Genomic DNA, 72,089 nt, shown 5'->3' with positions numbered 1-72,089 from the left:
TTTAATCTAAGCGTTTCAAGAAATGTTCCTTTACACTTGAGTAACAATAAACGTCTTTCCATTTCATGCTGTTTGGTGGAGTGTTTCAAGTGTTTCAGTGTGACACTTTCATTGTGATATATAGGATACATTAGTCAATCCAACGGTCCAAATTACATATGTTTCCACTTGAAAGACTGATTTTTAGATCCAACGGTATATATGATATAATCCAACGGTATATATGATATAATCCAACGGTATATATGATATAATCCACATCCAAGGGTGAATATACGACACTTTCACTTTGACTCTTTCTCCATCTATCTTTGTTACGTATAAGGGAATGAAGGCTATTAATGTCATTCAAGTGTAATTGATAAAACCAGTGGGAATCCCATGGATATCTTTCACAAATACTCAACATGTCAGAAATAACCATCTAAAATCTACAACTTAAACATGTAAATTTAGAAAAATACATGTCAACATCCTTGTAAACAAAGATATGCATATTAGGAAAACAGGGCACAAAACTTGTATACAGATGATTAAAGAAATGATACAAAAAAATACATGTCAAAACTGATGAAAATAGATGCGACAACACTCAGAGAACATACAGGCGGCGAGAAACACTCTCTCCCTCTCTCTCTCTAAAACCTTCAGATGCGGCAAAACTCTCTAAAACCTTCAATGAAAACAGAGATATTGCCGAAAGTTAGGAGAAAAGAGAAAACAAAGAGAAAATAGGGAGAAAACGAAGACCTTCTTACTAGCGGCAGCTGCTCTCCCTCCGGCGAAGAATCCTCTCTCCGATCATCGCTGGACTGGTAGATCCAGATGTTCTCCTCTAAGGCGGCGAAATATTTCTCTTTCTAGTGCTTTAGCATTTTAGGTCATCGAGTGAGGAAGAAGATATCTACCTTTAGAATGGTAGATCCAGGTTGCATCGGATCACCACCTCTAGACGACACGTCAGCAGCCACACCGGATCCACTTCAGCTCGTCGTTTCATGAAATGCCCAGGCATCGGAGGGAGCGAGAATTTCTCGCTTACCCAAACGGCTATATGCACAAAAATCAATGCAAATAAATGCATAAATATTTATTTGTATTTTTTTAATAAAAGCACGTACCAAACCAAAAAACGTTTATCCCTCCAGATGCTGATATGACATTGAAGTGGCGCCATTTTTTCAATAAAAGTAAACGGTTCCAAACATGCCATTATCATAAGGGATAATAGTGGTGAATTCTTATTTGAGAAAGCTATTTGTACTCTATTGGCTGGCCCAAAAACTTTTTGAGGCTTGTGCTTTCGAAGTAGGTCTTTAAATGGTTAAAGATCCAACATCTTTGAAGGAGATGCACAGAAGATAGCCAATTACCTGTTGACCGTTGTACACTCATCTTGGCGTTTCTTGTTGGTAAAATGGGGTCACTGTAACTTTGGAGGAAAAGTTCTGAGGCGCTTCTGAAGACACTATCTTTAGAACATTATTTGTCCCTACTCAGTTTCACTGAGTTTGCTGTTGGATTACAGGCAAATCTGTTCCCAGGATACAACAGAGCCTTGGGCGAGAAACTACAACCAGCAAAGTTGAAGAATTTCCGGAGAAACCTTCTGTGAGACTATAGCAGACCAGACAGAGAGAGAGAGAGAGAGTGAGTGAATTTCGAAAATGTGTGTTTTTTGGAGTCTGATTCATGCTGCTTAAATGATTTATGAAGAGGTATGAAGAAAATATAGGTGCTGGTTCAGAGAAGGCACATTGAACGGTCACAATTTCAAACATTGTGATTGTTAAAGTAGTTAATAGTTAATGACTGTTAACTTTGAATTGTGCCTCTTGATCACCCCGATCGAATCGTGACCATTGATCTCATCAACAGTGATCAACGGTCAGCATCGCACCAAAACCAAAGTGCGTCTCTAAAGTGTCTCATTGTGCGCAGTATCAAACCCCCATACTCTCCTCTACTAATTCTAAGGAGTGTAAAGCAACTCCTATTAAAATACTGAAAACAAAGCTTATAATTTTCCAATGTGGGACAAGTTCAAAACTGGGTTTTACAAGAGAAAAACTAATTTTTTAATCAAGTGTGCAGGTGTAATTTGTCATGTAATTGATCAATCGAACCCAATGGATTTAATCTCTTATGATATTAAAATCCAACATTCCCTGACAGTCATGCCCTATTATAGCCAATTGCAAGGACCATTTGCATGGTTTCAGTCTTCAGTCTTCTTTTGTGTCCTTTATACCATATACATGCAATAGTGCTGCCCATGTTATTGACAAAAAATTTGCTTATAATATTTTGAGTGCCAAATCTTGGTTTGCATCTCACTTCTGAGTTTCTCAAGTCTGATGTTGTTAAAAGAATTAGCCTAAGGGATTTGGGTTTTCATTCCAAGAAAAGTTCTGTACCGAAAAGCTATCCTCGATGTTAACCACCTGGTGAAAGAGCTGGTGTATGAGTCCCTTACATAGTTGAAGGCAAAAAGAGGTGGCAAATAAGCCCTATTCTCATTTTCTTTGGTTTTAGTATATGTTGCTTCTTTTTAAAAAGCTAAATGTTTTAAATTCTCTGTAGCTGTATTTGGATCGGGGATGGCCAAGGATATTTTAAAGAGCATTATAGAAGATTGGGGAAGGATACACTTTTTTTTTTTTAATTAGAAGAAGGAACTAAAAGATGAGAGAAGGGACATTCAAAAAGCAGTTAAGGAAGCTGAGAATACGTTGAAGATGAAGCAAAAACTCTTCTCTAATCGATATGGACAGAACCATTGAAAATTGGAATAAGTTGCTTTGAGAAGGCAACAATACACCTTCTTCTTGGCAGTTTATTTTTAAGTTATGCAAGGAAGCCGTGGAGAAGATGAAATCCAGTGATGATCTCCTACCAAAGAAGTCATATAATTAATGCATCTAATTCAGCTCCCATTCCAACGATGGAGTCCATTTTCCATAGAGATTCCAGACACTTTCTTTGAAGGGACGAAAGCAGTTAGAACTTTGAATGTGAGTTTTAATTACCTGCTTCACATCGCTTGACAAATATTTGGACATTAATTTAAATCTAGAAGAATGCGCCTGCTTAGAAAATTAATTGGGATTTGCTCCTCACACCGACCTCACAGCCACACCCCACCCTGCATTGAGAACATCTTCCCATGAATAATAAATTTAAGAATGAGAGATGTTCCTGATGTGCGACCAGAACATGCTGTAAGGTCGGTGTGAGGCGTGCACTGTGAAAAACGGATCCCGACTCTTAGAAAACATATCTAAGCTTATTTGAAAGAACTTAATTTGTAATACTCAACTTAAGTGGATGCAAATACATATATAGAAAGGTTGCCAACAAATATGCTAGTTGGTCCGAACTAGAAGAATTATACTTATACATGCGTGATAGTTTTAGTGATTGGGGGATAGAAGGAATAAGTGGAAGAGGACATAGATCTAAAACTAGATTGGGAGAGTTGAATGCATTGCCCAAATTGAAGACCTTATATAGGGATGTCAATGGTCGGGTTTGTCACGGGTTTGCCTCAACCCTAACCCGACCCTACAATGCTTCAACAGCAAAAACAATATGAATTTTGTTCACTATTTTCCTTTGCATTTAGAACAAACTATATTCTTCCTTTCATTACCTAAAACCTACTTCATGGATGCAGTTTCTTGTAATTTCTGAAACAGAAAATATTAATAAAAAATAACTTTTTTCAATTAAACATATCATATGGTTGTAGCTTTGATGCCATCCATAAAACCTTGTAATATGACATTTACAAATATAAATAATATCAAATATTAAGGTGTTCACAAAGGCAACATCTATATTACGATATATGTTAGAAGATCCACAACAGGTTAATGTATTATTAATTAATATAAAATTATAATTCTATAACTTTGGAAGAAAGAAAAGATAAATACATAACCAAAACACCAGAAAAAGGGAGGGGAAGGAAATTATACTGAAATTTGGGCTCTGAAACAAACCTGTTGTGGTTTACAGCTGTAAGAAAAGGAGTTGCTTGGAAGAAAGAAATCTCAAACTGGTTTTCTGCTAGCCATTAGAGACAGCTATGATCCAAATATCAAATCTTTGTATATTATCCCTTCGAAAAAGAAAAATCCCTTCAAATCCCCCCAACTCTTCCCTTGCTATTTCTTTTATAGGAAAATGGTGAAGGGGAAGAGGTTGCAGGATTTTAGAGAGAGTGAGAGACAGAAGTGTCTGTGTTTCTTTTTCCATTATTGGGGTTTCCTCCATTGGTGGGAGAGTCAGAAATGAAAGCTACAAAGTTCAGAGTCAGAAATGAGACCAAAGCCAAAAAACATGACATTTGTAGTTTTTTTTCTTTTTTTTTTTCGGTAAACGAGATTCATAGATTTAATACAGCAAAATCACTGCATACCTTTGGTTCAATCTTGATTCATGAGGAAGAAGATGATGTACAGTGTCTTATTTTGAAAGGTAATTTTGATATTTTCAAAAGTTTTAAGTCTTTCATGTCATCATGTGACGGAGATAACTGACAAACTGTTAATAATAAGGACTAAATTGACATGTTTTAGAAGTTTAAATACTAGATTAACACGTTTTGAAGTTTGGGGACCAAAGTGAGATTAGACCCATTGTATAGGAATACTAATCTACATTTTTCTCTTATTTTTAAGTACTTATTAATCTTTGGGAGGTCTTTTCGCAAACTACCTATATTTATTTATGTTGCAATATTTGGTGAGGCACTTATTTATAACTACTTATATTTGCAAAAATGACAATTATAACCCTAACTTAACATAGCCATAAATTGGATAAATACAAAGAAAAAATAATTAATTATTAGTAAATACTTATCTTATAACTGATCCTGCTTTCCACATTCACTGTAGTAACGTTGTAAGGAAGAGATAAAGGAAAGAAAGAAAGAAAGAAGAAAAAAAGGTGATGGTGGTGGTGGTTTAGGAAAGAATACGTTGTGACAGTGGAGGAAGGAAGAAGAAGAAGGAAGGGGAGAGAGAGAAGGTGGTGAGAGTTATTCTATGGAAGAGTGCTTGATCACCACTGCTGATTCAAGTCTTCACTGGAGAAGGAAGTGAACAATTATCTTCTTTTAAAGATGGGCCAGTCCCTAGAAAATGAGCAAAACATTGAAAACAGTCTTGTTTCCCCAAAAAATAAATAAATACTTATTAAATAAGCACTTAAAAAATCATCCAATTCTAATTTATTTTTTAGGGAAAATTCTCATAAATACCCTATATTTTAAGTCTAGTGCCAATCTAATACCCGAACACTTGGCGTTAACTCACCGTCAACCATTTTACCCTTTTCCTTTCTTTTTTACCATATTCCCCTTTCTCCAGAGGAGAAGTGGCGTTCACAAACCGACCATTTTTCATTCCGAGCACGCGCATACGGTAAGAAGGCGGTAAGCTTCAATCAACTCCAACCGTTTACTGACGAAGAAGGTGGTAAGTTTACCCCATTCTGTCCCTTTCTCTAAAACCGGGTTGAAGGAACGACAGCAGAGAGGAGGAGAGTAGACTGGCCGATTGTTAATATTCATATCTCGTCGGAGTTGAACTACCAGTAGTCCGGAGAATCGCCCGTTGAGAGGGTCGGTTTTTCATTATTTGAATGTTGACACGTCGTTCACCCAAGCATGTGACTCGCCACGAACTCCGCACCACTATTGCAGTTCAGTGCTCTCTCGGAATTCACACTTTCTATGTATCAGCCTCTGCCTTGTTCTTTCTCAGAGAGTATATGTTCTTGCTTCTATACATAGAAGATGAGCAGTAATTTGGAAACTCGATCCCTCCTCGATGAGATCCAGGGCTTTGACAAGGGGTGCTTGTTTGATCTTGGCCATCATCTTCTCAACCGTTTCGTAGAGAGCTTTGTCAAGGCGGCTGGGGTATTAATTCCCATCTCTCTCTCACACACACGTACACATAAGGGTACTGCATTTTTTTCAGATAGGAGCAGTTCAGGCAGTCTCTAGGGAGGTGTATTTCATCACCAGTGAAGGTACAACGGTTGATACTTGAATGTCGTATCTGCTTTAGCAAAAGACTGCAGTTGCGAAGCCAAAAATGTGGGGATATTGGTCTTTGTTGTTTAGGAGCAGGGACAAATTCTAACGGTGCTCCGGTTATCACAGGGAGCAAGAAACAATGGTTGCCAGAGCTCAAACGTAACTAATAAAACCAAGAAAATCTTCTTCGACCTTCATCATTGCATCTGCATGCATCATGTACTCTTACATGGTTGTTGTTCGTATACACGCGTTGTGTGGTGGCCATTGTTGGTTTCTACTTGGATCTAATTGGGTGGGTCTAAATAGCTCATTTTCGTTGGTTTTTCATTGTTTTGCAGGAGAAACCAATAGAAAATCTCTGGAAGCAATGGTAAAGCTGAAATCCTGGTTAACGTTTTACTTTATTAGTAGCCTGGTGAGTCCGTGGTTTGTGGTGCTTTTCTTGTGGCATATTCAGCTGTTGGATAAAGCTTTGAAGAAAAGAGGAAGAAGAAACCCTTTCTCACAAAGACAGAAACCTTATCCTCTATTTTTTATTTGATTAAAAATTTTAATATGTAAAAAATAAGATGGAGGACGTTTGAAATGTCCATTAATCGTCCTTGCACATGCCTAACTCTCACATGAGAAAGTGCAGACATGTCACCCTCTAATTTAATGTGTAGAATATGTTCACTATCAATGTGTAGGAGATCCGAACTCTACTTTGGTAATAGAGGTGTCACGTTTCTATTTTTAATTCACATTATAACGGTTTGGCTCCCTACCCTGCTGGCAATTTTATATTTTCCTCTCTAATGCCGGCGGTTCTAAAAAATCTTGCATCAAAATCAACAAAAAAAAGTCGATGTGACATAATGACATTAAAAAAAGCATTGAAAATGATAGAAAAAAAAAACTTTGGTTGTCTCCTCCGACGCCAATAACAAGAGGTCGTCTTCTCTGGCAATACAGGGGGCATCAGCAGCAAATGCGATTTGTTCCGGCGACTTCTTCCAAAATACACGGAGAATATCTTTTGTGTGACGTTGTCTGGTGGTGATTTGTTGATTTCAACCTTTTCTGCGTCATATTCCGCTAGACATCACCAGCAAGAGGAACTAATTTATTGGGAACTTCAAGTCACAGAGTGGGTGAACAATGGTTCCCACTTGCAAAGAAATGATGTTATAGTTGGGGTCATTTTCGTCATTTTGAAAAATAATTCACACATTGGTTGAAATTGCATGTGGGTAGTTATGTCCTTCTCCATTCTAACCGATGGTGAGTTAATGTCAGATATTAGATTATCACAAATTGAGAGTTCGGGTAATAGATTGTTGCATTTTAAAGTTCGAGTACTAGATTGGCATTAAGCCTAAAGTACAAGGTACTTATCGGGAATTTTCCCTATTTTTTAAGTGCACAAATAATCACTTGTTTTTCACTTATTTATAGGTTCTACCATTTATTTTAAGTGTTCCCAAACAAAGGCTAAGTAGGTGTTTGACATCGATGCTGGGAACACAACACTGTTTTCTCATGTCTGAATTGTAAGTACCATTTTCTCATATTTTTTTTTGTTTGGAAATGGTGCTGCCACATAGACTGTTTCATAGACTGTTTGGTATCAGTGATATTGAACCGTTTTCAGCATTGCTCTATATTATCCAATGTCCAAGATGATGCCACATTATTGTACCGCTGGCAGCAACGACCTGTTTTCTAAGAAAACATTGAATTTGATATTTCTTCAAATCACACTTTCCCAATTTCCAAAACATGGTTTGGAGCAACATTTTTTTTTTTTTTTGGAAAATGGTACCAAATAAGAGGGTGTTTTTAGAAATACCACTTTTTTCTTATGTGATGCCTTTATGGCACCTTTTTCTTAGACAATGGCATCGATGCCAAACACTGCCTAAATCAATATAGTAGCATTGAACCTCACTTGATCTAAGCATCAATAGAATAGTGTTGAACCTCACCTAATCTAAGCTGCTTTGTCTATGATCTCTAATACCATTTCTATGAGTTTCATCTATGTCTCAAATTTAAACCCTCTTTCAGTTGGATATAAGTCTATTCAGATTTGTATCTCTCTCACTAGTTCTAGGCCCCCTTTTTGCAGTTACATATACCAGATCTGTTTTGGAGTTCAATCAAGCTATAGAGGAGGAGATGTGAAGATACAGGCTTATTCTGGCAGATACACCATATCAAAACTTGGAAGATTGATTTTTTTTTTAGAAAACAAAGTTATGATGGTTTCAAAAACACGATTTGCTTTTAGAAACAAAACCATCTTATTTTTACTTTCCAAAACAAAAACAAAGTTTAAGAACTTTATGTGCTTTGTTAATGAAAAAAAAATCACATTGTCAATAAAATGGCAATTGCTGTTAATGGTTCTTGATTTCTTGTATTATAAACCCAAACCTGGTGAAATACCCAAAAAAACCAAACTTGGTGATTTTGCAATTATATTGGAAATAACCTTTTCGAACTTTGCCCATCAAATTGATTTACTGATTTTGATTTTTCATCTTATCATATCAATTGATTTATCAAACCAGAAATCATATTTGTCGCTGTTCTGCAATATGAATGATTTTGTTTCTAAAAACAATCTTTTATTCTGTTTAAAAGAAAATCATACGTATATATCAGCAACACTCCCCTAGTAAGTTAATTCCTCAAAAAAATTAGTTAAGGAGATGGTCATCCTTCATTGTGTTTGGAAGCGATTATTGAAGCTGTAAGTGAGGAAGTGATTGTCCAAATGATGTCGAACATGGTAGTAACGTCTATGTCATTATGTCAATAATGTGTGAATGCTTCAAAGTTTTTTCAGATAAAACAACTATATCGGCAATATTTCTATCAAATAATTTTTTTCTGTGGAAATCGGTATTTCCCCTCTCAAAATCAAAGATTCTTTAGGTTATGTTTAGTTTGAAGGAAAAAATAAAAAAAGATAGAGAAATTTATACAAAATTTGTAAAGATTTTCCTTCATTTTCCTACTTTTTCCTTCAAATCAAATACAATCTTAAGAAAACAATGGCCAAATTCCCTTTTACGCATTTCATTGGGTCACCATTCTAATTAATGCCTATTGAAAAACAGAAAAGCTTACCAAATGAGGGGTAGCCCAGCTGGTGCTCTCGATTAATAGGTTTTTTAATGTGATGATGTAATGTTCACTTAAAAGAGTAAGGACCCCTATATGATTCTATGGGGGTGTCGGACAGTGATTAATACCAAAAAAAAATGGTCAGATGCCATATCTCCTCTATCTCTACTTTATAAAAAGTAACAGTAAAAAGAAAATAGTAATCTAAATGCCTAATCAGCATATATGGCTCAATTAAGAATCAATTTGGTTTAGAGTCGAAATTGGAATCTGAATCTGTTGCTGAAATCGGCACATGGCTCACCTGATAGAATCTATTTACAGAAAATGCCTAATCAGCACATGGCTCAAGATGAATATACACAATTTTTTGGTGAATTTAAACAAACCTCACCTGATATTTGCAGGGAAACTCCCTGTAGTTAGCAGTTAGCAGGCACACACCTTAACCACTTTGCCAAAGTGATGTTGGCATAAATCCTACTTTCAAAATAAAGGTATATTTTTTGGTTCTATGCTTTTATCATCACTAGTAAACATGTACCTACATTTGCATGTGAGTATTTCCAAGATAAAACTATTTATAATTTATGGACAATTTTGAACAGTTATAAGTGGGCAGTTTCTTAAAACTTAGAAGTGAATAATTTTTTAACAGTTATAAGTTTAGTTTCTTAATTGTTATAAGTGGACAGTTTTTGGAGTAAGAGTAAAGGACATATATGTCCTTTTTATGCACACTTAGATAAGGGGTAAAAATGTTTAACAAAAAGTCCAGAAAATATAGTTATTCACTCTTTTATTAGTAGTAAAAATTAGATCTGTATTTAGATATTAATGGAGGGGGATTTGACCCGACCTCCTAAAAAGGTGACACGTGGACGTGACTCAGCATAAGCAAAGCTCAGCATGACAACCTGACTATGACTAAGTAACGAGCTCGTTAAGGTTCTCGCAGGACAGCTCGCTACATTATATCTCGCCACGGAATGAGCTCGCTACAACGTGTGTTCAATGACCCGGTATGTGGAAAGGGAATACTCCAACTCAAGTCTATCCCAGCTCGCAAGCTGAGAGAATTAGCTCGCTCCAACACTTAGGTGGGGAAGAAAAGACTTAGGTGGGCAAGCTAAGAGAATTGAATCGTCAAATTTGATGGAAGGGTTCTTCGAGACCTCCACCATTGGTGGGGAAGAAAAGACAGAGACAACAGGAACAACCAAGGCCTCTCAATGAATGGAACAACGTAAAGAATTGCATACGTAAAATCACCTTCGCCACCTTGAGGCCCTCCCCACCCACCCCCTCGATCGGCCCTCCTCAGAAAAGAAAACAAAAACAAAAAATCAATATCGTATCACTTCTGGGTCCCGTCGCGCTTCATTGAGCGGCTTGCATAGCTTCAACGTAAGACTGCGTGTAGCATGTAGGCGCCCACCACTGAGTTTTGTTTTGTTTTGGCCTTGTTATATTTATTTGGGTAAGTTTTTTAAATTTTTCTTATGTTTTAGCTAATTGATTAAGTGTAACTTTATTGTTAACATGTTTCTGATAATTGATTAATCCTTCTTAATTATTAACGTGCATCAATGAAGATATGAAAAAGACTATTTTACTCTCCTCTATAGATTATTCGGATCTCTCCCTCTCCCTCTCATTTTCTTTGGCAAAACGGCGGATGATGACCGGATCTGGGTTCCTTGTGGATTCCTTACTCGGATCTCTCCCTCTCCCTCTCATTCTTTTCATCAGAATTGCCGAAAATGGCGGATGATGATCGGATCTAAGATTTGAGTATATTTCAAATCTCAGATTTGGGTAGGAGTGGCAACGAGCTGAGCTTTTCACGAGCTGCTCGATCCCAATTCAGTGGCTTGATTATTAAACGAGTCGAGCTTGAGCCTACATCCGTTCGTGAGGCTCGCGATCCGGCTCGAATATATATATATATATATATATATATATATATATATATATATATATATATATATATATTTATATATAATTATAGAAAATAATATATATAATAAAAATATTATAATTATTAATTATTGTAATTCTTAATTTTTTAAATATAAAATAAAAAAAATTATATATAATTTTTATTTTTATAAAATATTTTTCTCAAAATCGAGCTAGAGCTTATGAACTATTGACTCGAGCTTTGTAGAATAGTCTTGAGCCGAGCTCGAGCGAGCCTGGTACTATTCGGCTCGGCTCAAATCCACCCCTAGATCTAGGTTCCTTACTCAGATCTCTTCCTCTCTCTCTCTCTCTCTCATTTTCTTTGTCGGAACTATTGGAACAAAGGATGATGACTAGATCTCATATCTAGGTTTCTTACTCGGATCTCTCCCTCTAATGATAACCGAAGTAGAGCAAAAAATTGAATGAAAATGGGTTTGTAATACTCGATTTGAGTCTTGTTCGAACTCTTTGCTCTAGCTTGCTTCAATTGATCATTTAGGATTTCTTGTTTCAGACTACAAGTTTGAGGTTTAACTTTCCCAATGAACAAGTTCAAATGGCTCAGATATCCAAATTAATGTTGATTTAAAAAATAAATCAACAAACAAGTTTCTTGTTTCAGCCATGTAAGCTCAAATGCAACAGTTCCGTGCTGCATCAAGTTTCTCAGTACCAGTACCAACAACAGTTCCCTTCACTGCCTCAGGCCGAGCAACCGCTTCCTCCTCGGCATTCGGCCATGTAGCAAGCCAAGCTCTCCCGCCGGAGCGAACGTCATCGTCGGGGAGAGGCCTCTCAAGCCCAAAATCCTTCCAAAAGCCAAGCCTCGTCCCATGGCAGGAAGGAGAGACCAGTCACCCCTGCCTCGCAGTCTGCAGGCAGGTCGGGGGCCTCCCAACCGGTCAGGCCCGCATCGTCTTAGCACTCTCAGTTTGAGCTCCCACTCGCAGAAAACCAGTTCGAGGTCCTAGCCGCAGATTACAGGCAGGGCCCTTCGATTCACAGCTATCATCAGTGGTCCGAGCCCATCGATCTAGGTAATACTGAAGCCAACAGCACCAATGCCGAGCCGACAAAGCAGCAGCGGAGGCGCCGATGAGCTCGCCGAACTGCTACCCGCGTCCTGCCCGAGTTCAAGGGTAAAGAGGAAGTAAGCTCAGATGAAGTCAAAGCTACTCCTCTCCTTTTAGTTCCTTCCCCTCTGTCGTCAGAACTTCTTGCGGTCCCTATGCCAAAGGACTTCAAGCTCCCCCTTGGATAAGTATAACGGATCCTTTCCGAACGACCATGTTGATGCCTTCCAGTCCCAGATGCACCTAGCAAGGGCCAGTGAATCCTGTATGTCCGTGGCGTTCTCCACCACCTTCAAAGGGGTGACCCACACATGGTACTGAAACCTTGCGCCCGGATCGATAAGAAGTTGGGCGCAGTTCGTGCAAATCTTCACCTCCCATTTTGTCACCAGCAAGAGGTGCCCAAGAACTCAAGAAAGCCTCCTTGGCATAGTCCAAAAGGAAGGGGAGTCCATTCGGAGCTATATCAAGCGGTTCAATGATGCTTGTTTGCAAATACCCGATCTGGATCCCATAGTTCGTCTCACCGCGGCCAAGCGAGGCATTACCCATAAAGAATTCAAGTGGCATGTGGTTGTTAATCAGCCTAAAACTGTGACTGAGTTCCTCAAGCTCACATATCAGTTTATAAGGACAGAGGAGGAAATCAACCAGAAGAACGCAAGTGCGCTCGAGAAGAGAAAAAGGGAAGGTGAGTCCTCGATTCAAGGGGACGGTAAGAAGAAAAAAGACCCAACTCGGGGGGCAAGGCCGAGTCAGCCTTTTCGAGCTCCAGCAGCCGAAAGAAACGGACTACACACCCCTGAACGCGAAGCGGGCCGAGATCCTTATGACAATCAAGGACGCCCCGTATGTGAAGTGGCCACCTCGGCTAAAGGCCAATCCTAGTGTAAGAAATAAAAATTTGTATTGTAGTTTCCATAAAGACCACGATCATAGCACCGAAAATTGTAAAAACCACCGTGATGAGATAGAGGAGCTCATCCGTCGTGGATACTTGAAAAATTTTGTACAAAATAATAATAATAATAATAATAATAATAATAATAATAATAATAATAATAATAAAGCAGGTCGGCAGGATAGAGATGCTCCCGAATCCAGCAGGTAGACAGAGCAACTGTAGAGGCATCCCCCAGAAGAGAGACCAGTTCGGGGGACCATCCACGTGATCCCTGGAGGTTCGATTGTCGCGGGTTGTACCACAGTTGTAGCTCAGACATCAGCTCGTGAGGCCCCCAGGGAAGAACAGAACCCACAGAAGCGGCCAAGGATGGAAGATCCGATCTTTTTCACAGAGGACGAAGCGCATGGGGTCCACTACCTCCATGATTATGTGCTCGTCATAAAGATAAAGATTAATGACTTTGAAGTCATGCGTGTCCTCGTCGACTCCGACAGCTCGACGGATATCCTCTTCAAAGCAGCATTTGACCAGCTCCAGCTCCAAGAAAGCGACCTAAAGCGCACAGACACTCCCCTGGTAGGCTAAGGCGGAGAGGAAGTCAGGCCCCTGGGAATGATTACAGTACCTGTGGAAGTTGGCACTTGGCCTAGCATTGTGAGACTCAACCACGACTTCTTAGTGGTCGCAACCCCCTCCCCATACAATGCCATAGTAGGTCGGACGATCACCCATGCCCTGCGTGTAGTGGTCTCTACTTACTACTTGGCAATGCAGTTCCCCACGGACATCGGAATCGGGATAGCGCGAGGTGACCGACTTGAGTCTCGCAAGTGTTATGTCGCCGCCCTCAAAGGGAAATCCAAGGTGGCCGACAACCTCGAGCTGGAGCGACCTACGGAGCAGTGCGAGGAGCAAGCTGCGCCCACAGAAGAGACTGTCTCCATCCCGGCATCGACAGAGGACCCAACTCGGAGACTTCAGATCGCCGCTTCTATTGAGGAGCCCCTGCGATCTCAACTGGTACACTTCCTACTTGAAAATTTAGATGTTTTTGCATGGTTCGCGGCAGAGATGCCTGGCATAGACCCTAGCATCATAACTCACAAGCTTAATATTGATCTTGTAGTTAGGCCTGTTAAACAGAAGAAACGCAAATTAGCCCCAGAGCGATGGAGGGCAATCGACGAGGAGGTCGGGAAGCTCCTCACAGCCGACTTTATCAGGGAAGTCCATTACCCGAGATGGGTGGCCAACTCCGTTCTGGTAAAAAAGGCTAATGGTAAATGGCGCATGTGTGTCGACTACACCGACCTGAATCGATCTTGCCCAAAGGACTGCTTCCCACTCCCCAGGATCAACCGTCTGGTGGACGCGACCTCAGGGCATAAGTTGCTGAGCTTCCTAGACGCCTATTTGGGCTACAACCAGATCAGGATGGACCCAGCTGATGAAGAGAAGACCGCCTTCATAACTGAGCTCGGCCTGTACTGTTACAAGGTCATGCCCTTTGGGTTGAAAAATGCCGGGGCAACCTTTTAGAGGCTTGTAAATAAATCATTTGAGCCATTGATTGGCAGAAAAATAGAATGCTATGTAGACGACATGGTCGTCAAAACCCAATTTTCGCATGATTTAATACAAGATTTGCATTCAGTTTTTGAAATTTTGCGTAAATTTAACATGAAGTTGAACCCCAATAGGTGTGTCTTTGGTGTCACCTTGGGTAAATTCCTGGGGTACATCGTTAACCGGCGCGACATTGAGGCCAACCCGGATAAAATAAAGGCCATCCTAGATGTGAGACCACCCCAGAAACTGAAGGAGGTTCAGAGGCTGAATGGCTGAATAGCTGCTCTAAGCCGCTTCATGTCCAAGTCAGCAGACCGCTGCCTACCTTTCTTTAAGGCAATTAAAAGCAAAGGTTTTGAATGGATCGAAGAGTGCCAGCTCGCGTTTGACGAGCTCAAAAAGTACCTCGCTAGCATACCGGTCTTAACCCGACCCGAGGAGGGTGATGTTTTAGAGCTGTACCTCTCGGAAAGTGACGAGATGGTCAGCTTGGTACTGATAAAAGAGGTAGGTCGGGTCCAACGACCTATCTACTATGTTAGTAAAGTGTTGTAGGGAGCATAGAGGAGATATCCAAATCCAAAGATAAAAAAGTTGGCCTATGCACAAGTTATTGCAGCCTGGAAGCTTCATCCGTACTTCCAAGCTCACACTGTCATCGTCCTCACCAACAAACCTCTGAGGCAAGTTCTACTCAAGCCCGAGGTCTCCGGTAGACTGACGAAGTGGGATGTTGAGCTCAGCGAGTATGATCTCCAATACAAGCCTTGAACTGCTATCAAGGCCCAAGCCTTAGCAGACTTCGTCGCGGAATGCACTTTCAGCTCCAAAGTCTCCAGGCCGGTCGAGCACGAGGCCCCCAGCTCGGGCAAGCCCAAAGCTCCCAGGCTGGTTGAGCTTGAGCACCGTGAGGTAGTAACCAGTGCGACATCTCTCCTAGTTAGGCCAAGCGCGAACTGGGATGAGGAACATTGGATCCTTCACGTTGATGGCTCATCAAATCAGTCGGGTAGCGGAGCCGGAATCGTTCTGTACAACCCAAGCGGCACAAAGCTGGAGTACGCACTACGTTTTGAGTTCGCAACATCCAACAATGAAGCGGAGCACGAGGCATTAATAGTCGGGCTAGCTCTAGCCAAAGAGGTGAAAGTCAAGCATATCGTCATCTGCAGCGATTCACAGCTCGTGGTCAATCAAGTCACACGCGAATACGAAGCTCGTGAACCAACCATGATTGCCTATTTAGCCAAACTAAGAGAGGCCCTGCTCAACTTCCAGTCACACTTCATCAAGCAAATCCCGAGATCGGAGAACGCAGAGGCCGACGCCCTGTCCCGGTTAGCCAGCACTAGTGATAATACCATGAGAACCGTGTACATAGAGAACCTGCCTCAGCCTAGCATTCTTGGGGGGGGGGGGCAGAAGAGGTCGCTCCTGTCGTTCAAGCAAAGCCGAGCTGGATTGATCCGCTCGCGAGCTTCCTGGTACACGGGACCCTCCCTGCAGACCGTAGTGCCGCTAGATGGGTAGAGCGTCAGGCGGCCAAATACGTCATGATAGATGAACGGTTATACCGAAGATCTTACACGCTCCCCTACCTGCGTTGCTTGCTACCTTTCGAAGCCGAGCTCGTGCTCCGCGACACTCATGAGGGCCTGTGCGGCGGACACTTGGGGGGCAGGACCCTCGCCCAAAAAGTGCTACGACCGGGGTACTACTGGCCAACAATGAAACCAGATGCGATCGAGCTCGTTAGAAAGTGTGACAAGTGACAGAAGCATGCCAATATCCACCATCAACCTACCGTCGACTTGAAGTATCTCACCAGCCCGTGGCCTTTCGCATAGTGGGGATCGATATACTCGGACCATTCCCACCAATGACAGGCCAGAGGAGGTTCTTAGTGGTAATAGTTGATTATTTCACTAAGTGGGTAGAAGCTGAACCTCTCGTAACAATCACAGCTCAGAATGTCCAGAACTTCTTTTGGAAAAGTGTAGTGTGCCGCTTCGGGCTACCTCGGGTACTGATCTCTGACAATGGTAAGCAGTTCGATGACATTAAATTCCAGAACTGGTGCTAAGACATGGGAATTCGACAGAACTTTACCTTAGTCGCACATCCTCAAGCAAACGGCCAAGCGGAAGTCACGAATAGAGCCATCCTCCGTGGACTGAAGGCACACCTAGACCGAGCTAAAGGACTATGGGAAGACGAGCTACCTAGTGTTCTATGGGCTTATCGTACCACAGTGAAGACCGCTACATGTGAGACTCCCTTCAACCTCACCTATGGCACCGAAGCAGTCATCCCAGCCGAGATCGAGGTTCCCTCGCTATGACTAGAAGCGTATGATGACAAGGCAAATGAAGACGACCTACGCACCAACCTCGACCTACTTGATGAAGTACGGGACCTCACATATATTAGGACCGCGGCCTACCAGCAGAGAGTAGCTCGGTACTATAACGCCAGGGTCAAGAAGCGGAACCTCCGCGTCGGCGACCTAGTCCTTCGTAAAGTTATGGTGTTTGAGCCCGGTGTTGGTAAGCTCGGGCCAAATTGGGAAGGACCCTACCGAGTAAAGCGGGTGCTCGGGGAAGGAACATACGAGCTCGAAACCCTGGAAGGGAAACAAGTACCTTGGGCATGGAATATTGTCAACTTAAGACAATATTACCTATAAACTACTGAGTAGACCACGAGTCACTCCCAGAGCCTAAGGGCCAAAATGCCGAGCTAACGACGACCTCGGCGCGATAAGACCCAGTCGCCTCCATGGCATGGGCAAACTCCAAGAGTGGACTATAAGTCACTCTCTCAGCCTAAGGGCTAAAACGCCGAGCTAACTAAGACCTCAGCATCGTGTAAGACTTAACTGTTTCATCAGCAAAGGCTAGGTATTAATATCGAAGGCACAGGCAGCTCGGGTGTGGACCCTAAGAAGCGTAGCTCACCTCGGTATACTAGTTGAACCCGATAAGGGACAACCTACTTAACCTAGGTGGATACAGCTCGAGCTTACTATAATAACCACCTCGGGGTATAGCATAAAACTACCCCAAGTACGGAAGGACAGCTCAGGGTAGCAACTACCAAAAGATCCTACTTCGTGTATGTAGCTCTAACAACTCGAGTGATAAAGTCGCGTTGGCAGAAAGTAAAGAGCACACAATACTTAGCAAAAAAAGACAAAACATTTCATTGCTAATTCTTAAAAACAAAAAAAAAATGGGATCAATAGCCCGAAAGAAGTTCATCAAAGAAAAAGAAAAATCTGGGCCCAACCGCCCAAGAAAGTTCATCAAAAAGAAATATTTAAAACCGGGTTTAGACACCAGGGAACAACCACTTCAAAATACATCCGAGAAGAAAGAAAAACAAGAGCAACCAGCCTCAAGGATCCGCCACCTCCATGTCCTCGTCATCCTCTGGAGAGGTAGGCTCCTCCTCCTCCGCCAAGTCCTCCGTCTCTGGATCCAGACCCTTCATTGTTATGCCCTCAAGGTTGAGCCCGGAGAACTTCTTCTGGACCAGCCAGCGGCAGAGTTTAAATCCAGAACGGTAGGAGCTCAAGCCGTACTCCACCTGGAGGTCGTGGTACTCCTGGGAGTCCTTGAAGTCCCACACCACCTTAGCTCGCTCAGCCTCCACCATGGCATCGAAGTTCCGAGTCCGGTCCTGAAGCGTGGACTCCAAGTCCCGGACTTGTTGGCGAAGAAGCTCCCGCTCCGCTACCACCCTCGACGACTCCTCCTGGTAGAGAGCGCTCTCCTCAGATAGCTGGGTGATTTGTGCCTCCTGGTCCCGGACGAGCAGTTCCTGGGCCTCGCTCCCCTTTCGAACCTGAAGGACTTCACCTCGGGCCCGGTCGAGCTTGCCCTGGAGCTTCTACGCGGTTGACCTCTAAGTGAGAGTGTCGCCAGAGTGGATGTTGGTCTGGAGGGCCATGGCGTGGATGGCGGATTTCACCTGCCAACAAAAGGCCGAGGTCAAAAAAGAAAAAAGAATGAGAAGAAAGGAAAAGAAGAAAAAAACAGCCACTTACCACCATGCAATGAACGGAGGCTAGCCTGGTGAGATGTTTGGGGTCCATCCCTCCCTAGCTGGCGACCTCCTCATGGGAGACTGCCTTCTGACTCCTTCGCAAAGCCACGGTGAAGTCGATGACGCTTTCCATTCCTCCGGTAGGGAACTACAGGAAGGCGAAGGGGTGGGACTGCTTAGATGGAGGGTACTGCCCTTGCATCGGGAGCTATCGTTCTTCCGAGCCACCTTCCATGGCTGCTCCCTCGAACGAGACAGTGGGACCTCAGGCAGTGGCGGGATGAAGGCTGGATCAGCAGCCTTGAACTCAGCACTCCCGGAAGTGGAAGCTCGGCAGGGCGCAACCTCTTCGCCCTGCGCTTCTGGTTGCTTGACAGAAGGCGGCACGCGTCTACACCAGACATGTTGGCTACCAAATATCACAAGGCATTACTCCAGTAAAAAAAATCATAGAGCATTGTGCGACCTAAAAGGCAACCCATCGGGGCTCAGGCCGACCTGCACAAGCTTGTCCTCGGTCAATTAGTCTGACCAATGAGTTGGGTAGGGCCACCCTTCGGGGTTGCGAACTACAAAATAGTCCCGCTTCCAGGCCAGAATCCTATTCGACAGCTCGTGCAAGAGCTTGAAGCCAGGACGGGGAGAAAAATAATAGGAACGCCTTTCTGGAGGCACTCCGGGGGAAGCATTCTTGATGGAAAGGATGGTGGAGAAGATGCCGAGGTCAAGAGGAATACAATATTCCTAAAATAAAGAAATTGTCCCAACTACATTTCAGATTGAGTTGGGGTGAAATTGGTCTATGGTAACGTTAAAATGGTTTAATACCTCCACTTTCAAAGGATGTAGAGGAAGACGGAGGCCAGCGATGAGCTATTCCTGGAAGATCATGATCTCATCGTGACCGTGTTCCCAAGGATAGTCACCGGATGGGAGACTATAGATGAGGTTTCTGAGAAGGTTGAATTGAAGGACCAAGATCCTAAGGCTCTCCATCGACATGGAGGAAGGACCAAAGCTATCCAGCTCCCTGCCCTGGGAGGTGGAAGTCGTCTCGTCAGAGGCCTTCCGAGCCTCCGGAGCCTGCCCCCAAGCTCCCCCTGAGCTCGAAGGGGCGTCATCTCGATTACTGCCCTGGAGAAAGATATTGTACGAATACCTAGACATGCTGACAAAGTGATAAGACTCACTGGGAAAAAGTTGAACCGAAAAGATGGTGTGAACAGAAGAAGAGCTCGAGCAGCTAGGTGAAGGCGCGACCTCAGAATCCGAAGGCAAGGAAAGTTGGCGTGAAGGGAGTGAGGCCTAGGGCCCCCCTATTTATAGCCATTGTGCCCACAAAACCGATGGCTCTGATTAAGGTAAATCTGATGGTTCGCAGTCAAGCTGACCGCACGTCTTCTGAAACCGAAATGTGACTGATTGTACATCTTCCATGATTAAGGTAATGTCGGTTGCACGTCTTCCAGAAATCGCCTGACATCCGCGTGTGTATTTAATGCGATCAATCAATCAAGTTTGAATTTTGGGTCAATTCCACCCGTCACACTCCATGAACTCCTCGCGCTAAAGTAGAATCCTTAGCTCGAGGAGTGGGGGGCAATTGATGGAGGGTGATTTGACCCGACCTCCTAAGAAGGCAACACGTGGACATGACTCAGCATAAGCAACAACTCAGCATGACAGGCTGGCTACGACTAAGTAATGAGCTCGTGAAGGTCCTCGCAGGACAGCTCGCTAGAGCGCGAGCTCAAGGACCCCAGTATGTGGAAAGGGAATACTCCAAGCCAAGTCTATCCCATCTTGCAATCTGAGAGAATCAGCTCGCTCCAACACTTAGGCAAGAAGACTGCCCCAAAGGCAACCTCAGGCGGAATCACCTCGAGACACATCCAGGAGCTCGCTGCAAGGCAGCTCGCTATGGGATAGCTTGCTACAAAGCAGCTCGCTGTTAAGCGACACGGCGTTCTCAGTAAGCTTTTTATCTGACGAGACCGTACCCGTCAAACTGCATCTCATCTCTTGACTGACGGCACAGTCCCTGCCAGCCCAGCAGACTACACCCACGTCTCTCGACAGGTGGTGGCGTGCCTATCCTTTCCGAGTCGTGTCACTCATCCGATTGGGTAGTACTCTGTGGTTACCTGCGCAGTCCTGGCAAATAATAGCTGCGACAGAGGTCCAGTGGCAGTTATGCCCAATTTGATAAGAACACCCGTGTTTAAAAGCCCCATGGTCGAAGGGGCAAAGAGACCTGGTATTGATCTTGAGTTAATCTTGAATTTTACTGATCTAGTGCTATCTGCACTCTTAGCTCTCCTTGCATCCCTTACAGCTCTCTCGAGTATTTTAACTTAAGCATCGGAGTATTCGCACCGGGTGAGTTCCCCGAGAATCCTTCACCTTTCTCTTCTCAGGTACCGTCCGTCGCCAGTTAGGAGCCAAGCGTCCGCCAGATAGAAATGCCCAGATCGCGCTGCATCAGATATTAATTATGTGCAATAATGAGTCAATTATTGATCAAAAAAAATAATGAGTCAATCATTAGAAAGCATTTATTTTTTATTTTAACTATTGGATGAGAGATCAGTACACTAGGATGGTGTCACATTGAACATAAACATTTTTTATAGAAATGTCAATATACCAAACACAATGTTTAATGTTTAATCAATATAAGTACTAACCAACCAAGTTTCGTATTAAAACACTAAAAATAGGCGTTTTGAGATGAAATGTCATTGCCTCTCTAAACGTTTAAGCCTGCAACCTAAAGCAATGAAACTTCTTGTTAACAAACTAACTTTCTATAAAAATTACAAGATTCTATTGTCTGGGTTGTAATGCTATAGCTGTGGTCCCTCTACAAACTATATTGATTTCAGAACGCGAACAATATTCACTTTCCGGAAAATCCAGTTCCAGTGAGTGAAACGCAGCTTTGGGTTTGACGAAATAAGCTTCGGACGGGTTGAATTCTCAAGAGGCTGGATACACAGAAGGCAGTAGTAGCTCTTAATTCTGCTGATTGTATGCAAGTGAACTACTTGAGTATGCATTAACTCTGCTTGCAATTTTGTGATGACGTGAATGTATCCCCACCATGAACAAGAACCATTCCCAGTCTTCACGCGATCTATTGGATAGTGAAAGTCCGATCTTAAACTGCAACCGCAATTTTTTATTTTTTTTTCGTAATCGTTCTTAACTGAAGGAAGTAACCATTGCCGTTCAATTTAAAGTTGGGTTTGAATCGTCAAATTTGATGGAAGGGTTCTTCCAGACCTCCACCATTGGTGGGGAAGAAAAGACAGAGACAACAGGAACAACCAAGGCCTCTCAATGAATGGAACAACGTGAAGAATTGCATACGTAAAATCACCTTCGCCACCTCTGAGGCCCTCCCCACCCAACCCCTCGAAACAAAAACAAAAAATCAATGTCGTATCACTTCTGTGTCCCGTCGCGCTTCATTGAGCGGCTTGCATAGCTTCAGCGTAAGACTGCGTGTAGCATGTAGGCGCCCACCACTGAGTATTGTTTTGTTTTGGCCTCGTTATATTTATTTGGATAAGTTTTTTAAATTGCCCTTATGTTTTAGCTAATTGATTAAGTGTACCTTTATTGTTTGAAAATTGATTAAGCTATTTCTAATGTTTTTGATAATTGATTAATCCTTCTTAATTATTAAGTGCGTCAATAAAGATATGAAAAAGACTATTTTACTCTCCTCTATAGATTATTTGGATCTCTCCCTCTCCCTCTCCCTCCCATTTTCTTTGGAAAAATGGCAAATGATGACCGGATCTAGGTTCTTTGTGGATTCTTTACTCGGATCTCTCCCTCTCCCTCATTCTTTTCGTCGGAACTGCCGAAATGGCGGATGATGAACGGATTTAAGATCTGAGTATATCTCAAATCTCATATTTGGGTAGGGGTGGCAACGAGTCAAGCTTTTAACGAGCTACTCGAGCTCGAGCTCGAGCCCAATTCAATGGCTTGATTATTAAATGAGCCGAGCTTGAGCCTACTAGAGCTCCGTTCGTGAGGCTCGCGAGCCGGCTCGAATATATATATATATATATATATATATATATATATATATATATATATATATATATATAATTATAGAAAATAATATATATATATATAATAAAAATGTTATATTTATTAATTATTATAATTTTTAATTTTTTAAATATAAAATAGAAAAATTATATATAATTTTTTTTATAAAATATTTTTCTCAAAATCGAGCTCGATCTTATGAACTATTGACTCGAGCTTTGTAGAATAGTCTTGAGCCGAGCTCGAGCGAGCTGGTACTATTCGGCTCGGCCCAAATCCACCCCTAGATCTGGGTTCCTTACTCGGATCTCTTCCTCTCTCTCTCTCATTTTCTTTGTCGGAACTGTCAGAACTAAAGATGATGACTAGATCTCATATCTAGGTTTCTTACTCGGATCTCTCCCTCTAATGATAATCGAAGTAGAGCAAAAAAATTGAATGAAAATGGGTTTGTAATACTCGATTTGAGTCTTGTTCGAACTCTTTGCTCTAGCTTGCTTCAATTGATCATTTAGGATTTCTTGTTTCAGACTACAAGTTTGAGGTTTAACTTTCCCAATGAACAAGTTCAAATGGCTCAGATATCCAAATTAATGTTGATTTAAAAAATAAATCAACAAACAACTTCAAAAGCGTCTTCAGATCTAAGCTCTAATGATGTTGCGGATATGGTTGAAGTTTCCCCGAGGAGAGGCTTTGAACGCTCAAGAGTAGTTGACCTTTATTTTGAGTCGAAGAAAAGGATCAGAAGAAGATGAAGTTACCACAGTTCCTCGAGAAGTGGATTCGATTAAAAGAAAAAACGTGAATAGGGATCTCTCTCCATCAATGGATTTGGTGTAAATGAGATTAAACCCTTGAACTGGATGATCGAAGGAATCGTCTGGCATAGATCTAGCTTTGCTAGATTATTGGAGGATTTCTTTATTCCTGTAGGTTGAAGATTGGAATGGATGACGAGCGGATTGAAATGGGTGGTTCATTACTGGTATTAGAGCCAGGTTTAGCATTGATTATACTTGAGAAAGAGGAGAGAGACAAAGAACTCTGCTTCTGTAGATCTCCCCAATGGCATTGCTTATGCATCAATGGCTTTCGTTGTTGGATCGAAGAGAGCTTGGAGTCGGGCCATGATTTATAAGGTTTGAAACTAATGACGATCTGATGTTGACAGAGACACTTAGAGGAAGATAGAGGGAACATAGAGAAAGGTCAAAGGAGGAAGGGGACGAGGGTAGCATTGGGTAAAGGAGAGAGAAAGAGGGGGAGATTGAAGGTGGAGAGTAAAATTGGGTTTTTAAAAAAATTATAGCCTATGAGTTTTGACAGAATATTAACAAAACCTAACGATGGGTAGAATTAGTTAATTGTTATTTAACAAAACCTAACGATAAGGGTAAAATTAGTCAATTGTTAGAACCAATAGGAATAGTATTAGTCAATTTACACTTAATGAATTATGATAAATAATTCATATTTGTGAGGTCGCTGATGCAAGGAATTGTGTTTGGACTCTCAACTGTTTGAATAAAGGGAAAATATATGATACGGAAAAGATATGATATAGGAAGTTTTGACCAATCAAAACTCACCCATAAATTATGATAAATAACACATAATTGACTATTACATTTATGATTCCATTTAATTGATCAAAAGTTTTTCACATATCATATCTTTTCCATATCATAATCGAACCGATAAAGAGAAAATCATTCAATGCAAACATGACAAACGGACCACCCCAACCTCAATTTTCTATTCACTCGATCGTCGTAGATTGGCATCAACTGATTTAAACGATACTGACCGCATGATCACCCCCCTCCCCTTGAGAAGCATGTCGACGCTCATACAAAACTGAAAAAGAAGAGAGATGTATTAATTAATTAACTGCAGGAAATAATTTGGTTCCGAAATATCTGTAGATCAACGATGTCGTTTTCTATTTGACAGGTTCATAAAAGAAAAAAAAAAAAAAATCTGGTGCTGCCGTGTCAAATTGAACGGTGCAGGGTCTCATGTCACGGGCCCACGACAATTCGGCATATTCTCATGTATACTCAGTCCCGTGGGTCCCATCCTTGTGATTCTTTTGGGCCTTGATCAAATCTTGAGGTCCTTGGGAAACGAGAGATTTCTAAACCATTTTCTTGCTTCCACGTGGATAATACGGTCACGAGACAACTGCTACAAATGGTTGCTTCTCAGTGGCTTTGAATGACAACCGTAGTTCACCAGTGAGTGAGAACTGAGAAGATTTCTGCCCGATCTCCGACGGATCCCCGATTCATCGGCGTCGTTCGGTCAGTGGTAAGTTGGTTCTTCCACCACCCTTCCTCATCGGGAGGATCGTTGGCTGATCTTTTCTTTTTTTGCCACATATATATAAACTGTAATATTTTCGTGTTCTCTTCGAGTCTGAAGTTCATTAACCAGCTTTTTGCCATCTCTTCTTCATCCCGTCTCATCCTTATTTCTATTAAATTTATGACTTTCGAGCTCTGATCTTGCTCTTTCTTGGTTTTCCACGTCTCGTTTGAACTTGCGGAATTTCTCTATTTGAGATTATTTGGAAAATTCCTCTCTGCTTCTGGTCAGGATGGTTCCTACTTACTTGATTTTATTTGACGTTATCAGGGAGAAGAAATAGAGTACGGAAAAATAGAAACTTTTTTTTTTCGAAAAACGTTACCACAAATTACTTTTTCTTTGGTAGTCCCTATACTCCTATTACTAAAAGTTACTTTCAAGTTTCAACTTCTCGATTCTCCTTTTCCTAATAACGTATTAAAATAGAGAAAGGTTTAGCGGGCTGTGGAACCAATGATGAGGTTCTACGCCAGTAATAAATTTCAAATCTTTTGTAATCAATGGTCGTCTTGAGGCTATTCTGATGATCACTGATTACAAATTTGATGTATGGATGGAACCCTCGTTTTCTTCTAGAAAAATCATGCATATCTGATTCTCCGTTGCACTTCACGACTTAAAAAAGGTTTTTTTTTTTTTTTTTCTTTTTGGGCGAGTAAATTTTCAGTCTAGCCTTCCCTTTCTAGCTAATAAAGTTACACTTTTCTTAAGATCTGGAAATTCTGTAGCAAGACTGACAGGAATTTCGCTTTTGATCTCTATATGTATCTTATATACATCTCATTTTCTGGTAGCTACTAAATTTTTATCAACTTGAATGCTTTATCAGTGGGAGATCCTCTGTGATAAAATTAGCAGTTATGACCAAAGTAAAATTAATGCAGTGGTGCTTTTTTTGAGAAATGCAGTAGCCCCTCAGTCAACATGGATGTGTTTGGGAGATTACATATTTGGTTCTGTAATCCTTCGTCCAAATATGAAATAAATGATGTGAAAACTAAATTAAATAGATGTCTTCTTTATGGTTCTCTAGTTGTTTTTATATTAATTCCTTTTTTATCATCCCTATCCTTGTAGTTGAACTGTTTTAGTGCAAACTGAATGCAACCGATAATAATTCCTGTGATGCTGCCTTCTGATTCAGAACAAGAATATTACCAATGGCAACAGTGACTGCTTCAAAATTTGTTTCAACAAGCTCACTTGTCAGCTATGGAGGAATGTCCGGATCGCAGCCCAAAACAGCACTGGCACAAATTGGGCTGAGAAACCAAACCATGACTCACCATGGGCTGAGATCTGTGAACAATGTTGATAAATTAAACTTGAGGGCCAATGCAAAGACAACCACAGGGCAAGCAAAGGGGAAAGAATGCAAGACTAGAAATGCCAAGGAGCGCAGTGTCATCAGATGCGGAAGTGGAATGAACTTAGTCTTTGTGGGAGCAGAGGTTGGCCCATGGAGCAAAACCGGTGGACTTGGTGATGTTCTTGGAGGACTGCCACCAGCAATGGCGGTAAGTATAGTTTATTCTTCTTGTCTCTTCCATGGTTTGCAAATATAATTGCCTACATGATTTTCTTTTTTACTTTATAGAATTACTTAAGCACGTATTTAGCTCGCTGAAATAGCAATTTACTAACTCTGTATGATCCTTTTCCAGGCCAACGGCCACCGTGTTATGACAGTAGCTCCACGTTATGACCAGTACAAAGATGCATGGGATACAAGTGTTCTAGTTGAGGTATATTCTAGCAATCATGTTAATTTTCTGAATAAAGCTTTCAATTTTCTTTTCCAGGTGTTCATTCACCTGAAGGGATTCATGCATTGGGATATGTTTGCTAAAGTATACCTTTTAATATGCAGATAAAAGTTGGAGATAGAATTGAAACTGTTCGCTTCTTCCACTGCTACAAACGTGGAGTTGATCGTGTTTTTGTTGATCACCCCATGTTCCTTGAGAAGGTTATTCATTGACCCAGGGCCATATAAATTGAGCTTCTTTATTGTAACTTCACATGTTAACTGTTCAATAGTATGAGAACTAATGATTATTCTATGCCTAATTTGTAAACCTTAAGGTATGGGGAAAAACTGGATCGAAAATATATGGTCCCATGGCTGGAGAGGATTACAGTGACAACCAACTTCGCTTCAGTTTATTATGTCAAGTAAGCAAGTTTTGCTCATTCCAGTTCCATCTTCCATGTGACATTTTTACTTGATCCACCACGCCAGTTGGGCCTTTCTTTTTCTTTCTTTCTTTGCTAATTAGGTTATAAAATTTTAGTTCTACTCTCCATAATTGCAATTGAATGAGGAACGATGTTGACCTGTTTTGAAGCAAATAGACAATACACAGAATCCACTCTTGTTCCAAAGTGATTTTGGCTGTAACTTCTTGAAAATGCTTCAAGACTAACGAATTCTTTGAAACTTATTACTTCCTGAACTGTCAATGTTGTTATTTTGTTGCAATATAAGCAGGCAAGTCAATAGCACATTTGTTGCTTATGCATTGCTCAGCTGACACGGCTAGCTCATCAAGCAACATTAAATCCGTATCTCAAGTTGGTAATACAAGGGACAAGAGTTGACCTTGCTCTAATAGCCACAGGCTCTACATGCTACCTTCATTTCCATAGGAGCAGCTGTGTAGTCCATCACCCAATATGGTCCTGATTATCCACACCCTTTGGCTTTTTATGCACAAAGTGGCCACTCTCAGTGTTGAACCCATGTTCTCATGCTTGGCAGCCCAAGATACCACCATTGCACTAAGCATTGACCCTTCAGCAATTGTTTAGTCATAGAATGTATTTATTTTTCTTTAGTGGTAATCTTTCCACATTTAAATAAACCATACAAATTCATGTTCATGCCATTTAGTGTCTCCTATAGTACATGGCTTTTATATTAGATTCATTTTGTCTTCCTATTGGTTGCACTTGCAATTTAGTGGCACTGCTTTTTATGTTAGGCATATATCTTGCATGCAATTTTTTGGCTTTCAGGCAGCTCTAGAAGCACCAAGAGTCCTGAATCTCAACAGCAGCAAACATTTCTCTGGACCATATGGTAGGGACTCCCTCCTCTCATTCCTGAAATATATTTCCACTTTCTATCAACTTCATTAAAGCACTAAAACTCATTCTCCTTGTACACAGGTGAAGATGTCGTCTTCATCTGTAATGATTGGCACACTGCTCTTCTCCCATGCTACCTGAAAACAATGTACAAATCTAGGGGGATTTATAGAAATGCCAAGGTAATGTTTCCACATAATCCACTTTGAATCATTCTTTACTGGCATCTGCTTTGAAAAACTTCATTAGAAGTAAAAGAAAGTTGCAAGTTTCTCAAAAGGTGATTTGAGTTTTGATAACATTGCCAGGTTGCTTTCTGCATACACAACATTGCCTACCAAGGAAGATTTTCCTTTTCAGACTTCTCACTTCTCAACCTCCCTGATGAATTCAAAAGTTCTTTTGATTTTATTGATGGGTAGGATGTCTTTTTTCTTCAAGAAATTTCTTCTCTTGTGATTCAAATTGATTTTATTAGACCTTTATTTGTTATATCTTATTCATTTCGTTGATTTTTGTAGTTATGATAAGCCTGTGAAAGGGAGAAAAATCAATTGGATGAAAGCCGGCATATTAGAATCAGACAGGGTGTTAACTGTCAGTCCATACTATGCAGAAGAACTTGTTTCAGGCATAGAAAAAGGTGTGGAACTAGATAACATAATTCGGAAGACTGGCATTACTGGTATTGTGAATGGCACAGATGTTCAGGAGTGGAACCCAACCACAGACAAATATATCAGTGTTAAATATGATGCTACAACTGTAAGGAACTTTCAACCCCCCCCCCCTCTCCCATTTATTTGACAGTTTCTTGTTACAAGGACTGATATGCTGAAATTGGCATTTCCAGGTTATGGATGCAAAGCCTCTTCTAAAGGAAGCACTTCAATCTGAAGTTGGGTTGCCTGTGGACCGAAATATCCCTGTAATAGGCTTTATTGGTAGACTCGAAGAGCAGAAAGGTTCAGATATTCTTGCAGCATCAATTCCCAAATTCATTGGAGAGAATGTTCAGATAATTGTCCTCGTAAGCATCATATATGGAAGTTTTTATTCTCCCTTTTTTTTTCTTTTCTTTTCTTTATTTCTTCTATCATAAATTTCTTGGGTTTGACTCTGAGCTACTTCCTTCTTTGTTTCAGGGGACCGGTAAAAAGGCCTTTGAGAAGCAACTTGAGCAACTAGAGATCAAATATCCTGACAAAGCCAGAGGAGTTGCAAAATTCAATGTTCCTCTTGCCCATATGATCATAGCTGGAGCTGACTTTCTGCTGATCCCAAGTAGATTTGAACCATGTGGTCTTATTCAGTTACAAACTATGCCATATGGAACGGTACACACACCTTACTCCATGTTTTGGATATTACATATTAACATTATGTTGCACTTTGTCTTCGATGTATTCATCATCTTACCTATCATTCTGTGGCACAGAGTTAACTGACAGTCGTAAAGCTGTGATTTTGGTTTCAGATTCCTTTGGTTAGCTCAACTGGTGGACTGGTTGACACAGTCAAAGAAGGATATACCGGATTTCATATGGGAGCCTTCAACGTTGATGTATGCAATGCATTTCCATTTATCACTAAATTGCAATTGATTTTCCTCTTTTTCTAAGTCATTACCCAATCTTGGTCGGCTATCCAGGGTCTTGGGTCAGGTTTACTGGATAATGACCTAACAATTGGCATTTTCGCACATAGTGATTGCACTTGCACAATTGATATTTCCTCTTTTTCTCGGTCATGAAATCAAAATTCAAACTGATGGTGTTTGTTTATTTCAGTGTGATGCTGTGGATCCTGCAGATGTGAATGCAGTGGCAACTACTGTCAAGAAAGCTCTTAAAACCTATGGCACCTCTGCTATGATCCAGATGATTAAAAATTGCATGGCTCAAAATTTCTCCTGGAAGGTGAGTGTGATCGAATATCCATTAAACCACTGGATTTGCCTTGTGGGATGAACAGGGAGAGATATTTGGACATGTTTGGTTTGTATGAATCAAAAAACTACAAGATGTCCATGAATACAACAGATGTATGGTTTTCCTTTCCGAGTTGTGCAAGACTTTAAGTATATATATGTATCCGTGCAACAGGGGCCAGCGAAGAAGTGGGAGAGCATCCTGTTGAGCCTGGAGGTTGCTGGGAGCGAACCTGGAATTGATGGTGAGGAAATTGCTCCTCTTGCAAAGGAGAATGTTGCCACTCCTTGAGAGGCAGGTCCGTATCTTGCACCGGCCCATAAATGAATGATGCGGTATTTTAAGCTAACCTATGAACTCTACAACTAACCAATGTTGCCTGCTCTGCTCTGTTTGATCCATTGTATCTGGTTTGCAGTCAGCCTAGAAGTCTACAGGCTTTATTGATCTTTTCATTTTTTATGTACTTGGCTATTAGCTAAGTGGTTCTGGAGGTTCTGAGGGTTGATCATAATTCCAACGTTAATATCCTCCTTGTAACTTAATATGGTAAATCCATATAATGGAAGGACTGATATGGTTCTATCTGTGCTAAGCATCATGTACTAGTTCCTACTTCCTAGTATATGAATAAATATAGATGGCTTCTTTCAAACGCAGTTGTCTCTACTCATTCTCATCACATTTTTCTTAAACTGGAACAGTTAAGAATGCCCATTTTGCTTTAAGGTCTATCCAGATTGACAAGCAGTGAAGCAAAAGCCTGAACTATTCCGACTGAAGCGTATTGGGTCCAAAGCCGCTCAACCCATTAGCTGTGGTTAGGCATATGGGATCAAACCATTACATTTCAATCAACACGTCGAGGTAGAATACTAGCTAGGCTTACTAGAGAAACTTCTCCATATGGTTTTGCGAGAATCATAAAAGATGCGATAAAAGTTTGAAGTTTGAATTTGAACCTCTTAAATTCCAAGTTTTCAAATTTTTGCCTTCGATCCCATGTTACATTGAAACAAACGCGGCCTAAAATGATTCACAAGGGGCCTCTGTGAAATGAACTCGGATTTCCTGCACTCGATTTCTTGTGTGCGGAGGGAGTCCAGCTTCAGTCAGGGCAAAACCCGTTTCAACAGCCTTGCGTTGGGAATATCTCTGTAGTTATGTGATTTATTTCATGGAAGATATTTCCAATACAAGGTTGCAAGGGGCTGCTCGAAGGGTGCAAGCACCGACTTGCCCCGATAGAAGCCGAACTCTTAATCCATTTTTCTTCATTTTGCAGAGATCAAAGGAAGAAGAATTTGGGACTCCAAGCAGAAGGATACACACTCCTCTTCACATATCTCCAACTCTCCATAAACATCAGATGAAGAAATTAGAAAATCTTATCGGTGGGCATAAATCTATCACCCCAATAAAACCCTAGCCTGGGTATAGGGGTGGATTTGAGCTGAGTCGAGCTAAATAGTATGAGGTTCAAGCTCGGCTCGAGACTATTCTACAAGGCTCAAGCTCAAGTTCGAGCTCGAGCTTGGTTCGAGCCAAAACCTTGAGCTCGAGCTTGACTTTGAGAAAAATATCTTTAAAAATAAAAAACTATATATAAAAATATTATATTATAATATATATATATATATATTCGAGCCGACTCGTGAGTCTTATGAGTCGATCTCTAGTAGGCGAGTTTGGCTCATTTCATAATCAAGCCAGTGAATTGGACTCAAGCTTGGCTCGAAGCTCAGTAGAAACCAAATCGAGTCAAGCTTTTTATTAACTGAGCTCAAACAACTCGTGAAAAGCTCAGCTTGCCACCCCTACCTGGGTAGACACCGTTAACGAACGTTTGCAAAACAAATAGGTGGAGAAGCCATTTACAAAAAATCATTTCACGATCTAAAGACCCATGTGCTTGTGTGAACTAGTTTCGATAATAACTCCATTTTGAAGGTCAATTATATAAAATTTCAAGGTCAAAACAGCAAGATTGTTGTTACTTCAATTTTCATTTGTGGAATAAGAAATGCTAAACCTTGACATAAAATTTCTACCAAAAAAAAGAAAACCTTTACATAAATATTTTCTCCATGCAATTGTTCATTAATGGCGTCCACCTGGTTTTCTTCGTAATGGTTTTCTCTGTTTTTCCCCTATTTTCCATCTATCGAAATGTCAAACTTGGTGCTCATACTTCATATCATCTCTTTTTTATTTTTTACTTTTTCTTTCATTTTTTAAGTTTGGAAAAAAAAGACATATTAAAAATTTAACATGGAAAACCGGCCGTTCAAATGTCTTGCACGTATGATGTGCGATGTCATGCGAACTTTGACGTGCTCTAATTTGATTGGAAGTGCACCTCAGCATATACAAACATCGAGTGTAGGAAATCCCGATTCCTGTAAAATTTGAAAAAACTATGATTCACATGCATTAGAATATTTCAAATAAATGCTAAAAAATACATCAATAACACTAATTTAGGTCTTAAATGACTTTAAGTATATAAGGATGTGTTTGGTTGCAATGCAATTTTATTTGTGGTAGTGCAAATGCATGGGAGTGCAAATGAAAAAAAAAATGCAAATTCTTAGTTAATTTTATTTTGGGTTTTACTTTATTCTTCTTTATGTCTTAAAATTCTCATTTATATTGCAATCAAACAAAATAAGTTAAAATTTGAAACAAAAAATAGGTCAGAATTTACACTCAAATCATTTGCACTGCCATAGTTTTGCATCAGTGCAAATTTATTTGCATTGCAACCAAACACAGCCTAAATAGTAAAAATACATTATTTCAGTTTATATGAAATATGAACGATCAAGACATGCCCAGTGCATGATACCGGTAGCATATACCTTAATTCTTAGAAACCAATACAACTACTGTTAATCACCATCATCATCTAAGCCTTATCCTAACTATATGGAGGCAGATACATGAATCCTGTTTTGTCATTTTGTTTTATTTAATCACTTAATGCCATATGCTTGTTAACATATGAGCACTAAATCATTTCTTACCACTTCAACCCATGTCCCTTTTGGTTTGCCCCTAAACCCTCCAATTTATACCTAATCACTTTGTCTTATGGATCCTAGTAGTCTTCTACGTATGTGCATAAGCCTTCTAAGTCTACTTTCTCTCATTTTATCACATATTGGAATTACTCCTGGATAGGGGTGTCCACGGTTCAGTTAATCAAACCATGGACAATTTTTGCAAATCAAACCGGTCCTACCGGTTTTTCAATTTCTCTAAACTAAAATCGAACTGGTACCACCAGTTAATCAGTTTGTCGGTTTTGGTTTTTATATTTATAATATATATTATATAAATATATGTATAATATTATATTATAGATAATAAATGATATATAATATATGATATATTTATAAATATAATATATGTACATATTTCATATATATTTATATATAATATATAGAAAATATGTGACATATATTTAAAATACATATAAAATATACATATAAATATATATATATATATATATATATATTGGTTGATTCAATTAACTATCAGTTTTTTTCTAAGGTAACCAAAAACCGAACCAGTCCTTCGGTTTTTCAAAAATGCCAAACTGAAACCGAACCAATTGGTTTGGTTAACCACATTTTTTGGTTCGATTTTCTTGGTTCAATTCGATTTTTTGGTTTTTCATGGACCCCCTACTCTTGGATTCCTCTTAGGGATGCAACTTGGGCCCAAGTTCTTTTTTTTTGGACGAAAATGGGCCCAAGTTTACATTTTACATTACTTTGCTCTTGGGCTTTAGGATGGACCTATTCAAAATTTGACAAAAGTCCAACTTGAGCCCGTTGATGCACATCACCTCCATACCTTCTATAATGAGTTAATGAGTCATCCATTTGGGCATGAGTTCTATTCACCAAAAATATATTCACTGGGCTATTCTACGTGACACTTGCACCATGGGCCTTCCAAATGTGATAAAGAATGATACTACATTTTGTAAAGAGGGACATTATGCACTCACTTGTAATGTCTTATGCATTGGCCCATTCATTCAGAAGATTATTAACAATTCGATCCAAGCAGTTGGGATGCAGTTTTGCTTAAAACTGTGTTCCTAAATCAGCTTCACCTATACACTGTGTCATCTTCAGTGGAGGCTTGTTTTATGACTGATTTGCGCATCAACTTCCACCTTATGATCTGCATTTATGGTATCCGTATCAAGTATAAATCTCCCTCTTTGTTTGGTTTCAAATCTGATCCAATTCAGTGCAATACCGATCCTAAAAAATGCAGCTTTTTCAAAATATAGAGAACTTGATTCTCATAATGATTGGAAAATTTTTGAAATTTCACCCAACCATCTAGCATGGTTCAGCCATCCATATGGATGATCCTAACCCTTCCAACAAACATTGTATGTTGACCAACTTATCCTCATATGTTTAATGTAAAGCGAATGAGGCCTTAGTAGATTTTCAATAGAAACCAATTTTTAGGTAGACATACAGTGGATCCATAATGGTATCTCCCTTTTCTCTTTTTTTTTCTTTTTTTTTGTATTTTGGTAATATGCTCCAATCCATGAGAAAAACAATTTACCATGGGACCCACAACTATTGATACACAAACATTGCATGTTGACCAACTTACCCCCATCTATTTAATGAAAAGCGAATAAGGCCTTAATATATTTTCAATAGAAACCAATTTTTAGGTAGACATACAATAGATCCATAATGGTATCTCCCATTTCTCTTTTTTTTTTCATTTTTTTGGTATTTTGGTGATACGCTCCATTGTTTGAATAGTGCAACACCACACTAATAATCCCATCCCCAAAGTTGGTGGTTATGGGAATCGAATTTGCATCTCTGCTAGAACAAACTAGCTAAGCTTATCAAGTGAGCCACCCCTTAGTTGGCTCTCCCTTCTCTCTATGTTACTATAGCTTTTACCCCTTTAATGGTAATTATAGCATTGTGGTGAGTTTGCTTTCTATAATTCCTAGGGACCAGTAGAATGTTACTCCTCCCCTTTAATTGAGTATTAGAACTTGCTTGGGAAGGCTTTAGCTTTGATTAAGTTATGTTGATTTAATTGCACGGAAAAGGCTAGTATAGGGGTTTAAATGGGATTTTTTTAAGAATTTAGTGAAAAAATGAATAAAATCACTTTGGATATACATAGTAATGCCATTGTAAGTCAAAAGAATGGGGAAGAACAAATGAAAAAAATGAAAAAAAAAAACACCTTAACTTTTTTTGTATAAAGGGGCACTTTTGTCATTATAAAAATCTTAAATGGGCAAAAACGGGATAAAAAGTTGAAAATGCACTTTTGAAAAAAGTGAAAAAGTGGTCTTGCATTGGCTTTTTTATAATGGGTCTTTTTAATCCCAAAAAGCCCGTTTGTAGCACCAAACAATTTGTTAGGATGCATTTGGCTTTTAAAACACAATAAACACCAGAAGCACTTATTTTAAGGTTGTGTTTGGTAACATTGCCACTTATACTTGCAATATTTTGTGTTAGGAGTACAAATCTTTAAGAAATTGTCTTGTCACATCACATCAAATAACCATTCACTAAAAAATAGGGGTAATTTGAGTTCAACCCCCATCATAATTCCTAATATGAATTCCCAATTCACCAGGGGGAGGGTGGGGATGGTGTTTATAGGGGGTGGGCATAAATACATTTGGGAAACCAATAAAACAATTTTGAGGGGGACTTAACACAAAAAAAGGCCTAAAAAATATAGTTATTGGATTAAGTGTTGACATTTATGGTCAAAACACCAAATTTGATGTTTCCTAAAGAAGCAACGATGGTACCCAAATCATTTTGTGGTATAAAAAATGTAATTTCAAAAATTTGTATTGATCAACACAAAACGTTACAAGTAGAAGTGTTAATGGTACCAAACACAACCTAAGTTAGGGTGATCATAAAAAACTAGAAAAATGAAAAACCAAACTAAATTGACAAGATCAAATCGAAAATTGTGGATTGATTTGGCATTTTCAACAAACGAAAAGGTACCAGTTCAGTTCCAGTTAATCAATGTAAAAAACTGGCGGTTAAACACACACACACACATAGGGGTGTCAATTGAACTGGATTTGATCCAATCCGATCCACTCCAATGTGAGTCCATTATAAATGGACCAAGTCCAATCCAATCCAATGTATGTTTTAGACCAATTTAGACCGGTCCAATTCAATGTCTAGACCGTCCAATCTGTTCAAATTCATTTTGATTTAGATTGGTTTCAACCCAAACCCGACCAGTTGACACATATATTCTTGTCTTATATCAATGGACCAAATATTGGCTTAATCCAACCCAATCCAACATAAATTTGTTACAAACGGACCAAGTCCAATCCAATATATCTTGTTGGTCCATCAAATTCGTCCAAATTGATTTTGGACTGGATGGGGTCCAATCCAAAACCGGTCCATTGTCCCCCTTACACACACAGACACATAGGGAATTTCTTGAACTACCTCTAAGGTTTAGGAAATTGACTAACTATATACATGCTGTTTTAGTAATGTCTTAAAGTACTCCTACTGTTTCTAACAATTGTCGCCATCACGAAAAAAAATAAAATATCGAATTTTCCATCCACTATTTCTCAAATTTTCAATATAAAACCCAATTGATGAAAAAATTTCACCACCACTATCGTTGCTACATCCATTTTTTGCAATCGCCATTGCTACATCCATCAAGGAAAAATGTTGCTAGCTAGCGATATGGTTGATCAAAGTTGTTGACCAGGATACAAGATTAATTACACAATCCTAATGGTCAGATCTAAAGAGGAAAAATGTTGCTGGCGGTCGTCAGTGATGGCTGGTGGTGAAAAAAAAACCATCCCTTGTTTATTTTGCAGTGAAAAAAAATAATAAGAATGCAAGAGTCGAAGTGAAACAAATATGAGCGAGACGAAGTCGAATTTTCCTTTGAATCTGGGGCAGGAATCAAATGAATTCTTTTGTATTGGTTGTCCAATACACAACAATGCTAGTTTAACAACTTGCACACCAACACACACACAGATGACACCAAACTCAATTAGACTCTAAACCACATAGCTACAATCCTCTTTAACGCTGATTCTAAACTTCCTAAAGTCCCTATACTTGCGCCAAGATTTCTCCTCTTTAATGTTGATTCTAAACTTCCTAAAGTCCCTTACTTGTGCCTAGATCTCTCCTTGTTCCGGAACCAAGATTTCTCCTTCTCCTTCTTGACTTAAAGACCTTGAGATTGAACTTCACAATTGCAACCAAAGTACACGAATTCAAAGAATTCATAGCTTCGCCACAACTGGATACAGGGGGTTGAGCTCTTTAGTTTCTCCTCGCTTATCTCGATTGCAGCTTCCATGATTGGAATAACGACGAGCAGTGATTCAACAGGGGTTTGAGTTCATGCCATCATACCCCATAATTCATTTGATTGTTGCACATAGGGAAATGGTAATCTTTTTTCCCACAGCTTATGCTCATCTAGAAGCCTGAAACTTGCGTTCCTTTGATCGACAATCACTCCTATAGATTGGGGGTGATCAGGCAACATGGGAATGGTTTGTCTCCAAAATCCCGAGAATGACAATGGGAAAGAGAGAGGACGTGAGGAAGAGATGAGGGAGGAGAGAAGGGAGAGTCTCCTGTGAGAAAACCCTAGGTCAAAAGTTATTATTGTGTTGTCTCCACCCTTTTATATATAAAGGAAGTCAAGGCTATAAAGAAAAGACTTCTTTATGAAAGAAGATCTTTTCTGTTAGGAAAAGAGATCTTTCCTTTTGTTTGACTATTAAGGAAGCATAATTAGAGAATCATTTTCCTTTCATATTCTCTCCATATGTAACCCTTTTATACTTATGTGCCGCAGGTGACATCATCGTTCAGTGGGCGTGCTTTTATTAAACCCACGTGGTGCCCTATCACACGCATAATTTAAAGACGCACGAGTAACCAGAATTTATTCTCGATCTTCTGTGATTTCGCAGTTTTGTAGTTTGATCCATCGCAAATCTGTACGCATCCGAAGTTCATCGCAAATTCGCACGTGTCATATAGATCATCGCAGATTCACGCGTGTCTAAGCATCATCACATGTTTTTGCTTGTCTAAGGTTTATCGCAACCTATTTTGGGTATGAGTTCATCGCAAACGCGCGATGATTTACGGGTTCATCGCAAACGCGCGATGATTTACGGGTTCATCGCAAGCATCCATGTAGTGTTGGTTTGACACCCTTTGTACTTTGATGGTCTTAGTGACCACTATGTATCTACATTAACCACCCTGGTTATCGGTATGTGGAAACTTACTAATAAGCATTTTATCATCGTGTTTGCTTCGGGGGTTCACGATGGGGCAGTGAGGAACAGATTTGTAAATGTTGTGGCATTCTGATCTTTTTGCATTAGGTCTGGTGATCAATTCTATTCTTGATGAGATGCTCTGTGAACTTTGCATGCGAAAAAATTTTATTTGGGTATGTTTGATATCCCCCTGCTTTTGTGGTATTCAACTTAGTAATCATGAGTTTTCATTATGTGATTCAGCCCCCTGTCTTTTTGATAGGGTGTCGTGTTGACTCGTACTTGCTTCTTGGGTCATTGGAATTTTTGAAGATGTAAGCTACAATAAAATCATAGGAGCATTTTGTAAGGTATAGCTCAATACTTTCTGTACTTTAGCCCCCCCTGTTTCTTGATAGAAGTCATTGTATCAAGAAACAAGTGAAATGAATAGTTAGCTACTTTAATGTTTAGTCCTTCTATATCTTGATAGAATGTCTTCTATTAAGAAACACTTAAGTGAGGTTTGCTGAGTGTGCGACATTTGCCATTCCCCCTATGTGAATAGGAGGGTGTTGCATGGGTGTTTTGTAGGTAGAGTACCCAGCCCCCTTTCACTCTAATAAAAGGCATTGCTAGTATCGCATCAGGTATCTAAAATACGGGACGAAAGAAAGCCCCCCATTTATTGTGCAAGATTTTGGAACTTGCTAACCTTGATGTGATTTAAGCAACATATTGATATTCTCATGATAATATCTCAGATCATGTATTGATATGGGTTGTGTTATCGCGTTTGGGAATGCTGCATGTCATTGCATATGCGAAAGTCGAATGATATCGCAATTGAAATTTAATTGATGTATTTAAGAGAAAATAGGTATCATCGCAAAAAAAAAAAAAATTGAAGTTCACTATACTCCGGAAAACTAAGTGTCAACATATCTCATTGCACTTCAGTGCATTCCCAAGTAACTTCGTCCATGCTTGAATAAGATTTGACCATCATTTTGGGACTTAGGTGTCATCAGTCAAGAAAATGCAACAATATCTAGTGAAACTTAATTGCAAATAAAAGGATTTCGAATTTTAAGGGAATTTCGTGGTTTCGTGAGATACAGTGTTCACGTTTATATGATCCTATGTTCACTTGAAATTGAAAGTATCAAAGCTTTGAAGGAAAACATTGTTGCAACTCTTCACGCCAACAAAACAAATCGTGCGTACTCCTTAGTTTAGAAATTCAATGCGAGCGTCAAAATAAGATTCGATCATTTAAAGTTGGGTGTTTTGTGAACTTTTGTCGCAATCAAGTACCACTATGATCGAACTATAAACGTGAACGAGTATTGATATAAATACAATTTAGACTTTAATCGTAGACCGCCAGAGGAAAGAACCAAGTGTCGTACCATTTCCCAAAATAATGTCCAGTGTGAAAGGGTATTTTAGTAATCATAACATAAATAATTAGGGAGGTTGAGCCTCTGTACAGGCGGATGCAGCTTTTTACACATGCGCAGGGTAGATCTTCTCACCTTAGGAAAGTAAGGCCCTTCGTGCGATACGACTAGGACATAGTTAGGGCTTAGTCATAACTAAGATACTTATCATAAGTTAGAGTGTTATCGTACTAGCCTCATGTATCTTGAGCTTCAGGGCTTTGTTGTCATTGTGGTAAAGTTTTGGTTACCGCATGGGAATACTACTTGAGCTCTCTTGTGAAAGCAAGATATCAATAATCGGAGTGAATGCTGTTTTTTTTAGTTATTGTTCGTGCATGGGACGGGTTAAGTTTGTTCTCCCTTGGACCATTGCCTTTATAAGCTGAACAAAGTATCTACATTTGTAAGTTAGGCAAATATCATACTTGATGCCACCAAAGCCTCCTTGGGGCTGCTAAGGGATGTGAGTGCCCCTGGAGTTGTCAGGACCTTCCTGGGGTAGTCAAAGAATATGAGCAAGCCTGGGGTTACTAGAGAATATGTGAGCGGACATGGGGTTTCCAGAGAATATGAGTGCACCTGGGGTTGTTAGGGCCTTCTTGGGGTTGCCAGGTGATAAGAGCGCGCCTAAGGTTGGTAAGACCTTCTTGGGGTTGCTAGGGAATATGTGAGCACGCCTGGAGTTGCCAAGGAATATGAGTGCAAGTCTGTGGTTGCTAGGTGATAAGAGCACGCTTGGGGTTTCCAGGGAATAAGTGAGCATACCTGGGGTTGGTAGGGCCTTTCTGGGGTTGCCAAGAAATATATGGGTGATACTGCAAGAAATGCGTTAGGGAGTTGTAGGTTATACGATGAATAGGGTGGAATCCATTTTAAAAATCATTTTAAAATCCATGCGGTGAATAAACACTTGTTTAAAATTCATTATAAAATTCATAAATCGATTCATATCCATATCTTCATTATGGAGTAAAGACTATATTTGAAAACAAGTTCTTGATAAATAGTGATAGAACATGATTTTAATTTTTTTAACCAAATAATAATATATTTTAGAAAGTGGTTTTGAAAGCACGTTTCGAAACTAACTATGCAACAGAGACACCATGCTAAAATAGTGGGAATGGTTTAAAAAAAAAAAAACAATTCTTTATGTAAAATGCCAAAGCATGTTTTCAACAAGAGTCGTTGCACTTCATCAAAAGAAAAAGTAATGAACAAAATTATCCATACCGAAATTAACTAGTAATTACTTCAAAATAATCTAAAAAGAAAACATAATTAAGATGACATGCATCTACATAAAAGATAAGAATTGCATGAAAACAACAAATAGCATAAAAAAGGCTGAAATGTAAACCACTAATTTTTATGATGAATCAAATGTTCACCAAAACAACGAAATTACTAAGCAGTGATCAATGATAATAATGGACATTATTCAATGACTCAGGGTGAAGGCCAATTAATGATTACAAGAAAATCCATTTAACCACTTCAAAAGGTTAGCCCATAAAAACATAGTTATTTTAATTCACCTTTCACTTGGCCTCTTACTTTATTTGTAGATGCTAAAAAAAATCAAGTGCACAAATTACAATTTCATAATTATGATGATTGTAGCTAAAACATAGCCTAAGATCGCAGTCCTTAGAAATTTGATTCAAATACATTTAAATCATTCTCAATCATCCAAGAGCTACATATAGCAAGTGATTAGCTTTTTATAAAAAGAATGATCATGATAGGCTATAAGGAAGGAGCAGATAATAAAGATAGCAAGATTGATAAAACAGGGTAGCGATACTCCTGCATAATATTCCTAAGAAGATGAGGTTCAAAAAGATGATAACCAAATCCAAAGAAACGTGAGGTTCTTCACCGTTGAAGTGGGGCACTAGTTTGAGGTTCTCACATGTATTGGTCATTGTCTCGCCGATTACCGTCTCGAATGATAGAAAATTAAATGAATCACCGCTATGTCTGAGAGAATCAAAACTAAGTCTCAACCAGAGCAAAGAAAAATCCAACTCAAGTCAAATCCCTCTGAGCTCGTCACAAGCTCACTAATGGCGGTCAATCAGTTTATCAATTATTTCAGCAAGAGTATGGAATTCTTGTACTCTTCTCATTAAACCAAGACAGTCAAAGGGTCTAGTGTTGTCCGGTTATATGCACATCAGATTGCATAGTTCCTAGGTATGCAAATTCGAAATACCCTAATTTGGTTCAAATAACAATTCCCTCCTAAGGTTGGTTAGCCTATAATGTAAGTGACCGCAGTCATTGCTTGTCTAGGTATAATTTCACACGTTTACAAGGGTGTTACTATTAGTTCAAAGATTATTAATAAGGACCCAATGTGGTTTTTGTCATTAAATACCCCATAAATCTATTACCATAGCCAGAGTCTTGTCTTGAGGGAGTAACAAAAAGAAGGCCCGTTTAGTCTAATGTAATCAACCAATTGAGATTTGACTCTCTAGCACGTTAGCAGTCTGGGAGTACAGATGGCAATTAAATACGAAAACAAGTGGTTATTGTTATCGTTACTATCATTATTCAAAACTCTTATTTGATAGTGGAAATAAAAGGAAATCAATACCTAAGGATTAATTGTACATGACAATGTATCCGCCAAAATTGGAAAGCGCATTAATTAAATTGAGCATTCAAACTGACAAGGCTCAACAAATGCATAAAAGAGAACACATTGGCAGCTTTGAAAAGTAATTTTTTTCTATAAAATGATGCACAACTTTAGCAAGAGTAACAGTTTATAGCATGTGAACATAAAAGTTTGAATACATTAGCTTTATGTCTAGCTCAACCTATCGAAGGCACATAATGGTGCTTTGTTTTGATAGATTTTCAATGGCATCTGCATCTACTATTGATGGAACTTTATCCGTACAACAATGAATTAACCAGTGAGTTCAAAACTGGGATCCAGTGTTGGGTGCCTTAGTTATGTCTCATATTTACAAAGGAGGCATCATGCCTAAGCTAAATTTGAAGTTTCTAGGTAGACTACTCATTTTTTGGTCTTTGGGACTCAGTAGATTAGAAACAACAATCAGTTGAAAAAAAACTCATTGTTCAATACTCATTGTTAAAAATCTTCCCTCAAGTTTTAGTTTCCCTTTTTTTTTTCAAACAGAGCATTGACCAATAGCTGGAATTATGGTAGAATTCCATTCCCAAACATAAACTGAATAACTGATCACCACCTTTAGTTTTTGATGTTTATACAAAAGGTGATATTCAAAGTTATCCTACGATCCTAAAGGAGTCAGCAAACTATTTATAATTATGGTTCGTCAATCCTAGATGCTAAATGAGCTAGCAAGTCATTTATGATCATAAGAAATATAATTTATTTCAATGAGAGTTACAAGTCTCCCCCAAAAAGAAAATCATAAGAAATGTAATCAGGAATAGTTTTAAAGGATGATGGCAAGTTGGCGGTGGCTAAATTTGATTAACATGACTAAATTCAACAAAATAAGAACACAAAAAAGGGAAAAAAAAAATAAATTTATCACCCCCCTCTAAACAGGGTATAGTAGGTAATAGTGCTATGCGACATCTGAGATACTTATGTATTCTAAAAACTTAAGGACCATCAATCTAGACCCAACACCAAGATCATATCAAATCCAAATATTCCAACAAGAACCCAAGGAACAACCTGACAACCATCCATTCCCTATGGCCATTTCACAATTGGCATTTGATACCAAAGCAATAACTTCTGGTCAAATCATATTAGCTTTTTGAATCTAATGACCACTGTGAGATGGATGGCTAACTGATGAACTAGAACAATAAATAAAATGCTTGTAGAAGTGTTGAAAACATCCCCTACACTTCCTTTTGCACCGGTCACACTAAACTAAGGAGACCTACTATGGAACTAGATTCATTCACAACACCTAGAAAGGCATCATAATTATAGCTGATGATTCGTATTAGGTTCCAGCAACTATACTTGGGCATTATTACTCTAAACCTAATCCAATCTATGGAAGTCTTAGAAAAACATTTAACATGCTATGTTATCTATCAATGCATTTACCAATAATTTCTCTCTTATTCTTCAATCATCAAATAATGAGTAATATAATTCAATAAAAACATAAGGAACAAGTGAATTTGGGAAAGAAGTATAAGAATAATCAAAGGCATACCTTTGGAAAGAATTACCTCTTCTGGTCGCATCCCTCCAAAGTAAGGCAAAAGTTCAGGCATAGAGAGGCTTCCTCTGAAAACTATGGATATACGCTTCGATTCTAGAGTAATGCGGCTACTTTCAGGGGTGCATACTAAGGTTGATGGCCGAGAATCCCCAACCTCCAGTTCTATATAGAAGCTTCTATCCTACAGGCTACTCTTTAACACAAAGAGAATTAGGGGTTTTGAAATATGGACCCCTGAGTTGTTAAAATGACGTCAATGCTGCGAACTTTGGTTTGTCAATGAGAGAAATTGTTGTAGTCCTGGTTCAGCTGACGAGAGAAAGATATTGAGAGAAAACAAACAGGGGGTCATCGAGGATTGTGTAGCAAGATCGAAGGATAAACTTTGAGGGATTAGGGACGATGGACAGAATCTGAGTTCAACTTGTTGCGCCCGAAGGTGTCGGTTGGATCTTGGAGCCATCGTAGTAGTTATTGCCTTGTGAGTCACTTTTGGGATCCTTCTCCGAGGTATGCTTTTGATGAAAATCTGGCTGCCATGCAAACCCGTCTTAACCTTGCACACGCACAAGGAAAGTAACATGTTGGGGATCTAATACTTGGCGATCACAATCCAAGGGCATGGAAAGAGGCCGCCAACAAGAAAGAGGAGGGGTTTTGGAGCTTCGAGACGGTGGCGCTGAAATCAAATCCTGTGATTCTACAATAGAATTGGTCGTCCGTCACCAAGAGGATTATTGGCGATGTCGTTTTAGTTTTTGAGAATCAAAAGACTCAAATCTGGAGACTGGAACAGGGTCTCATAAATCTCCAGTTCTCCATCAAAACTTGCCTTGAATCGTCTTAGAGTCTCACTCGACGAATGGATCATGATGGAGCTTATACGTAACGATATGATATCTGCGTTATATTTTCCCGAAGATAGGAGATCGAACCAGAGATTATAATGTAGGTTAGGGGTGATTAGACAATGGGGGAATGGTGAAAGTCCAGGGATGGTGACGGGAGAGAGAGAGGACGTGAGGAATAGACGAAGGGGGAGTCTCATGAGAAATATCCTATGTCAAAAATTATTATTGTGTTGTCTCTACCCTTTTATATATATATAGAGGAAGTCAAGGCTATAAAGAAAAAGAGTTTTTTACGGAAAGAAGATATTTCATTTTTTTTGAATATTAAGGGAGCATAATTAGAGAATCATTTTCATTTTGGATTCTCTCCGTATGTAATTCTTTTATATTTACATGTCGTGCATGATGTTATCGTTCGACGGGCGCGCTTTTATTAAACCCATGTGGCGCTTTATCACACGCATAATTTATAGACACACATGTAATTGGTATTTATTCCCGATCTTTTGTGATTCTACAGTTCTGTAGTGATCACATGTCCATTGCAATTTTGCACACGTCTAAAGCTCATTGCAAATCCGCGCACGTCATATAGATCATCGCAAATTCATACATGTCTAAGCTTTATTGTTGGTTTATGCATGTCTAAGGTTTATTGCGACCCATTTCGAGTATGAGTTCATCACAAATGTGCAATGGTTTACGAGTTCATTGCAAGCATATGTGTAATGTTGGTTTGACACCCTCTGTACTTTGATAGTCTTAGTGACCACTATGTACCTACAACTCCTTTAAGAGGGTTTTTAGTTTCAGGCATTGAATTTTCGATCAATGGCATGTTGACCTAGTGGGACTAGTTTGGATTGCAATTTTGTTGAATATTACCCACAAATTCTCAACCCAAACCGTTTGCAAATTTGATTATAGAAACTAATACATCTCTTGTCTCCTTCAAACCCTCAAGCAAATTTTCGTTTGAATATTGGGCAGGAATTGGATTCTTTGGCTTTGCCCTTCTTTGCATAACCTCTAGTAGGGAGAAGCTTGCCTCAGTTCCTTTCGGTAGTGGTGTCATTGTTGTTGTTTTTGCTGGTGGTGTTGCTGTCAAAGAAGAAAAGGTTGAATAAAAGGAACAAGGGAAGTGAAGAGAAGAGGGATTGAGGGTAGTATTGAGTTTTGAAAATATTTATACGTCACGAGGTGTCATGTGTGTACGGATTTTGACGGAACATTAACAAACGTTAACGATAGGGGTAGAGCTAGTCAATTGTCAAAAACAGTAAGGATACTTTAAGACAATAATCAAACAGTAGGGGTAGAGTTAGTCAATTAGCTAAACCTTAGGAGTATTTTAAGAAATTTGCCATTGTTTTTTTTTTCTATTTCAATACTCACAAAACAAAGACTTCCTCTTCATGCTATCAGCATATGAGTGTAAATGATATCAAACTATTTGATTTCGAATTTGACATTTGATATAATCGAATCGAATTCAGATGGTTCTATAAACTTAATGGTTGAATACAAATTTTATATCATGTCGGCTAATTTATCGAATTCAAATTCTTGTTGATCCAATTCGATTATTATATAAATTTAATATATATTAATTTAAACTCAAATGCCCATTAGAAAAAAGTGACATATTTGCTAAAAGGCTGCAATGATGTCACCATACTCATGTATGGATCTGAAGTTCTCGACTCTTTCTCTCTCTAGTTTTTTATGTTCTTTGCAACTTTTACATGTTTAAATAGATCTTGCCATTCACTAGATCTGCCGAGTTGCAACCATCAATGTTTAACATTTTCTACAATTTTTTAAGAATGATAGGTGATTCATCCATACCCAAACAATAGTGATGCATCCATACTTTGAGGAACAACAAGTGATCCGTTCTAGCGTCTCTAGCATCACCCCAACAATAATTGTTTTCGTTTTCTTTTTTCTCTTGTTCCATGTCTTGCTGCTTGTTAGTTTTATTTATGGAGGACATATGGCATGAAGCCATGAACAATATCAACATCATAGGTGCTTCTTCCTTTTCTCTCAATGCATATATCTACGTTAGGGTTTTGAAGGAAAGGAATTGGTCGAATTTGAATCTAATTGAATATTTAATATTTTAATTGATTTTGAATTCAGTTGGTAGTTTTGAATATTCGATTGATATTTAATCAAATTCGAATTTGAATATAGCCTGATTTGATTCGAATTTACTCCATTTACAAGCTTAGTTCGGATGATGAAAGTCAGAGTCTCAAGCCATGTTGAAGTAAGAGCTTTGGGGGAACAGTTGATGGAGGGATGATTCTAATTTGGTGGTGGTCCATGCTTCAATAGATACGACAACACCATCAAACCAGTTTCAATGAAAAAAATCACTTGGATTTTATTTTGAAAATTTTAGAAATAATGGAAGGAAAATTTGACATTTTGCTTTTTCTAATTAATATTTAATGACTATGGCAATTGTCATAAAACTTGTTTTTGGTATTTGGTGCCATGCACCATTAAAAAATTCCCATTGACCCTCTTTTCCCCCAAAGTGCTGGTTGTGGATTCGACATCCGCATCAATACTAGAACAAACCAATTAACACACCAAGTTAGCCCTTAGTTGGTAATTGTCTGAAAACTTAGGGGTACTTTAAGAAAATTGTCATATTTATAATATATAATATATTATTTATTATTTATAATATAATATTTTATATGCATTGCTAAAATTTCTTATGGTTTAGCTAATTGATCAAGTGTACCCTTACTGTTTGAAAATCGACTGACGCTACCCCTACTATTTCTGACTATTGTCTAAATTTTCCAAGGTTCGTTAAGCATGGATGGAAAAAGTCAAATGTTCATTTTACCTTTTAGCTCAAACACTCGGCTGATCTGTGAAGTTACACTTGTATCCCTCATTTTAACTTAACTCTAACGTAACTCAAATACTCGACCCATCAGCTGAACATGTCGCTCGAAAGAGGGATGGAGCGCCATCGCCAGTGACAACTACCGAACGACGGAGGTCTGATGATAAACCCTAATCAAAATGGTGAGGGTTTTGTATATTGATCACTCGTTTTTTTGGTTTCTTTAGCATTAATAAACCCTAATCAAAGCGGCGAGGGTTTTGTATACTAATCCATGTACACAAATTTTGGTCGCTTTTGCAGGGGGTTCTTTCGCTTTTACATGCGAGGTGGGAGTATGCAAAGGTCGAGCGGGGAAGTCATGCGCAGGGGCGTGCAGGGTGGGCATGTGCAAGGGCCAAATGGGGCATGCGACTGTGTAGTCAGGCATTTCTATGAACATGTGTCACATATATATATGAGTTTATGCTGATATGAACTCAGATGTGCACAGTTGCCATGCGAGAGTCTTCAAACCTGAGTAGTACCTCTCGTGCTTCTCCCATGCAAATACGTCGATGCAGACCGCGGTGCTAGTGCCGGTGCCGGTCCCTCCCCTTCTCCTCCTCGAGCTGATACAAGTGAGTGGGTCAATCATATGAGGTTACTTTAAGGTAGACTTGAAGGGTTACATGATGGGATTTTTGAAAGGGCATTTTTGAACATAAAAAGGGTAATGTTGGGAATTTTTAAAGTTATAACAGTCATGTGATGGCACATTTGAATGGTTTATGACCGGACATGAATGGTGAGGGAAGATTTAGACAATGGTTAGAAACAATATGATCTCAGTCAAATTTAAAATAACAAGGGTACATTTAGTCAATTAATTAAATTATAATGGTAGTTTAAGAAATTTATCCTATATTTATTTATATATATATTTATAAATATCAAAAAAACCAAAAAATTAACAACCAATAGTTAACCAAACTGATCAACCGATTAACCGATTTACTTCAATTCGGCTTTTATTATCAGTTTTCCACAAACTGGTTCGGTTACTGAACCGTGAACTATCAAAGCTGCGTTTTGGCGGGGAGCCGGGGATTAAAGCAGCTTTCATAACTTTTGAGTTTTGAAGCGGCTTCATTGAAAAGCTCAATCAAAACCGAAACCCTCTCAAACGGGCTTTAAGAGCTGGAACGGAAAATCTCTTCGACTCTGCGCACATGCCATCTAGCCGCACATCGGAAATATCTTCCGTACAAGTTGTCAAATTCACGTGGAGATGTTCTCAAATTGTGGCAGGATGTTCGTGCCAAAGTGTTCGCAGAGATCTTGCTTTCAGGAGATCCCGTCTCCCAATTAGCCACCCGACTTGCCATTCAGCTATTTGGATCTTTTGGTCCCGGTTGGACTTTGAGGGTTTTGTATCTTTCGTATGCGATTTGTCTCTGTTCCAACACTTTTCTCTGAAGCTGTTCCCTCAAGAAACCCTAACTTCCGTCACTATTTGCTCGAGTTACTGTTTGCGCAGATTTCTGTCGGTGAAGGAAAGGAAATAATTGATCGACAGCGGCAGGGCATTCATACTCTTGATCTTGGTATGATGTTCCGTTTTCTCTTCCTAGTTTTTTTTTCCCTTTTTTAATTAAATTTTAAACATTATTTTTCGTTCATTTGTTGCTAGTTGGTCTGGGGGGCGTTATCTTTTAAAGATTCGATCATTCGAGTGATTATTTCTTTCCCATCCTCCTTGTACGGATGCTTCGGGGATTATATTTTGTAATACTTTCTTATACGACTCTTTATCGTCTCACTCAAAATCATCGATTCGTTAAAGGGTTACTAAAATAGACGGTAATTGTTGTGTTCTTATAGATTTATTGAGAGAAGTGTAGTTCATTGAATCGCAACTTGACTCTGTATGACGAAATCTTATTTGAATGTTGTTAGCGAGCCAACGTTGATATGAATTGTTGTGTTTAGCATTCAATTGGAAGGATTAGCTCGTACCCATCAAACAGTGACTAGTTGACTACATAGAACAAGCGAAGACTTCGACTTCAACAACTGAAAGACGAGAAATAAAGCATTAGGAAAAAACAAGTTCCAGGATTGGAACTTCTTGGAGTTTCTATTTTTCCTTTACTTTTTACAAGTAAAACCTAGAAAAACAGAATTTGTTATTTAGTAAACGGTTTTTTTTTGCCTTATGGCTCTTCGCTTATGTTTAATTTAGGAACAATTTCATTCATACTCTTAAATGAAGCAAAATGGAAGTTTTGTGGAGGGCCTTGCCCTTTTCCTCCTTAACTAATCTCCTAGAAGGCTGTGAGTTATTGCTAATATACAGAGAAAAGCGGGATACTGAGAGTATATATTGCATATTTCTCCAGGTTCTTTTCTTGCAGTTGTAAAGAAAGCTGATTAAGGTAAATGCGCATCTCTTTTGCCAGCCTTATTGTGTGTAATAACACGGACACTTTCTTTATGATAGATGAAAGGCGCTGGAACAAATAGGAGCTTTGCAACCATACATAGGGGTGTAGAGAGGGAGTGGGAGAAATCAGGGTGGAGTTTTGTGTATTTTGATCTCATGCTCACGATATCATCTGCGCCTCTGCATAAATCAGAGAGGATGAGGAGATAAAAAATTTATTTCAAATTTATTATAGCTGTGGAGCATCTTGGAGCATATGAGCAATGGAGCTTGTGGAGCACCATTCACATCGAGGATTGCTCTCTTGGTTTGCTTCATGGTTTTGGTTTTGCTTTGATTATGTTCTCGTAAAACAGTTTCATGGTGCTCAGAAATAGTTTAATATCATTGGCTGGAATGATTTGATTTTGGATGAGAGTATAGTCATCTTTATTATGATGTGCCTTTTTGTCTGTGCAGCAAAGGTTGTTTATTGAAGTTTCTATATTATTAGGAATGAGTGGTCGTTCAGCTCGCACAATCTATGTTGGCAACCTGCCCTCAGATATTCGAGAGTGGGAAATTGAAGATCTATTCTATAAGGTTTGGTTGGCTATTTCTTTCAATGTTGCTTGAAGGATTACTATTTATGCATTTTTGTCACCTCTGCATGGCATTCAATTAATGGTACTGAGTTGGTATTGACATATACCATGACTGGCATGGATTTGTTTACAATTTTGTATTTGGCACATTATTTGTGATTCTTGATAAATTTTCTCATTTTCCTTTTTGCTATGGATTTGGTGTTATTTTGCATTTGATGATTCCAGATCTGTGAGTAATCTGCAAATGAACATGCAGATCTTTTAGTGACAGCCTTATCCACAACTTGCAATTCATCATGGCAATGAGACACAAGTCATCATCTTTATGTTGAAACCAGTTAACCACCTTATAAACCTACTTCTTATCTGGTCAACACTTCTCTGTTTCACAGACAGAAACCACATTCTAGAGTTCGGACTGTTGATGGGGTATTCACTTAAGAAATCAAACAAAATAGAAAATATTAATTGATTCGGGTGTAAACATGTGTGATCTTTGTGCTAAAATTACTTAAATATTTGGATGGTGGATTTCATTCACTAAAAGAAGACCAACCCAACAAGTGCACTCACTTTTTATCAACCCAATTAATCAAAATTTTTTTATTATTTTGATCAATAAATTGAAATTTTTATTGAGATGAATAAAATGGTTCTAGACAATGTATTGGAACACTGCAGAAAGAGAAAACATAATCTCAAGTTCACCTTGCATGGCCTGAATTTAAGGATTTAAAGCTTACCCATTTGGCTTGGTTTTGATGCCATTAAAAAGAGCACTCGACTGCCTGACAACGTGCCCCAAACCCAAATTATGTGATCTGGACACAAGTCACACAACTTGAGCAAGTTATTTTTCATGGATGTGATACAAATAACTTTGCACACTTGCATCTTTCACTTACCAAATGATTTTGTTGATCCTTTAGCTAAGATTGATGCTTGAGGGGATTCCATAAGTTTTCTATTCTATCTAAAAATGAAGGGCTGTTGCTTTGTTCAAATCTGGGAGCAATAGTTTTGCACAAAAAAAAAGCCAATGGATAGGTCATATTCAGTCCACCCTCCCAAGAGGCCAAGGCCTTGGATGGGCAGGCCCAAGATTGGGTTGTGATCCTTCATAAGAAGTAAATATGGGAAAATACCCAATATTAGTGATGGAAGAGAGGATAAGAGTTACGTTGGCAAAGCCAATTGAGAGTATTCTTGAGGTTATGTTTACATACTTCAAATTTTACCTATTAAAGGGATTATAGGGAAAGAGATAAAAATGAAAAATCAATGTGCGAGTTTCTTGGGAAAAAAACAGATTTGTAAGCTCTGGTGCTAATATGTTGTTGCAGTGATTTAAAAGGCATTATAGGGAAAGAGATAAAAATGAAAAATCAATGTGCAAGTTTCTTGGGAAAAAACAGATTTGTAAGCTCTGGTGCTAATATGTTGTTGCAGTGATTTAAAAGGCACGCCTAGGTGCACAGGCGCACCTCTTTCAAAAGGCGCGCGCCTGGTGCGCCTAGGTGTGTGCCTGATGCGCCTTGCGCCTCAGCCCAGGCATGCGCCTTTTTAAAATTTTGCGCTTTTTGCTCATTTTTGAGTCTAACGGCTGGGCTCCGAGATCCCCCTATTTGCTTATGTTGTTCATTCATTCATTGCAATAAAATATCTTCTTAAAAAGCAACGAAAGTTGTAAAATCATTATTTTTTATGTGAGAAATAAGACTTTCGGACCCTAACATGGACTTGTTCGGGCTTGCCTCGAGGGACTTGCTACAAAGGCGACTCATAGAATCAAGAATGCAATATGTTTTACATCACATTAACTACTTGAAGCAATGCAATTAAGGAGAAAAGAGATTATGGGTTTTACATGCTTGAAAATGCTTTATATGCTTGCTTTTATTTTTAAATTTTCATTTGAATACACTTTACATGTTATGTTTATGTATTTTAATTTTAGATAATAGGTTTTTAAATCATTTATTTTAAAATTTAAGTTTATATTTTTATTAACATTATGTTTTAATATTTTTAACTTTTTTTGCATTTTTTTTTGAATTTTTGACTTTTTTTATTTTTTAGCTTTTTTTTTAATAATTTTGCGCCTTTCTTAAAAAGGCGTGCGCCGTCTTGCGCCTCAGGCACAAATTGGCCCTTGCGCTTTTTTTGCGCCTTGCGCTTTTAAAACACTGTGTTGTTGGTATATAATGGGAGAGGACCTCAAGGGAGGGAGGGATAGATTTTCTTGATAATGATCCATCTCTTCGTTTCTTGTTCTTATGTTTTAGGGATTTGGAATTGCAGCCATAATAAATACAATGCTTATTTTAGCACTTCAGCAGATGTTTTCTCCACTTGAAAAAGGAGGAAAGATCATGTGGATTTGTGTAAATCTATGATTCTATGGTCCATATAGGAGGAGAGCAATTTGCTAGGATATTTTCTAACAATGGGTGACCATTAGATGTTAGCCTGTTGGTCATAATTTTCAAGGCACCAAGGTGAAGTTAGGTGACCGGGAGGGGGCGCCTGGGCAATTTTCTTTTAAAAATAAAAATCATGAATCCTAGGGTAGTTCTGTAGGTTCCATTAGTGACTAGCAACCATCATTCATTAATAATGATCTATAATTTTCATAAAAAATTATAAACTGCATATTCAAATATAGAAAATCCGCATACTAGTGAGAAGAAAAAAGAACAGAGAAAAGAAAATTCAGAATATATGGGCTGGGCCCCTGTCTTTCTCTTAGGAAAAGAAGAAAAGAAAAGGTGGAAGAAGAAGAAGAATGTGTTTATTAGACAAACTTTTAAGTTCTTCCTAGCTATTGGTTCAAGTTTTTAAGTCTTTAAGGGTTCAAGACAGCATATGCCAACATATGTGTTGATTGAACCCTAACAAATAAGAAAACAGTACAAAGAAATTGGTATATAAACCCACAAAATTAATATTTTAGTTTAATAATGCCTATTTTATTAGTATATTTTCAAAAAATTAAGAATATAAAAGTAGTTCATCATGTACAAATTTGCTTGGCGATATTAAACAAGGCGACCCTCCATGAGCACCTTGTTGCCTAGGTGTCACCTTGACAACTATGCTATTGGTTGTATATAGATTTCCATGAGTGAAATGATTTGAGGATGAACCAATGTGATAGCTCATTAGTTTCTAGAAATGTTGTTTAGACTTGGGCTTTGCATGTGCAAGGTGCAACCAATCAAGAGGAAAGAGAAATATTTCAGTAATACGCAGGAAAGTAAGAATAAGGATGAGGCTTTTATTGGGTTTCATGTTGGGAGTTAACAAAAATAGAAATAGCAGTTGCTGATAACAAAAAAAAAAGAAAAAGAAAAAAAGTACTTCCTATCATTATGCAGCAGAGATTGGAATCTAATGGAGGATGAAGGCATGTTCCACCAGTAGCCTTTGATTATGAATATTGGAGGATGTCTGCCTTGTTAGTTTCTTTTGGTTTGTAAGATCATAAGGCAAAGTTCTACAATACCACCAGCATATCCACACCAGGAGTCTCTAGAAATTCTTCATTTTGATGCACTGTAATCGATTACTAAATCTAATGATGAAATATTTCCATTTTCTTGCTCAGGATGTAGGTATGCTCTTCATCAATAGCTCCTTTCTGTTGATAAAAAGAGAATGCGGACTACAAATATTTATTCCCTCCCCCCCTAAAAAAATCAGTTAATTAGACTTCAACTAGATAAGTTTTTGCCTTTGTTGAGTATTCAAAATAGCTAATTGGATTATTTGGAATAGTTTTATACTAAACCTTTTTATAATGCACACAACAAAATACTCTAGAAGATAATTTAATCTATATTGCAGGCTGAGAGTTGGTGGGTTTGGCAATTCTTTTTTGTAGTTAGGTAAATATTTTAAATATCTTAGAATATTGAATCGTGTAAAATTTGTTTTTCATTTGCTGCAGTATGGTCGAATTTTGGATATTGAGCTGAAAATCCCTCCTCGTCCTCCTGGATACTGTTTTGTGGAGGTATTTTCTCTTCTGACAATTTTTATGCTTTATTACATCTAGTGTCAAAATTAAAAAACTTTTGCCTATGTTGTTCAATAATGTTTTGCTCATCTCTTATGTAGTTTGAGAGTGTTCGAGATGCTGAAGATGCAATCAGGGGTCGAGATGGCTATAACTTTGATGGCTGTCGTTTGAGGGTAAGGATTTATTTGGCACTTGAATAGTTCTCTACTGGAAAGATCTTTGGAATTAATTCCCCAGTGTACCCTGCTGGTGGTGCCAATGGACGAAGGTGTAAAGATCTTTGGAATTATTTCTCCACTTGGACCTTCTGGCAGTGCCCATGAGTTATGATCCTACTTTAGCTGTAGGGGAGGTTCTCAACTGAAAAGAAATGGAAGTGGGACCCTAGAAAAGCCATCATGTGAAGGCCCAGTGGAAAGCCATCTTTTGGATGAAGGGCATTTATGTTTCATTGAGCTAGGACCTTGAATAATGTGATAAAGTGATGCCTCTCTAGTGGCATTTTGATTTTCTTTATATACTGTAAATTCTAGTCGTATGAAATTTTTGTAGAGCTTGTACCTATTGAAGTTGATTCATGCTTTTGGATGCCCTCATTCACATAATGAGCTTAGTGAGATGTATAGAAAGAAAGTCAAGCTTGTAGGGGCAGGGGAACAATGAGCATAGTGTGATGGTGGAATAACGAAGATCCTAACTAGATAGGGGCCTATTTATGTGTTAGGCTAATAGAAATATACTAGTGGGGGACCCATGCGATGCTCGGGCTTTGTTAAAATAACTTGAGGCAAAAGGAGTTAAGGTGCAGATTGAATAGGCCTAACCCGAGCCTGACCCAACTCAACCAAAGATCTTGCATAGGTTGGGCTTGAGTTTTCAAACTTCAAGCTGGACTTAGGCCAAAAAATTGAAGTCTAACCTAAATTCAGGTTGAGCTTGGATTGAGGGCATGGGTAGTCCGAGCTTGATTCAATCAATTTGAGCCCACCCAACATTTTGTGGTATACATATCTACATATTATCAATATATTCTACCTAGAAACTGGGCCACAAAGCTCAACACATCCAATCCTAAGGCCAACCCAAGATGTTGGGTTAAAGCTCAGGTTAAGGCTAAGTTGGTAAGCCCGACTTGTGCAAAAGCTTTGGTTGAGCTGGGTCGGGCTCGGGTTAGGCCCACCCAACCCAAGCTACAACCCTAGCTCCTTTTGCTTCAAATTCTTTTAACAAAACTCATGCATCTCCACGGGTCTCCGCTAGTAATTAATAGCACTAATTTTATTTTATAGTTATTTACAATATTATTAATTACTAAAAAATAATATTTTAAGGTATTTTTAATTATTCACAAAAATAGTTAATAATGACTTTTAAATTTTATAATTAATATTAAAAAATGAATAAATCTATAGTTATTGTTAATAATTCTTAATTATGAATTAATAAATCTTATACTTCTTATTTTATAAAAAATATTACTGTTGTTAATAGTAATATTCGGTAATATTATTAATTAATAAAACTAATATTATGAATTATTAAAAAGTAATAAAATAATTAATTTAATTATTCATGTAAATAATTATTAAATTTTAAAATTTAATCTTAATAAAATAATTTTTTTTTGGTAATATGTCACTAACATTATAATTATTAAAAACAGTAATATATTTTGGTATTAAACTTTGGTAATTCTGAAATAATGATGAACATATAAAATAATAGATTTTTAATTGAATCTTGGGAATTTTTAATTAATTAAAATAGTAATGAAAATAATTAATTTAATTATTCATGAAAACAATTATTTTTAAATTTTAATATTAATAAAAAATTAATTATTATTGGTAATTAATTAATTTTGGTAGTATATCACTAATATTAATTACTAAAAAAGGTAATGTATTTTGGTAATTCTTAATAAATCATGGATATAAATAATAGATTTTAAGTGAATTTTGCTATTTTGTAATTAATCCTGAAAATAATTAAATAATGTTGGTAAACTATTACTAAATTGTTGAAAATATTAGTAATTAATCCTAAAAATATTAATAAAATAAAAATTAATAATTATTAGAAATAGTAATATTATTTAGGAATTTTTAATTAACCACGAAAATAATTAATTAATTTTGGCATGAGATATAACAAAATAAAATGAAATTATTAATTATAAACAATTTTTAATATACCATTCAAAGTAAATGGGTTGGATTAATGAAAACCGAACCTTACCCGATTGATAGTGTGTGGGGAGGGAGAGAAAGAGAGAGAGAGTTGTGTCTTAGTTAGGAGATGGCGTGGTGGGAAGGGAGAGGGAGAGAGAATTGAGGAGAGAGCAGCATGGGGGTTTGGAGCAAGGAGAGGCATGGTGACGTGGATGGATGGATGTGTAAATATTGTATTAAATATATAATAATATTTATTATATATCAAAATATATTTAAAATATTATTTGCATATTAATTTTCCTTTATTTTAATAAATATCTTTCTGAAAGTAAACTTTTAATTAGAAAATGTGATTTTAATTATTATCTGATAATATCATTAAATATTAATAAATTGACAAAAATTACTGAAAATGTAAAAAATAAATTTATATTTATTGAAATAAAATTTTCAGTGAAAAATGATCGATAATTTTAATTAATAAATTTGTATTTATTAATATTTTAATTAATTATCAAATTTTCAGTAATTATTGATTTCAATAATTAATTTTCAAAACTTTCTGAAATTAAATTACCAAAATCAGTAATTTTCAGCATGTAATTTTTAGTAATTAAAATTTCCAATTTACCAAAATTACAAAAACAGTATAGTTTAGGTGTTGATAATTATTGATTAACATGGTTTTCGAACTGTCGTTGACCCGAACGGTCGGATTGTTCAGCCTGGGAACCATCTAGGCAACCGATTCCGTTTTACCCCAAACCCGGTCCCTGGCCAAAAACTGTTGAATCGATCAACCCGAGTGGTCGAACCGTCGACCCACTCGACCCATTCAATGTTTTTTGTCCGTTTTTAAATTTTAATTATTTTTATTTATTTTTTTAATTTATTTTGTCAGAACAGGCCGTCCGTTCGGAACGGACGGTCGAACCGTCGACCCGGAAACTGGTGGCCAAAACAGTTCTGGTTCCAGGTTGTTTTTAAAACATTTATTCAATAATATCAATAATTATTGAGAATATAAAAAGTATTTCACAAATTAATTTAACTAATTAGTTTTACCATGTTTTTTGGGTTTTTAGTTGGTTTATTGAGTATGTAATATAGACTAAGAGTTGTTTTAGAGGAATTTTAGGTTGGAGAGATAGTTTAGGAGAATTTTTAGGAGGGGGTTGGCTAAGTGTTTTGGGAGGGGCAACTCCATGGGCTTCTAGAGGGAATCTTGCACCCCCTCTAGAATTGCTCGGTTTGGGTAACAAAGCAAGGAGAGGGCTGCTGACATGGCAAGCTCTACTTTAGTATATATATATATATATATATATATATATATATATAGACGTGAATAGAATAAAAATATTGCTAGGATTTTCTTTTTCGCCTTTTTATGTAGACCAATTCCAAGGTGACCATCCCCTTCCTGGGTTAAAGTTGAGATTGCTCATCCATAGATGGGAAAGACAGGTTTACATGACATTTCATTTTTTTATAAGATTTCTTGCTTTATTGTTGTTGCAGGTTGAACTTGCCCATGTTGGTAAGGGATCATCTTCAACCGATCGTCGTGGTGGTCATGGTGGAGGTGGTGGACGTTTTGGCAGTGTTTCACGCCGCTCTGAATATCGAGGTTCATTCATTTTTCCTCACTTTACATATGACTTGTTGCTTGACCTTTTGTCCTTTATATGTCTTGGTTCTGGTTTGCTATAGAGTATGGGTTATCTTGGATGGTGCTGAAGGTTTTCTGGTTTCTAACTATGTAGTTGTTGTTCGTGGACTGCCTTCTTCTGCTTCATGGCAAGATTTAAAGGTGGGTTGGGGGTGTTATTACTTAATCACTGGTCACACAAGTTTTTGAGTTTCCAAAGCCTAACCATAAAAACTCTGCTCATGATATGTTTTATTCAGGATCATATGCGGAAGGCTGGTGATGTCTGTTTTGCCCAAGTTTTTCGTGATGGTGATGGTATGCTTATCCAATAGTGTTATACATATTACAGGCAGTTTTCGTGGTACAATAGGATGTTATTTATCTCTGCTAAATGGTATACAAGAATGATTTGTGTAGTAGGAGCAACTCCCTTTGTTATGTGATGTTTCTTGTTTGGACTTGGAGAAGAAAAGAGAAGAAGGGAGAGTGATGAGAGAAGAAAAGACAAAAGAGAAGAAGGGAGAGTGAAAGAAACAAAAAGTGTGAGGCGTCAACCTCTATATTACTACTTGCGATTACAGCAGTTGTTTTGGGAAAATCTGTGATCTCTTGTTGTTTGGGGTGGATTTTACACTCACCCTCCTGTAACCTTTAAGTTTGCCTTGATAAAATTACTTTCTACTGATAAAAAAAGTGTTGGGATCAAGTACAGAAGGCAACACGGCAGATGAAGAGGAGAAGAGAGAGACTGGTTGATTAAAAAAGAAGAGAGAGAATGGGAGAATAGAACACCCAATTGTAGGACTGGTTTTGAGATCCCACTATTTTTTATAATAACTTCTTATAACTAAACATTATAATGAAAGTTCTGCCCTTGATAAGTTGGTTGGGACAGAACCTCAATAAAATAAAAGACGTAAGACCCAAGGCCCAGTAACAAATAAGTAACATATGGCCTAAAAACTGAGACATACGACAACCCAATAAAAACATATAAGTAGGAACTAATCTTGGTTCGATCTCTTAACATTACTTACAAAGCTATCTGTCACGAACAGTAAAATGACGAGAATGCCCCTGCTTGTACAGAAACTATAAATAATAGCAAACAATAAAAAAGAAACCAAACAACCCAGCCACAAATAACATATAATAGGCCCAATAAGCTCACTAGACAGAAATAAAGCTAATCCTCCAACAACTGATATTTTATAAAACTGATTAATTTAAAAAGTATTGGGAAGTGGCTCTGCAGTTTTGTTAATATATGCCACAAATAACATATAATAGGCCCAATAAGCTCACTAGACAGAAATAAAGCTAATCCTCCAACAACTGATATTTTATAAAACTGATTAATTTAAAAAGTATTGGGAAGTGGCTCTGCAGTTTTGTTAATATAGGTAACATGTTCTGAAGAAGGAAAACTTGCATCATCTCTCCTAGTGTGTGCATCTGTGTCTTTACATATTTGCTATATGGAACCTCTTTTTCCTTCATTTGGACTTGGAGTTCCTTAGTCTTCCCACTTTGATGCCAAAGACTTGGGGCTGTTTGGCAAGTCTTTCTAGGTGGATCTTTCAACAGCCCAATAGATAAGAAGACGACTTAACCTTTGGGGTCTTGTCTTTAAAGATCAAGACTATGGTTCATGTCATGGTCTACTGGGCTGTTAAAAACAGATGGGAATGCTATTTTCAGTGTGGAAAGACCAAAAGCTTCATTTGAAGCTTCCCGATTTTGGCTATTTTGGTCTTTCTGCATGCTCATCTTTGGGTCTTTCAGTCTACATGATACCAAATGGAAAAGACCATTTTTAGTCTTTGAGCTTTCCACAGACCAAAAGGCGTGTTGAAAAGACACAGCAAATGCCACCTTATTCAAACCTATCTCGCTCTCTTTCCACTAAAATCAAGGTTCAAAGTATCGATACGATACGCATATCGGCTGTATCGTATTGGTGCTTAGAAATGGCTGAAAGACTTTTTTTTTAGTTTTTTTTTTCAAATTTTGGTTTTTTGGGAAGCTAAAAACATGTTTTTTATTATTAAAAAAATTGGGGTTCCGAAACATCTGGAAACAGGCGTTTCGGACCGTATCTTTTTCAAAAGGTACCATATGATATGCCCGATACGGGGCGTATCGTATCGATACTTTAAACCATGACTAAAATAGGGAGGATTATCTGATTATGCGAAGACACACTGGAGTGGCTGTTCTATAGTGTTTATAGAAGTTTCAAGAGTTTTCAGCAATCAGCTCCTCAAAGATTTTAATTGGCCTTGTTGCAAACATCTATACCATTGAGTTGAAAGGTACTTCTAAAGATTCCATATTGTATGGATGGCAACTACTAGCTAATTTGGTCCAACAAAGGACTACTACTTAACTTTGGAAACTGTTTCTTAGGCAATACAGGGGGTGGAGGTGGCTTTTTTTTTGATAAATGATTGGTAATTTATTCATGATAATCAAAATGAAATTACAATACAGCCTGCCCAAAGGAGAGGCACAAGCTGGTACCTCTCCACAACAATAACAAAGCACTACATCAGACTAAGAAATGAAAGTTTACATAGCTGCCCAGAATAAATGTTCCCTTGATACCCCTTGCTTAGCTAACCCATCCGCTGTGGTGGAGGTGGCTTTAGGAACTATGATGGATATATTCTGCTTAGCTTTTCTGGCATAGTGAGAAGGTCCTTGATGGATGAGACCATTGCTCCTCTTTTTTTTCTTTTGATGAATCCATTGCTCCTCTTCAAAGGGCTGGCATCCTTTGTTTGGTTTGAGCTTTATAATCACAGGAGATTCAATGGTTATCGGGTGGATATCTTGGAGGAAGATCCCTAGCAATTCTAATACTTTATTAGAGGCAAAAGCACTCTATCATCTAACCTGGACACCTCATTTATATGGGTGTATAGATGAACAAATGCATAAATTGAATTGTTGGCTAGAGGTGTGGGCTGGTCTGAACTTGAATAGGGGGCTGCTGGCTTGGGGTCTCAAGATCTGGCTTGAGTTCTGTTGTATCCATGGTTCAAAGCATCAATACATCGTATCAGGGGTTTGAACCACATGCTTCCCTTTGTTTTAGTTCTTTTTCTTTTCAAAATTTCACAGGGGCCGGTCTTAGCAAGGCCTATCCCCTGAAAATATTATAAATTCAAAATATTTAATGTTTAGCATATCAGGAGGGCTGATATGAGACGATGCACCCCAATATGTGTCAAAATTTTGAATCTTGGTTGTATCTGGTTGGGGCTGGCAACTGTATTATAGGTTTTTCAGTTCCTTTGTGTTATTTGTCATAGATGGAAGAGAAGAAAGGAAGAGAGCAAGTTGTAAATAAAAAAAGTGGCAGCACTTCGCTAAAAAAAGTGTGTGACAGCACCCAAACCAATGTTTTATTAAGTTTAAAATTAAAAAGACAGAAATACTCTTGTGCCACACATGTCAAAATGAATATTACAATACTTCCCTTGATCAACCATATCCAATTTGTTACAGAACTCATTATGGTGCAAGTTAATCAGTAAACTTTTTAAGTAGACCTGTTCATGAGCTGGGCTTTGGGCTCAGTCCATGAACGTTTTTCACTGTTTCGGGCCAGGCCCATTCAAATTTTGGCAAAATCTCAATCTGAGCCCAGTCCATGAACATGTCAATTTGTAAATACGTCAGCTAACTTCTTAAAGCTTACAAGAGGAAGGCCCTTTTCAAACTTTTCAAATTTCATGAATTAAGCTTGTTAACCTCTATACATTTAGTCCTATCATGCTGGATTGTGTTGTGGGCGATGCTAAGGGCAATAGACATAGAACCAGATATAGAAAATCCCAACTTATAGCCATCAAAGTATTTAAGCACTGTACTTAAGCCATTCCATGTGCCATGACATGATATTCTACCTTATCACTAGATCTTGCAACTATGTTCTTCTTGCTTCTCCAAGTCACTAAATTTCTACCGACAAAGGCGTAATAACCTGTAGTAGATCTGCAGTCATCAATTGATCTTGCCCAATCAATATTCATGTACACCTACACCCATGCTTAGGGAATGGAAGAATGCATAAACTAACTAAACATTCCAATGAGAAATGCAATATCCTTCTAACCTTTGGGACTCTTGCATCTAGTAACATTTCTACACTATTTCCCCATATGTTATGGTTGAGATCCTGACTTCCTTGTGCCTTTGAGGAGATCTAGGATGATTTATTTCCTATATAAAATGAAGATCCCTTTATGAGATCTGGTAACTTCAATTCCTAGGAAAATACTTTAATGGATGCATACACCTTTCAATTGCTAAATTTTGGATGCCAAATTCTTGTAATAACAAATCATCCTGTTCGTTGTGATAACAATATCATGCATGTATCACCCCCATGACATACTCTTGAAGTGTGTTATATAAGCCTAGTGGATCAAACATTGCTCTATTTTATTGTAAAAGGTAATAATGCATGGTTCATGGTCTACATTGAAAAAAAAAAAGTGCCAAAAGCTCCTGAGGCATTAGTGTGATGGTTACAAGTAGACTCATTTGACCTAGTTTATGGGAGGCAATAATGCAATATGACTAGGCAGAAGGATTTTGTACCTTGAACACTTGTAAAACTTTCATGATCAATATATTTGCATTAGATTATAACCATAATCTCTCTGTAGTCTGTACAATGTATCTCAGTTATAACCCAAAAGGTCAACTTTTGGATTCAACATTAGCTCTGGTTGTCTCAGACATTGCTTATTTTGCTATTGGTTTTGATTTCTATAGTTTCTGTGCAAACTTTTACTGTACTAAGGTGCGGAGTGTTGTTTCAGGAACCATGGGTCTAGTAGACTATACAAATTATGAGGACATGAAATATGCTGTAAGCTATCATTTTTATTGTTTGCATCTTTGTGGTTTAATGCATTTGGCATTGTGTTCAAATTCAAAAACTTGTCTACCAATAAAAAACAACTGATGTTTCATTCTGTAATACAGATTCGGAAGCTTGATGATTCAGAATTTAAAAATCCATTTGCAAGGGCTTATATTCGGGTAATTCTTCTATTTCTATTGTGTTCAAGTCAATGCATCACTAGTTTTTTTTGAAGAATCAAGAAAAAAATTTCATTAAAAGGAAAAAGAGTTACATCCTAGCATCCTTGGTTGTCTAGACGACACGCTGCATATGTTCTCAAAACTTCAAATTGAAAACGATTCTACATTATAAGGCTGTAATTCAAGGGTATTCCAGAAATTTTCCAACAAATCTGCCTTAGATACTTGATCAAAATCTGGAAGTTTGAGAACCCATTCTGAAATCATATTTGTCACCGCAGCTACCATGTATTCAATGTTGTTTGATCTATTCTCAAAAACTCTTCTATTTCTCTCCCTCCATATAGACCAACATACTGCAAAAGGGACACAACACCACATCATCTGAGCTCTCTTACTGCCTCTGAGTTTTGGCCACAAAGAGAAAATTTCTGCTGAAGTTGATGGATTAAATCCACTCACCCCAAATAGAAAAGAGAAGAACTTCCATATGGAACTTGCTGTACTGCATGAAAAGAACAAATGGAAGACTGTTTCTTCCTCTGGTTACAGATATAACACCAGTTGGCAAGATGTAAACCTCTAGATTTCAGGTGAGCAGAGGTGAGGATGCTGTCATGAGCTACCAGCCATGCGAAAGCTTCTACCCTTGGGGGAACTGGGTTACCCCAAATTCCTTTTATCTGGTCCGAGATTCTGAGCCCTTTTCTTCTCTTGTTAAAGCTTTGTAGATTGACTTAACTGTAAATCTGCCTTACATTCTTTCCACCAAAGGCCATCTTCTACATCTCTAGAAATTCTGGTTCCATTCTAATTTTTCCAGAAGCTCTTCCACTTCTTGATCTAGAAGAGGCCTTCTGAACTTTGGATTCCAGATCAGCTGCTTCCCTCTCCACTCGTAGCCATGCGAAAGCTTCTACCCTTGGGGAAACTGGGTTACCCCAAATTCCTTTTATCTGGTCCGAGATTCTGAGCCCTTTTCTTCTCTTGTTAAAGCTTTGTAGATTGACTTAACTGTAAATCTGCCTTACATTCTTTCCACCAAAGGCCATCTTCTACATCTCTAGAAATTCTGGTTCCATTCTAATTTTTCCAGAAGCTCTTCCACTTCTTGATCTAGAAGAGGCCTTCTGAACTTTGGATTCCAGATCAGCTGCTTCCCTCTCCACTCGTAGCATTGGGCTATTGAGACTTGTTGTTCTGTTAAAGCTTTGTCAATGCATGACCAGTTTCCTGTACACTAGAAGAATAGTTTCAAGATTTGACAATTAAAATTTACCACTAGTGGTTAATGTACAGGAATTCCATTGTCGCTTTTCTATTCATTACTATGATTTTGCATGTCTGCTTCTAATTCATAAGCCAAATTGAAGTTGTTGGCAAACAAAGGTGAAATGACATGAAGCTAAGACTTAACAAGTAATAAATGCATAATATGCTGCATCTTTTCTGTTTTTTTCCCCTTAATCCAAAATTTGACACCAAAGTGCTTCAGACATAAGGCCATTCCTCCAAGGGCTAAAACTGGCCTATACATCTGGTTGGAACAATGCCATTTGTGGAAAGAGATTGCCAGGTTATAGTATGTTGGTTTGCGGGTTGCAGCATGAATAGAGGACCCTTGGTTCCTTATATTCCCGGTTAAAGGAGCAAACGTTTTTGCCTCCAACATGAACTGCTCTCTGCTTGGTCAGGTGGATAACTAGACCAGAAAATGGTTGGACTTTCTCTTACTTTCATCAACAAAATTTTGATTTCCTGATGCTGAAAAAATAAATTTATGAATTATTAAATAAATGAAGCTTGAATGCAAGGAGTCTCCTGCTATTTAGTTTAATGGGCTTATGCTTCTATTTCTTTTTTTGTTTGTTAACTGTTGCAGGTGAGAAGCTATGAAGGTAGTCCAGCTAGAAGTCATAGTCGGAGTAGAAGCCGCAGTAGAAGCAGAAGCAGGAGTATAAAGAAGAGTCGGAGGTATCATGCTGTGCATGGCATTTTTTTGTGGTTTACTTAATTTTTTTTCTTATTTTCATGTCTTTCGACATAGTTGATGACTGTTTCTTCACCTCTTTATCAGTAAATCATTGGATGGATCTGCCTCTAGATCTCCATCAAGATCTAGATCTGCATCTCCTGCCAGGTATTTGGTTGTTGTACTATTATTTTCTTTTAAGAGCTATCATACCATTTCAGATGAATTTTTGCCATGTTGCAGCTTGCTTGGTTAATCCATCTGATCTTGTCTTGAAAATGCAGATCAAAGTCAAGGTCAAAGTCCCGGTCAGTCTCTCCACACCAGGTAAGCTCTTCTCCTTAGTTGAGAAACAAAGAATATTACGTTATTATTTAATATTCACAGCTTTCTTTCTTGAACCTTTTACGTATGGGTTGTTCCATGTTTGGATAAAGCCCTTGCTAGGGTTGGAGGCAGGGGCAGAAAATTTATTAGTCTGTTCACATTTTATATGCATAGAGCTTAGAGCTAGTATCGATTTATGCTATTTCTTTTACCAATAAAGGATCAATGTTATTTTTTTTTTCTGTTCTAAGTGAAACTGATATCTACTATTTCCCCACTGGTCCTGCTCTGCTTTTGATGTCTTACTATTAATCACTCTATTAATGTTCATGGTGGCATACCAGACACCCTTAAATTTGGCCTAGCCACCACTAGCCACCCTTTTGCTTTCCTTTACAATTCCCATTTAAGGAATCAAACCCCAGAACAACTGATTCCAAGTGACCCCTTATTAGTTATCACATCTGCCACACAATTGGCATACCTTGACTTATAGCTTTGATCCCAGATCCTCTGGCAATTGCCTTATCTCCCTTGTTATGCACCCATAAGACCATGGACCTGTATTGGTCCTCCTTAACCAACCAAGGACCATTTTGGAATCACCTTACACCACCAGGCTGCAGGCTGTAATAATTAAGAGGTTTAGCTTATCCTCATACCTGATTGAACTGGATTCCCCAAGACTGTTTTAAAAGCAAGAGGTGCAAGAAAAGCACAAAGGACCTTTTAGCGTTTGAGGTGCAAAGCGCAAGGTGAGGTGTGCAGTTGGACAAAGCAAGCAAGGAGTTTTTCTTTGAAAAGCTAAAATAAAACAAACAAAAATGGAAAACCTTACTTTTAAAAGGCATTTAAATAAAATGTGTAAAAATCTTATTGGATCAAATCAAAATACATAGACATAACATACAAGATAAATTCAAAGTAAGAGTAAAAGCAAACAGATCCAGTTGCATCACTTGAAGTAACTAATATGATGTTGGAGGGCAATTGGGCCCAAACAAGCCCATGTGGAGGTTTGAGGCCAGCACCCCCAAACCTAGATATTAGTTTTTTTTCTCTTCTTTAATGAGAACTTTTCCATTTGATATCCTCTCTGCAACAACTAGGTCTTCAGGCAAGGTTCAAAGTATCAATACGATACACTCCGTATCGGGCGTATCTTATGGTATCTTTTGCTCCCCGATACACCGATACAACTGTTTACTGGTGTTTTTGGGGACCCATTTTTTTAAATTATATATATATATATACTTGTAACTGAAACTTGAAAAAAAAAACTAAAAAAAAAGGAGTATTGTTCGAAGTACCAATACACCTCTGCTGATACACAGAGGTGTATTGATACTTTGAACCTTGGCTTCAGGTAGTCAACTAGTGCACAAGCATCAAGAGAATGTAAGCTAGAAGTTAAATAGACCATTAGAAAGGTTTAGAACATATAAAGAATGCATAGAAAGTACTAGAATAAAAAAGGTAAATTTATAAAATGTATGTGCTTGGGCCAACATGCAAGGTTTACCAGGTTCAGGTGAGGTCAATGCCTCAAAATGTGCTTTGCCCCTTTACCTAGGTACACCTAAACACTGCCTCAAGCTGCACCTATAAAATTTTAATTTGGTAAAACCAGATTCTAGAGGAGACCAAAATGGGGGAAGGTGTATAGATCTGTTCTAATATAGTGTTTAAATGCCAATGCTTTTGTTTGTCAGAAAAAATGCTTCTGATGTTTTCACCTGATGTGGCGTGGGGTGGGGAGCGGCATTCCACCATCCTTTTAATTTAGTAGTTTGGCCCATAAATAGACCTACCATTCTATCCAATTCTGAAGTCTGTTGGGGTTGGTATATTTTTATCCCTCTTGTTTGTGGAAGGGTAGAAAGTAGCAGATTTTGATACTGCTGCCTCCCTAAACTGACAGATATCCGTGTTCAGATTGATGAATATTTATTTCATTTATCACCAACTCCTGACATGAAGTATCAGGTGCATTTTCTATTCAGGAGTTCCAATTTGCCATTGATCCATAGTTGTCAAGGGTGTCTAAGTGACTCTGGGCAACAGTGGGGTGCCTAGGTGATAAGAATTTCATAAAATAAAAAATTAAAATTTGCCTAGGCCCCTAATTTTATATACCATTCAGCTTGCATTTTAATTGAAAAAATAGCAATTCCCTAAATTTCCTCTCAAAACATGGCAAATCATCATATCTTGGACATTAGTATTTCAAGTATATTAATTTCATATCAAATTGGCAACTAAAGAAAGTTAGATTTTTTTATAATAAAATTTAATATACAGCAAGTGAAAGAGAAAATATTAGTATAAAAAAATTCTTTTTTTTTGTTGTTTTTACATATATTAGTAAGATATGAACGATATTTTAATGAAGCTCCTGCTTTGTCATTTTTGTAATTTGGGTGGGTGCCCTGTTTCTGCAAGTCAAGGCATTCAGGTTGGGGGTGCAGCCAAGGGCACCTAGTCACCTAGGCAACGCAACACCTTGACGACTATGCACTGATTTTCCTAATCATCCTTCCATTCCCAATCCCTATGCATCCTGTTTTCTGTTTTTTCTTTTTTTTTTCATTCATTTGTTTTTTATGCCTCTCTGTGTGGTCTTGTTACTGAAGTCAGTTCTCCTTTCAGGCGAGATCCGGCAGTGGTTGAGCCTCCGGTAGGTATTTTGGAGCATCATATTGTAACGTATGTGGATCCCATGGAAGTGTTTCAAATGTGATGTATTCCTCTCTTGTGCCATGATTTCAAGTCATGACATAGGTAGTCAAGACAGGTGGTTTTACCATATAGGTCGAAGTTCAAGTCACTTTTTGGTTTATGTTTCTTGCTACTGTTTTATTATTGATTATTGACTTGTGTAGTAATTTACAGTGCTCAAAATAGCCTTTTGACGTATACATATAGACGACTTTTCTCCTCTATTCTTTTTGTTTTCTTTTTCCTCCGCTATTGCTCAAATATCTCTAATATCGTAATTATTACCTAAGATTTGTCTTATCTTTTGCATAAATAGTAAATGCCTTTTGGCTTGTATTCAACTATTCATTGTCATGGTAGTTTGTGCCCATTTGTTAAGTGAATTAATGCATTGGCCATGGGATAAAGGGAACTCACATCGTCTGTGAGAAGAGTTCGCCTTTAGTCCAGGCACCCTCAGTCAGGGACTCGGGGCACTCGTAATTGGAGGATGTGCCACTTGTTCTCTAATATGTGTAAACAGTTGAAGCATGTGAGGGATGCTTCACACCGTTGGTCAAGTAAAACCCATTTTTGAGTATTCGTTCTCTTCTCCCTCTCTCGCCCCACTTTCACCCGGTGGCGACTTAACATTCATTACCGTTGGCGACAAACAACCATCACCGGCGGATGGATCAACCTCAGGGAGAGGTTGCTGCTTGCAGCCTTGTTCCCTTAAAACTGCTCTCACCATGGTCATCAGCTCTCTGTTACAAAGTCTGGTCTTGTGCTCCTTCAGCACCGTCTGAACAATGTTACTAAATGCTCCATACGCCTTGTGGCTCGTCTCCGTTGTCAGTCGGATTCATGTCCGCAGATGTCTCGTTCGCCTGGCAGCCGTTGAGAAGAATGCCTGCATCTGGGTGCAGAGACTCCACCAGACTCCACTCCATTATAGATTAGACCACCCCAGGTGCCAGTTTTCCCAAGGCTGCAGTCGGAATCTCACATGGGCGCTTCTACAAACGCACAAAACGAGTCTATCTCACAATTTCCGGCAATCTATAATGACTAAATAGAAAGATCACCCTGAATATCTACTTTGTTTCACCACAGGTGAAATGAATCCAAATTTTTTATATTCAACTCCAAGAAAACAATACTAAGAATAATCGGAAATGAAGAACGAGGATTTCTTGTTTGAGTGTAATGATCCCACTTCAACATCTAGAAAATTTTCACAAAATTCCATTTTAGAAGACTCCATGAGGATAAGAAAAAAAGGAATAGCAGAAAGACAAGTTGAAAATGAAATGCTTCAGTTGTCTTGCACCTTAAACCACTTACGAAATTTCATCCTTTTATCAGCAAAAGCAGGCCCTCTCTATTCCAACCAGTTAATAATTCGAAATCTATATATATGAAAACCCATAGAATGTATATAAATGAAACAGAGATTTTGTAGGAGAAAAAGGAAATGGAGGATCAGGATGATGAAAGTTCATTTCTTCTCTACATTCCAAAAAAGGGAAATTTACAGAAAAACAAAGTTTCAAAATGCAGAATAGAACTCAACATCTGAACCAATCTTTCATTAAATAGAACTCAACAAAGTTTCCGCCATTTCATTAACCCCAAACCCCCCATATCCTCTCCCCAATAAAACTCACAAATCTCCTTACTGAACCCTTCTCCAAATCCTCCGCTTCCTCACTTTCGCCTGTCTCACCACTGCAGACCTCCAACGTTTCTAGATTATCCAGCTCCTCTCTTCCCGAAATCTCTTCGGGGCGGTTCCCATCATCCGACCCCTCGTTGCACACTCTCTTCTTTTTCTCTTTTTTGTTCTTCGTGTTCGTCTTCTGCATCAAATCATCTTCAAAAACATCAATTATCTCATGAATCAGTGTTGACGATTAGGTGAAGAGTCCCAGCGAACCCAGTAGCTTGTATAGCACTTGAAGCAGTTGCAGTGAAACGAACTTGGGTGGTCTTCGGAAAGACTCTTGTGGTTGTTTCTACTTCGACCGCCGGAAAAGCTTCCCGAGCTGCCGGAGCAAGAGATAAGATAAGTCAAGATTTCCCTATCTTCCAGTGACAGCGCCAGGGTGAGTGTCAAAATCGTCGCAGGAAGGAAAGTGAGCGGGTCCGAGACGACAGTGGGTGACGGTGATGGGGGAGAGAGGGAGAAAAGAACGAGTACTCGAAAAATGGGTTTTGCTTAACTAACAGAGTGAAGTATCCCTCACATGCTTCAACCGTTTTACACGAATTGGAGGACGCGTGGACTGAAACCGAACTCCTGTGAGAATCGAACACGACCCTAAGCCAGCACTTGACGGAGTCCCGCTTAAACTCTCAAATCCTTTCATTTTTTCCTTCGTCTCTAACCAATCTCTCTCTCTCTCTCAAATCCTTTCATACTTCTACCACTGCTACCAACCGTCGGAGATCACTGCTACTAACTGCTGGAAACCACGCTCATCCTTCCTCCCCCTCTCTCTCTCCCCCCCCCCCCCCCCCCCCCCCCTTTTTTTTCTTACCATCACAGAATCAGTGGCCTGCCATTCAACAACATTCAAGATGTCAGGCACTTACTTGTGTTTCTCCTCGAGTAGTGCCAGGATTTGATTTATTCCATTCATTAGAGAATATAATGGCACATTGGTCTTAAGGCATTTTACATCAAGAACCGCTTGATTTTGTCTACATTGATTTGAATCACTTATGTTTTCGTTCTTTCTTTTGTGCCTCTTATGAGGCTGAGGCTTTGTTTCCCTTGATCTTCTCTCCTGAATAAAGATAAACGTTTTTGCAAAATGAACATTTTGAGGGTTGTAGAAATGTGAGAGTTGGAATGGATTCTCTCCTGGCTAGGATTTGATTTATTCCATTCATTAGAGAATATAATGACACATTGGTCTTGAGGCATTTTACATCAAGAACCGCTTGATTTTGTCTACATTGATTTGAATCACTTATAGCTTCGTTCTTTCTTTTGTGCCTCTTATGAGGCTTTGTTCCCTTGATCTTCTCTCGTGAATAAAGACAAATGTTTTTGACAAAAAAGAAAATGTAGAGGGTTATAGAAAGGTGAGAGTTGGATGGATTCTCTCCTGGCTATGTTGGCTGTTAATGGATCAGATTCGGCTATATTTGTTGGGGACTTTGGGACAATCTAGATAAAATATTGTTGTGTATGTCTTTTGATATTAGTGGGGATTGTAATAGAGTTACTCATTATGTAGCTCTAACTAAGCCTCTAATGGTGAAAATCTTTCACTCTGTATTA

The 72,089-nt window shown here is 38.5% G+C and overlaps 2 protein-coding genes and 1 long non-coding RNA gene across 13 annotated transcripts; 2 read left to right on the top strand and 1 right to left on the bottom strand.

The window, feature by feature from the left end:
* Positions 1 to 344: 344 nt before the first annotated feature.
* LOC104593848 (uncharacterized) lies at positions 345 to 1,180 on the bottom strand. Its single transcript, XR_016084284.1, has 2 exons — positions 751 to 1,180; positions 345 to 673 (listed from the first exon to the last, which is right to left on the bottom strand). It is a non-coding gene; the product is annotated as an uncharacterized LOC104593848 (long non-coding RNA).
* Positions 1,181 to 24,925: 23,745 nt separating this feature from the next.
* GBSS1 (UDP-Glycosyltransferase superfamily protein) lies at positions 24,926 to 30,850 on the top strand. 5 transcript variants are annotated; one of them, XM_019199716.2, is made up of 15 exons: positions 24,926 to 25,114; positions 26,319 to 26,691; positions 26,839 to 26,919; positions 27,045 to 27,143; positions 27,260 to 27,349; positions 28,193 to 28,256; positions 28,346 to 28,446; positions 28,573 to 28,682; positions 28,786 to 29,029; positions 29,118 to 29,294; positions 29,410 to 29,601; positions 29,742 to 29,828; positions 30,055 to 30,183; positions 30,370 to 30,493; positions 30,614 to 30,850. In XM_019199716.2, exons 2-14 carry the CDS (start codon positions 26,335 to 26,337, stop codon positions 30,484 to 30,486), a joined length of 1,848 nt encoding a protein of 615 aa, XP_019055261.1. In that variant the 5' UTR covers positions 24,926 to 25,114; positions 26,319 to 26,334; the 3' UTR covers positions 30,487 to 30,493; positions 30,614 to 30,850.
* An 18,328-nt stretch (positions 30,851 to 49,178) lies between these two features.
* On the top strand, positions 49,179 to 69,042 carry LOC104593794 (serine/arginine-rich splicing factor SR34A). 7 transcript variants are annotated; one of them, XM_010253823.2, is made up of 15 exons: positions 49,332 to 49,468; positions 50,264 to 50,299; positions 50,365 to 50,626; positions 50,767 to 50,889; positions 54,844 to 54,909; positions 55,014 to 55,088; positions 58,608 to 58,716; positions 58,853 to 58,899; positions 58,998 to 59,055; positions 63,576 to 63,625; positions 63,742 to 63,798; positions 65,684 to 65,775; positions 65,879 to 65,941; positions 66,058 to 66,100; positions 68,750 to 69,042. In XM_010253823.2, the coding sequence occupies exons 3-15, from the start codon at positions 50,564 to 50,566 to the stop codon at positions 68,768 to 68,770; spliced, it is 867 nt and encodes a 288-aa protein (XP_010252125.1). In that variant the 5' UTR covers positions 49,332 to 49,468; positions 50,264 to 50,299; positions 50,365 to 50,563; the 3' UTR covers positions 68,771 to 69,042. The 7 variants fall into 7 exon arrangements, with proteins under 7 accessions (XP_010252108.1, XP_010252117.1, XP_010252139.1 ...); XM_010253815.3 differs by lacking the exon at positions 50,264 to 50,299 and having other exon boundaries at positions 49,193 to 49,468; XM_010253830.3 differs by lacking the exon at positions 50,264 to 50,299 and having other exon boundaries at positions 49,216 to 49,468; positions 50,365 to 50,614.
* Positions 69,043 to 72,089: the final 3,047 nt, after the last annotated feature.

Source organism: Nelumbo nucifera, chromosome 3 (genome assembly GCF_055504915.1).
Source record: "Nelumbo nucifera cultivar China Antique chromosome 3, China Antique-T2T, whole genome shotgun sequence".
NCBI classification, from domain to species: domain Eukaryota; kingdom Viridiplantae; phylum Streptophyta; class Magnoliopsida; order Proteales; family Nelumbonaceae; genus Nelumbo; species Nelumbo nucifera.
The sequence above is the reverse complement of the archived record's forward strand: the minus strand, read 5'-3'. Positions and strand labels throughout refer to the sequence as shown.

Bases quoted from the DNA above. Each gene is read 5' to 3' on its own strand.
- GBSS1 (XM_019199716.2), top strand. From the start codon at position 26,335: ATGGCAACAGTGACTGCTTCAAAATTTGTTTCAACAAGCTCACTTGTC. The intron at 26,692-26,838 runs GTAAGTATAGTT...ATCCTTTTCCAG, and splicing joins GACTGCCACCAGCAATGGCG to GCCAACGGCCACCGTGTTAT. The intron at 29,829-30,054 runs GTATGCAATGCA...TGTTTATTTCAG, and splicing joins TGGGAGCCTTCAACGTTGAT to TGTGATGCTGTGGATCCTGC.
- LOC104593794 (XM_010253806.3), top strand. From the start codon at position 49,306: ATGCGATTTGTCTCTGTTCCAACACTTTTCTCTGAAGCTGTTCCCTCA. The intron at 63,799-65,683 runs GTAATTCTTCTA...TAACTGTTGCAG, and splicing joins TTGCAAGGGCTTATATTCGG to GTGAGAAGCTATGAAGGTAG. The intron at 66,101-68,749 runs GTAAGCTCTTCT...TTCTCCTTTCAG, and splicing joins GGTCAGTCTCTCCACACCAG to GCGAGATCCGGCAGTGGTTG.